This window comes from Aricia agestis, chromosome 8 (genome assembly GCF_905147365.1).
Source record: "Aricia agestis chromosome 8, ilAriAges1.1, whole genome shotgun sequence".
Classification (NCBI taxonomy): domain Eukaryota; kingdom Metazoa; phylum Arthropoda; class Insecta; order Lepidoptera; family Lycaenidae; genus Aricia; species Aricia agestis.
Genome location: NC_056413.1, coordinates 3,466,057 through 3,517,551, shown reverse-complemented (window position 1 = coordinate 3,517,551; position 51,495 = coordinate 3,466,057). Strand labels below are relative to the sequence as shown.

Here is a 51,495-nt window from a genome sequence, read left to right as displayed (position 1 = left end):
TCCGCTAGTATTTATAATTTCCTATCATCCCATTCCTCATCCGCTTCCTCATCCGCATCCTCTAAATTTGCGCGTGACAATTCCTCTTCCTCCTCCTCTTCCTCATAATCACTTCCTCAACAACCCTAATCTAGATTAATGATTACTCATGGATATTTAATAATAGCATAATTAAACTTAAATTAAATGAAGTTGTTGACATATCATTTCTTAACATTTTCTGTCAAATTCTTCATTAAATTAAAGTGTCAGATACCCATTGTACCATCGAGGAAATTGATTTCTAGGCAGTTGACAGCCCTACGTCATTTGGTCGGCTTATGTCAAATGTCAATGCAATGTTAGTTGTGATCTGTCGGCTGGTTTTGACATAACGCGACCAAATTACTTAGGTCTACCGGTCTGCCACATAAAGTTAATAATTATTATACCTAGCGGAATAGAGAAACAAAGGCCTGAGCAAGAGAGTTGTCACTATCAGTAACACTGCGTGGTAAAAAGAGACGTGTGATACATGACAGCAGCACTCTTTTTTTTGACGTCCAGTCGGCACGTGCCGCACGTTGACAATTTAATCTCATAGAAATCATGTTCCATCATGCTTGTGTAAGTGTATACGTACACATATTTTTAGTTTTTACACACAGATGAAACCAATTTCGGTTTTGTTTGACAGCTCGAGATTGTTGCTCTATTCCGCTAGGTATATTAACGTTATGGTCTACCATCTGCCTAGGAATCAACTTCTCTGATAGTACCAAAAGAGAAGTTCAAGATCACGTTTAGGTACATCTATCTACTGACACTCTACTGACTAGAAACTGTCTGACAGTCACATGTCGTAGAGCTGAGCTACGAAAGTATATTTTGGAAATGAAACCTACATAATAAGTATTAAGTATATCACATCTTTTTAATTCACTGAAACCCTACACTGTAGTATTAGTTTTCATTACTATAAAACGAAACGATTTTCCAATAGTTTTATCTCTTATGATTAATAAAACCCGATGAAAATCCCAATCACGTTTGCCAACTTCGCTAAGATTAATAAAAACTCCAATATATAAATCTCCGTGGAAAGAACGATTTCATTGGCCGTAAAAATATCGCAAGCTTTTAGCGGGGAGGGTGGGCCGGTTGCTAGGCAACGGGCGACTAGGAGGGGAAAAAACGGCTAAAAATTCCGGGAGCGAATGGACGGTGATTTTTTATGGCATCGTACATTTTTTCCTCCGCGCCGCGACGCCGAGCGCCGGGGGTGCGGCCTTGTGTGGGTAAGTAGAGGGTGTTTAAGTTTTTTGACTTTATTTTGTGTTTTCGATTTTATTTTGTTATAAAAAAGGTGGCAAATGAGCAAACGGGTCACCTGATGGAAGGCAACTACTGCCGCTATGACCACTCGCAATATAAGAAGAGCTTCAGGTGCGTTGCCGGCCTTAAAAGGTTTTTGATTAAGTGATTGAAATAGGAAAGTTAAAAAATAGGTAGGTAAGTAGAACAACGAAAAACAGAATACAGACATGCTCATTTCAATTTTACAATTTCCTCAAGATAAACAAGTAGGTAATCCTCAAGATAAACAAGAAGTTAACTCATATGAAACACTTTGAAAATCAATATCTTTTGACAAATTTGCTTTGACCAACACAAAACATCCGTAAAGGCTAAATAAATAGTTACTAATTTCGATTCCACAAGTTTGGTGTTACTATTATTTTAAATTGAAAATTTAAAAAAAATTAAACGTCTGCGATCACTTCAATTGCTTTAAAAATGTTTACACTCCTAGCCCCAACGAAAATAGTAAGTTGTTATAAGTTTGACGTTTCTTAAGACGGAAAACTTATAAAATAAGTTGCGATAAACGTAACACCATGTGCAGTGTCCAAGAGTCTCGGAGGGACGTTAAATCGCGTTAGTTGTGTGAGTGCGGAGCCTGCAAATATTATAAGTATGGATTTTATTGGCGTCTCCCTCTAACCACATCACCTGTCCCATTCCAGCGTTCGAGAAAAAATATTCTCGGCGGGAATCTAAAATTATAAGAAAGTTTTTCCGATACGAGGAAAATTGGACGCAATATCTATAATGTATTTTTTTCAATAATTTACTGTATCTTGTTTGTCGATTGGTCGTTATTTTAATACTGTAATTTTGATTAGTTTAGCTACTTGGGTTCTTGTAATGTCCCTACCACTTTCGAGATTTTTCGCAAATAAAAATGTTGTTCGTCTTATCAATATGAAGCTGATGACAAAAAATTCGCTTGATAGTAATGAAAAACTTCGGAACCCTAAAAATTGTTCTAGGGCTCCCGTACTATTATTTTCATTTTATGCCAAAAACCTTTGCACTTTTAGTTGTACAATGAAATGTAAGTCTAGAAAAAAATACAAACTACACCACAACGAAAGTGTTACAATTATTGTAAAATATTTGATTTTAATATTGCAAAATGTCGACCTTCAATTATTACAACGTATCTAATTATATTATTTAATATTCATTGTCGAAAACTTCGCATTACATCCAAATCGAATTTAAATTTATTTTAGAAATTCTCGGCCAGTCCCGTATCCGTTATTCGTTGGCCTTAAAAAATAAATAATCAGCCAAGTGCGAGTCGGACTCACGCACGAGCTGTTCCGTACCGTTATAGAGCGAAAAAATAGTGTTTTTTTATATGGGAGCCCCCTGAATTATTTATTTCATTTTAATTTTAATATTAAATATTAAAGTTTAAATATAATTAATGATTTTGTGGATATTTCAAGTACTGTTGCCATTACGAATTACGATCAAAAAAGCTAAAAAAATCACGTTTGTTGTATAGGAGCCCCCATTAAATATTAATTTTATTTTGTTTTTAGTGTTTGTTGTTATAGCGGCAACAGATATACACAATCTGAATTTCTTTTAATAAAAAAAAATAGGAAGTAGGCTCTCGTGTGGCATATTGTTTGTGCTATGAAGTGGCAGGCGCAGCAGTCAGCACTTGAGGTCTTCGAGCACGTGGCGACTGGAGTTTTTATGACTCACTGGAATACTCAGGGTAACTGACTAAGTGGCTACTGTCATCAACTTGATGATTCTTAGGAATGAGCATGAATGAAAGTTGCATTTCGAGAAATTCGCCATCAGACTATATGGACACAAACAATATTTTTAGAAATAAACTAGCTGACCCGGCAAAAGTGGTTTTGCCATGTAAATTATTTAAAGTATCAATATAAAAAGTAGATAAAAACCTATTCTCAGGCCTAATTAATGTAGATACAAAATTTCATTAAAATCGGTTGAGCTGTTTTGCAGGAGTTCGCGCTCAAACACTGTGACACGAGATTTTTATACCTCTACTAACTGTCCCGGCAAACGTTGTTTTGCCATATAAAGTATTTCGATTTTCGCCCATACGGCCCATATTGTTTTATTGAAGTGACTAAATAAGTATGCCACCATGGCAACGTCCATTGCCATCCCGTCGCACAAACAATGTTCGCCGTCAGTCTCGAGTTGTAATTATTTACTATTAATTATTTATTAAACAAATGCACTTATCAATATAAAAAGTACCCAGTAGCCGATTCTCAAACCCACTGAATATGCATATAAAATTTGGTAAAAGTCAGTATAGCCGTTTCGGAGGAGTACGGTAACTAACATTGTGTGACGAGAATTTCATACATATATAGTACCATATATATTAGATCAATGTATTAAAGTTGGTGTAATGATACTTTGAGCTTCGAAAAAGGGTTTCGGATAATTTTTACTGTCGCAGAATATACGAAAATGTACCTATCTGTCGTTTTACTTGGAGATTAACGGATGGCTAGACTCTTCACTATTAAATCTCTGAACCTTTTTTATGAAAGAGGACATCAGATAATTTTTATAGCGATATACGGTAAGCCCGTAACAAAATTCTATAAGCGAACATAGAACTTGTTGCGAGCAACCCAAAAACAAATTCGTTTCCAAATATACAATAAATTCAATTGATTATAATGACAGCCGCAAAAGAGACTTCAAAATAACAATATATTTTGACCCCTTTTTTCAATTTCGCGAGTTTCATTTTTAAATCAATTCCATTTGACAGTCGTTATTGGGTGTCACTGGGATTTGGAAGGGTTGGACCCTATTTTTGTGTATGTACAACAATCAATACTTATATACTCAACCCTATCACAAAAAAGTGTGAGAGATTTCATTTATTAAGCTGGGGTGGTTGGGAAGGGTTGACTCCCTCACCGAAATGTTTTATTCATACTATAGTCTTGAAGTATACAACACTGTATACATTATTTGAATGCTGGACCAACTTGGATATAAAGAAGTAGTTTATCACGTTTGTAAGGACGAAAAATTAGTAAAAGTAGCGTATGTGTCTAAACACACTAACGGCCGTTCCCAATATTTGATCTATCTCTGGTTTTGCCCTACTAGAGATAGGAATAGCTCACATTAGACATATTTTATGTCAATTGTGAGCTATTTCTATCTCTAATAGGGCAAAACCAGAGATAGAACAAATATTGGGAACGGCCGTAAGCCGAAAAAGCGCGACCGAAGTTCGGTATGATTACGCCTGCAATGTATTTTAAATTACTGATGACACACCATAACTTTGTAATTTGTATAGCGCATTGCTGGCGTAATCATGCCGAACTTCGGCCGTGTATTTTCGGCCTAGTGTGCTTAGACACTAAGGGCTCATGTAGCTTGTTCTTGGAGTTAAGGGTAGAAAACGACAATTATTATATTAAGTTTAATATACAGCTAGTAAGCTGGCCCGACAAATGTTGTTTTGCCATAAAATGATTTTCCCTGTTTTCCCGCTTTTCTCTTGAAGTTTTTTCTGATTTCTTTTTCGTCGATAAGGATCGAGGATAGACCTCACGGATCACGAGACCTTTCCAACGAATGCAAAACCGTGGAAATCGCTTCGTGCGTTCTGGAGTTATAGCGTCAAGAAGGAACACCCGACTTATTTTTATATATTAGACAAAATATCAAATCCAAGTTTTTTGAAAGAAATTGCTAGGACTATTTCAGAGTTCAGCGCAATTCAGATTTCAGACTAATCTAAAAAAATATTTCGATAAAAACTTTGATTATTCACTAAGAATATTCCTAAGAAATTAAATTTGACTAAATTATTTTCTATTGTATTTAGATTTTAGAGCATTACATACAGTAATGGTCTTTGTCCATATTTAGATTTAATAGAAGTAAGGATAAAGTCATTTTTATTTTAGTATATTTTTAGCAATTAATTTCGAAATATGTATCTTTTCTTAGTCTTACAAACTATTGAATTCATACAAATCGTTGAATACGTTTTTGTATACACAGCAACAGTTAGTTATTTTTGAGCAGCCTTAGAGGAGCTGCACTCCTCTCACTCAGGAAGTTTCACCGGCGCGCGGCGTTTATCACTGAAAAATAGAGAAGAAAATTTCGAACAAGCTATTCATCACTTTTAAGGAGACTAGATGACGCCCGCAACTCCGTTGCGACAAAATTCCTTTATCGCGCTCAAACTGTACATTTTCCGGGATGAAAATTATCTTCATACCAAACTGTAAAATCGTTTCAGTGGTTTGAGCGTGAAGAGGTAACAGACAGACACATTTCCGCATTTTTCACTTGTGAAACTCGTAGCACCAAAATATTTTGTAGAATGTTTCCGAGTATTCTGCAATTCTTAGGAAGTCAATTATGAGCTACCTGCAATGGTTATTTGCCTTAATCCATCACTTTTTGATTTCCCCGCCATTACCGAGTATTGTACGCACGCGCAGGTGCTCACACACATCGATCACGCTTGGCATTTATTGTCAATGGCCGAACATTCCTAATTCCCTAAAAAGCACAAAAGAAAAACTAAAAAATCGATTCTCTTTTTAAAATTTTGCGATCCACCCGCTATTTTACTTCGGGCCAAAATGAACGCTATTTAAATAAGTTAAAGTTTAATTTCGCGTGCTGTGATAGGATGGTGCATAAAAAGTATCGATTTGGATGCAACAAAGGATTACATTCCATAGATTTACTTCAGGTAAGTACACCTGAGAGGTGATTTATGTGGTTTTGTATCTGATAGTTAAAATCGATAGTAGATATATTTGCAAGAAACTAGGTAAGATTAATAATTCAATTAGATTCTAGAATTTTCGTGGTTTTCGAACGAAATCGTATGAGCTGCTGCTGCGGCTCATTGGGAGTGGTGGGAGGCCTACGTTCAGCAGTGGACGGCAATAGGCTGTTGATGAAGCTGCTGCATTATGCGGCACAAAACGTCTTCGTAGGGTTGATTCAGACCGCAACGCGACTCGTAGATGCATTTCTAAATTAGTATGGATTTGACAAATTCGCAAGACGTCTGACGCAATTGAAATCTGTCAAATCCATACAAATTTATGCCGCGCTGCGCCTCGCCTCGCCTCGTCGCGTTGCGGTCTGAAATCTGAATTGACCCTATGAATGTAAGGTGTCGCGTCACTTCCATGCAGCGTAGTGTCGCGTACGATCTCGCGCCTGCTGCAAGCGGTACACCAAAGTTGATCGATCACTCGCAGCGCAGCTCTAGGCTCTATAATAGCAGTGATACTCAACCTTTTCTTAGACGGACCACAAACAAGTTTAGGTCTTGGTTAAAAAATAACGTTCCTCAAAATGAGCAATTTAAAAGTGGAAAAATTTTCACAACTTTCACGACGCCTTATTTTGCCGTTTTGTGCTAATTTCAAATGGTTCTTGCGATTGCGAATGTCGAACTTCACAGGGGCCACTGATAAAGACCCGGCGGGCCGCAGGTTCAGTATAGCTGCTTTATAGAGCAGCTGCTGTCCTCGACCTACCTTTAGGCAGTCTATAGGCAGAACTTGAACTCGAGGATAAACCTATAAATAACTACAGTACTGGTTCTAGTTGAAAACCCACAAATATGTGCCTGCCTCAGCGATTACCTGACGATACACAACATAAGCGTTATTTCTCGCAGGTTTAAATATTTAGAAGTGGCAAGAGGTTTCTGCTCCATTCTTATGAGCCTTACATTAGATTACATTATATACACAGAGAGATTACAGCATTATACATACAATTTAAAGACCATCATCCAAATTTCCACCTCTACCATTAAGGGCTGCCTTTCGGAGCCTTCAGCCTCTTCGTTGGCACATGGTTTTGATCCGGTCAAGCCCATTCGTGCCGAAGACTCTCCCACGCTTTAAAACGTTAGAGTATGTTGACCAAATAATTCCTGGACCCCGCCTCGCAATAAATCTACCCGTGTGCTTGTCAAGGGGTATTTTTGAGCCATTTTTAATTTATTTGGCCCCTGCTATTATTTTTGGCCGAGGGGTCAAGCTCAATGCGACTAATGGCTGTGCATTTTATGGCCGAGCCGAATTTAAAATATTACAATTTTACGCTCATGTGTGAGTATTACATAAAGCGCATACTGTATCTATACGGCACACGCGTACAGTTAGGTAGATCAGAGTTTGGTTTATCTTCTGAACGTCAGTGTTCGGGAGGTTATACTTACAAATAATAAAATTACCTATTTTTAAGATGGGTATAATTTAAACGATCACCAAAAATATTTTTAAGACCCTAAGCCTAAGCACCAAATAAAATAAATAACACCAAAAAAATTTAATTGACTTTATAAAAAGAGTCGTAAAGTAAATCACATTATGATCCAAAATAAATAAACAAATTTAGGTACAAATATTCTTTTTGATTCCCAAAATGGATTAATTGATCACCAAATAAGACAGTCTATGTAGGTTCAGCTTCAGGAAACACATAACACTTCCGGAATATTTTTTTCTTACTTAATAAAATACACTAGCTCCGGACAATTTTTCTAGATCTTACTAATCAAAATATTACAGGAAAGATGAATAAGCAACTAATCACCATCAACATTTTCATAAACAAATACGTGAGTGGACGAACACAATATGTAATTACTTATTGTAATTCATTTTTTACAAGTAAAAAAATTGCCGTCTTTTTATACAAAATATGGAAGCTTTAGAGCTGGAAAAATGATTTGAAATAAAAAATTGTGCATTTAATGTGTAGCCAGATACATCAGCAAGGTGATGAAGTAGATAAATTACACGGTTTGTTCAAATTATAGGGTAAAAAAGTGGAAATATCCTATCAGTATGTAACAAAATTTTAGTTATCGTGTTCTTCAACTCACATCTTCAAACATTTTCGAGGGTGTGACTCTATATTGTAAAGTCAGCCATGAAAATGTTTAACGTAGAGTGTTGTATGTAGTCAACACTCAACATACAAGTTACAACAGACTCTACGTCTATTTTACAAACGTAAACTGAACTTGCTATCCAATTTATAGTTTCTCCAAATTATTGGTTTTCAATAAACGTTGTTTTGTTTATTAAGTATAATATTATATTATAAGGTCTTACTACCCAAGCAAATAAAAAGCGGTTCCAATTTCAAGAACGGAACAATTTAATTATAAAATGTAGTATTTTTGAGTCAATTAAGTATTAACATTTTCAAATGAAGAATACTGGCATTGTGTACTTTAAAAATTGACAAGCAAATTATTTTTTAAAAAGCTAAGGATGCTATTCCGAAATAATGCCTAACGTAGTACCTAACAGACCAAATGTACTAACGGGATGCAAATTATAATACTCAGACAATGTTTTTCTTCTGAATAAACAAAACATTTTAAATCCTAAATGCACTAACTGACATTGTGTTAATTAAAAAACATTTTAAATCTTTCGACGTTATTTGCATTTTACAGGAGCTCCTTTTTTATTTTTGTTTCATTAAAATTTAATGAGACGCCACTTTTCGGAATTCAATGGAACATAATTTTAATTTATAATCTAGAAAATATTTTTGGTGCAAGTAATTTTAGCTTTTATTTAAATTTCTTTTCCTTACGTTTATTATTATAAAGTTATAAAGATAATTTTGGATCTCTAAAACAGCGGTATTAAAAATGTATTAAGTATATTTTTGTAAGAGACAATTTATTTAAAACCTTTTTGGTTGCATATTGGAACATATTACGGATTATTTTGTCCCGTTTCAATTTCTTTAATGACATTGGTCGAAACATTTTAAATCCGCTCGGTGGGCAGATGATCGTGCGTGAATCGGAGCGATCTGAAATTGGCGCTCACTCGGGGGTCAAACACAAAGGATCGGTCACACATATTGACACCGCCACAATGCAGGGGTCACTTTTATTTGTTGCTAGAACTTAATTTATAATCTTTTCATACACGCCATTAAGAAGATTACTAAAATCTACCCTTTTCTCGTCGATAACAATCGCACATTGTTGCGTTTTACGTGAAATGAAATGTAACTGTAGCCGCCATTGTGGAGTGACCGTTGGCTTCGATTTTGACACATTTTCGAAAATCGAACTCTTATGTTCGATTGTTGATTTATGTTCGAAACTAAAGTGGTGTTGGGATGGGAAAGATGTTTAGGTTCCGGGTCACCGGGTTCGATTGTGTTCGATTTTCGACTGTGAATTTCAACGGTCGCACACGTCTTAAGGTTAACGGTCAGGTGAGGTCTTCTTACCGTTAACCTTTAGTCCTTGGGTCAAAGGACAACAAGGTTAAGGTCTTAAGGCAAACTGTGTGGATTTTTTATCAACATTTTACGTTCCGCGTACCACTATCCTCAGATTTTTAGCTATCAGGGCATGTTCAACATTTAAATATGACGTCACGATGTGTAATGTGTAAAAAAAAACAGTGAAGTAAAATACAAGTAAATAGACCGAAAATTATATTTATAATTAAAATGTTTATTTTAAAATACAGATGTTTTTTGTAATATCTCGGGTTTAACCAAGAATTGCATCATAACAATATCGCCTTTATTTTTGGCAAAGTCTGTTAAAAATCGTGGAAAACTACCCGAGTCACAAAAAACCTATTTTATAATAATGCTTTAAAATTTTAGAATAATATTTGATGTACCTATATTGTAATATTTTCTGAATTTATATATTTCCAACATAAATTGCTCGTTAAATAATAATAATACATCAATTTGTGAAGACGAAACAAGTTAACAAAATCATTATTTAAATGTTGTAATCATAAAAAATATAATAAATAACATGTAAGTATATTTATTGACCTTTAGAAGCAGAAAAACTGAACTTTTTAGTACTAAAGTCGGTTTTCAGTATTCTTTGGTAGCGTCCATTTTTCGTAAAATCGGTTAAAGAGAATAAAGTAAGTACAAAGACATTTAGAAAAATTTAACGATTATGTCACGGTATTTATATTTGCGAAAGTGTAATAAATCCTGACCCCTGACCATTTTGACCCCAGTATGGTGTTACAATGGACCCAACGTGCATTACAATGGCCCCAACGTCATGTTACAATGGCCCCAGCGTCTTGGGGCGACTGACGGCTGACCCGTAATAATAACTGCAATTACAATATCGAGATAACATAAATTATAAATTACCTTTTGTGCCGTATTGAAAAATTACTACCCTATTTTGTCACTTTTGCAATTAATTTTAAGAGTAAAGAATAAGTAGGTACGTAACGAGTGAACTGGGTCACGATGACATACAGCATAAATATGTACTCTCACAGGTAAGCAATATGCGCAGAAATAGTTAGCGTTTTTAATGCTGATTTTTCACTCCTATTTTTACTTGTTTGTTATAAGTAAAAAAATACATGACAAGACGTATATTTTTAGTATAAGATCCATACTTGGAACGTATATAATTATTTTATTACAATATTCACACTATACAAAGTCATCAAATTTCATTCAAAACAAATGAACACTATACATAACACGACTTTTTATGATAGTAAGTCAATTTTGATCACACATTTCCCCTTAAATAACCACCCCAACGTTTATCAAAACACAAAAAACCCGTAAACACACCTCTATAAAGTTACCGACCTGTTACACGGGAAAAAAGTGTGAGATCGCTTAAATAAAAACCACCCCACGGTTAAAAAACACCCCAAAGTCACCCCGCTAATCACTGATCTTTGAAATCTGATAAAAAGCAACCTTTTTGTGCGTAACATGAAACAGCTTTTTTTATTATTGAGGTTATTAGCGACGCTTTTTATGGTCATATTGTTCGGGGTTCACTTGTTAAGGATGTTTTTGATCTCAATATATTTTTTTTATTTGAAGGGTTAATGATAGCATAATTATGAACATTTTTTAATTAAGTGCATGTAATATACTCGCAAACTAGTTGACATCAAGCAGAAAAATATATTTTTGCGACATTTTTATAATGATATTTTACGTAATACATTTTTATACTTACTTAATACACTTTTTCTGTGTGAAACTGTGCAACATTACCAAAATATGATGTCATTATAATATAATATATCGACATAATATTTTTATTGATAGTTCTGTAGACTTGGTCCGATTTTTACAATGTAGAGTGCAGAGCTAGTAAAAGAAACAATACACTTATCACCTAAAAAGGTTAAGAATCGTCACAAAATGTCCACAATATATTCGCAAAAGTATCATATTATAATGGGCAATATTAAAAACCGAATTCAAAATCTCCATTTCCTACAAAATGTACAAAGCTGAATAGAATTCACTTTCTACACATTTTAAGTAGCGTCCTTCTGAGAATGCGCAAAAAAAGAAAAAAGCACAGCGGCTCCCGGGGCTGCAGCTTTGCGGCGAATTATTTTTTTACGCAAATCTTACGTTCGATTTTTGAATCAGGCTTCAGGTACTTACATAGCAGTATTTTTTTATTTTAGTAACGTCTGGCAAATAAAAAGTTGAGTAAGTAAATAAAATGTTTATGTATTCTTCAATTAAAACCTAATGAGTAAATCCATAGCATTACTTTTTTGCGTAATGTTTTATAGGTATGATAACTGTTAGTACTAATAAAATCCTATTTTTTAAAACCTTTAAATTTTAAAACCTCATGAGGAAAATGTTGAGTTTCCTTGTATTTTACTTTTTTAATTTTTGAATTACAAAAAACTGTCAAAAACTGTTAGAGGTAAGTATAAGATATCAAACAGATACAGCTAGGCAATTCATTATTTAATAAATTAATTGAAGGGTAGAATCAAAGACGTGTATTTCATGATTCTAATAAGTTTCATCCAAATTTAAACGACTTAATATATATTTAGGTTATCTTTAAATAGATATGAGGGTTACACGTTTTAGAAAAATTTATAAAGCTAGCAAAAAACGACAAAATCCGAAATGCATAAAAATCTGCCTATCCAAATATTAATTTTGCTCTCAACTGCAAAATACACATTTCTTTGGTGACAGCTCTTAAAATGTAATACTTTGACGTTTTTTCTTTTTTTGCGTAGGAAGAGGAAGCAACAGCTGCGTCTCGTGCCACCGCTTGCGCTGCTTTTTGCAGTTTTTTTTTTTGTGTTCAAACGTTACAATTTTTTATTACTAACCCACATAAGGTTGTTCGAGGTGCCTTCCACCTGCAATCAAGATCAATAAATGAAAATATGTATATTACAAAACAGGCAGTTGTATAGTAACTAACCCGACTAATATACTGCCTGCCTGTCTGTTTCCTCTACACGCCTAAATCGAAGAAATTATTTGGATGAATGATGAACCAAAATGTGCTGGCCATGTCTCGTTAGAAATGAAAATATCACAAAAGAGTTCTATATTAGTCCCATATTTATCCCATAGTAGACTTGTACCTACTCAGAGGCCATAGCCCCATTGCACATTAGCTATAATTCCAATAGGTACCTAATATCCTGTAAGTATTAGTTGACAGTAATTTCTAAAAGATGTAATATTTCATTCAAAGCATTAAAGTTTAATACCTATTCGTTACTCACAAAATATACCAAAGTATTTAATTATCATACAAATTCAGATTTAAACATAATTTTAACCTTTTTTGCAGTAACATCACAACCTCTTAAATATAACATAAAACATTTCAAAAATATATTATAAGAATTCCTAAAAATTAAAGATCCTTTGTTTAGAATAAAAGAAAAATATTATTATAAGTACTTTGGATTTATATTGAATCGCTTATTGTAAGATTTTTTAAATTTACTCGCTTGTCTTTGTCAGTTTTTTTTTTCAAAAATGATGCTAACGTAGTGGTTGAGGAAAAAAATAAGACACAGTAGGAGAAAAATGTGAAATTCAAGTAATGTTTTTTTTTTATGAAAGAAGGGGGCATACGAGCAAACGGGTCACCTGATGGAAAGCAACTTCCGTCGCCAATGGACACTCGCAGCATCAGAAGAGCTGCAGGTGCGTTGCCGGCCTTTTAAGAGGGAATAGGGTAATAGGGGAGGGTAGGGATGGGAAGGGAAGGGAATAGGGGAGGATAGGGAAGGGAATTGGGCCTCCGGTAAACTCACTCACTCGGCGAAACACAGCGCAAGCGCTGTTTCACGCCGGTTTTCTGTGAGAACGTGCTATTTCTCCGGTCGAGCCGGCCCATTCGTGCCGAAGCATGGCTCTCCCACGTATAATGTAATGATAAATCGATTTGATTTATAATATTTTCATACTGTATATATATTATATACCCTTACATCTCGGCAATCTATAATACAAAATATTTTTGATTATAATGAAGTTGCAAAGAAGCTCTGTACTATTTTTGCATCAAACCCTTTTAAGCACCACTAAGTTGAATTTAGTCTAGATTTGGTGCCTAAGGAACCCACTAAAATACACCCAGCTCTTTCAAACCGTATAAAGATAATAACAAGCGGGTAATAATAATTATTTGATGAATAAGTTAATCGTAAGGTCCGGGACACATAAACACGATACGACGTCGTGTCGTACCACGATCCGGCGTCGTTTCACGATGCGACATCGCGTCGTGGGAATATACGACGAGCATCGTAAAAAACTACGTCGCGACATCGTAACGTGCCACGATACACGGCACGATGCCGTCGATACAATGCAGGGTGGCCACGACTCCCGTTCATGATTAAAAGAAATGGGTGGATCCAGAATCTTCTGAGTTTCTGTCTTTTCTTTATCTGTCTTCTTAACAACAGCAGCAGGACGCGTCTAGTGCGGTCCATTTCTCGAAATTTACTGCGACAATTCACCCTGCATTGTATTGACGGTGTCGTGCCGTGTATCGTGATTCGTGGCACGTTACGATATCGCGACGTAGTTTTTACGATGCTAGTCGTAGATTCCCACGACGTGATGTCGCATCGTGAAACGACGCCGCATCGTGGTACGACACGACGTCGTATCGTGTTTATGTGTCCCGGCCCTAAGTGACGTCAATAAAATAATATAATGTAAAAAAAAACTTGTAGTCGCGTTTACACAACGCTGACTCCCAAAATACTTTGTAACAATGGACGTGTAAAAAAGTTGATTTATATAAAAAACTAACTACCTTAACAAAAGATTTTTAATATATTTAGAAAAAAAATATCATAAAACTGATGATTAACCGACGTATTTAATTAATATTAGCATACTATTTACATACAAATAATATAAAAATATTTAAAAATAGATTTAACATTCATACGCGGCAGTTAGAAAAAACTTCACATAACTAAGATTTAATATGTGCAAGGTTTGTTTTATATACGTGGGAGAGCCATGCTTCGGCACGAATGGGCCGGCTCGACCGGAGAAATACCACGTTCTCACAGAAAACCGGCGTGAAACAGCGCTTGCGCTGTGTTTCGCCGAGTGAGTGAGTTTACCGGAGGCCCAATCCCCTACCCTATTCCCTTCCCTACCCTCCCCTATTCCCTTCCCTTCCCTACCCTCCCCTATTAGCCTATTCCCTCTTAAAGGCCGGCAACGCACCTGCAGCTCTTCTGATGCTGCGAGTGTCCATGGGCGACGGAAGTTGCTTTCCATCAGGTGACACGTTTGCTCGTTTGCCCCCTTATTTTATAAAAAAAAAGGTGATTTTGATGGAATAATCGCAGTTCTGAATGTAGAGACACGTGAAAGAGAGCGGAGATATGTTTAACTAGATGACGCCCGCAACTCCGTTGCGCCAAAATTCGTTCATCGCGCGGGAACTGTACATTTATCCGGGGACCGGGACTTAACATATCCTATGTTCTTTACCGGGACTCAAAGAATCTCCATACCAAATTTCAGCTAAATCGGTTCAGCGGTTTGGGCGTGAAGAGCAGTGGCGTAACGATGGCAGGGCTGGCAAAATGCCACGGCCCCCGACCCAAAAGGGCCCCGGCCCAAAAGGCTGTGAGGTCAGAATTTTTTTATACATTGTTTTATTATTAACGTGTCAATTTTTACTGTTAGGGCCCTATCAATTTGCCACGGGCCCCGGATGTTATAGTTACGCCACTGGTGAACAGGTAACAGACAGACAGACACACTTTCTCTTTTATAATAATTACTATGGATAATATATGTATATAATAGTATGTATATATCTTATAAAGTATGAATAATATATGTATTGGTGTGATCATAGCCATGTTGTATTCTGACGGTCATATTGTGTTACTGTAGGCCCGTCGATGGTTATATAGACTATAGATTAATGAGTAGGTAAGTACGATAAACAATGTATTTAGAAATTAATACGCAATTCCTTTAATTAATTATCATATTTTTTAAAACCGCGATAAAATATGTTATTTTTAAACAGACCTAAAGTCTGTAAAAGATAATAATTAGCATTAATTATATTTTTGTAACGATCTTCCGTATTACACGTAAACTATTCGATGTTGAGATGCTATAAAATGATCTGTTATTTTGAAATTATGCAGTAGGTACTTATGTAAAAAAGATAAATTTAAACTTGTTTGATAAATGAATAACGTATATTCTTGTTATGATTGCCTAAATAATTCATGTTTATTTTAAATAGTCAAGTAGCAAGTCCACCAAGGAACTTGTTGAAATCCATTAAACTGTAAAAATAACATTTTTTTGATTCTACTTTTAGCATGATAAAGTAACAAAAATTGTTTTGGAAAATATTATGTATTTAAAAAGATTCAATTGAAAAAAAGATTATTTTTAAATATAGGTAGGTACTTAATAATTAACAAACTATGTTACAGATTTTTACTACATAGTTGGTACCTACTGAATAACTATTTAGGAAACTGTGCTACTGTACCAAATTGTATGGATGCGCAAAAAAAGTACGGACGGTGGCAAATTTTTTAAAGCACATTTTGGCCACTGGGGCCTTGATTTATGGTCACGGGCAGATGGTGGTCATTCAACTCACTTTCATGGGTCATTTTGACACGTACATTTTGTATTTTTATAGTTTTTTTCGGAAGGACCGTGTATATCACGGTAATAAATGCGGAAGTTTGGGTGGATGTTTGTTACGTTTAATGCAACAGCCAATGGATACCGTGTGTTTCATAGGTTGACAACGTGTAGGTAGGCATAGCTATGTTACTTTTATTAACAAATATTACAATATTCGATCATTTTATAAAAATATACTATCCGTCATGTGTGTATGAAAACTTGTCAAATTGACAAGTGACTTTAATAAAATTGTCGAATTTAAATATTAGTAGGTACAATAGGTTATCGGGCCCAGGTCTGCGCTTATGGCCGCATCAAAAACGGGTACTGGAAGGCACTGGAATGGACTGAATTGCATTCCAAAACCCGTTTATGTTATTCCAATTTCCAGTAGCAATCCAGCGCTGGAAAAAAATTGTCACCTAATTATCACAGACTCAAGCAAATCAACTAAGATACAGTGTTGAAATTTAAAAAAAATACTATTCAATTTTTTTTTTACTTAGCAAAAACAATAATATTATAATAGTATACTTTAAAAATATTTTTTCGTGTATCTTAGAATAGGTTGGCTTGTATAATATATTTCTCATAGATAAATAACTTACCTAATAGGTACTAGCTTCAGTTTAAATTTATATAACCTTGTCTTATTAATTCAGCGGGGCTAAAATGGTCGCTTTAGAGAATCTTAATATCAATCATGATATGATTATTATTTTTTAAATCGCAAAATGCAAGTCTGCTTGCAATTCATGTCTAGTAATTTGTACTAATTTGACATTTGTCACTATGACAGTTTTGACAATTCATTTGCTAAATTGATTGAGAGGAATGTTATCATTTTAGCCCCGCTGTACCTTCAGGCTCCATGGGTAAGCACATACTTTAGATCTAAGACATTGGATAGTTTTTGTAACCAAAAAAATGTACGATTCCTGCGCGATGAACTAATTTAGGTGCAACTATACAGTGTGTAACAAAAATAAGTGATAATACTTTAGGGTGTGTACGTGTTCCTTGTGGAGAGTTCACTGTGAAAGTAGCAGCACTGAAAGACGATATTTTTTTTCACTTTTGTATGGGCAAGGACCCGAGCGTCACGAGTTTCCCAATACAAAAGTGAAAAAAAATTTTGGTCTTTCAGCGCTGCTACTTTCACAGTGAACTGTTTTCAAGGAACACGTACACACCCTAAAGTATTATCACTCATTTTTGTTACACATTGTATAAAAAAGTACTCTGTGGGTGCAACGAAATTACGGGCGACATTATACCGTATGTCTGTTTCAAATTATTACCAAACAAAAGAAATAACTTTTGCGTAGTTTGCGTTTTCTTTGCAAAAATCGTAACAATCTTAGACAATGGCAAAAAGTGCAAGTTTCTAAGAATACAGTAGGAGCTTACCATTACAGTAGGCAGTTTTGCAAAAAATAGTGCAATTTAACTTACTTAATTTATGGCTTACTTTCGGTTGAGTAACCCGTTTTTGCTTACGGTTTATTTTAGTAAACTTATTATAGGTAGGTAGTACTTAATTTTAGTAACTCTTAATGAGGCAGATTGTCGCTTGAGTAATAAAATAGAATACGAAGAAATTAGTTTTTAGGTTACTATTGAATACAATAAATAATAAAATAATTATTATAATATAGAAAAAGAGCCTGTATGGCTTATTCCTATTGTCTTGAATATACTCCTATAATAATAACGTATTATCAATTTTTTTACTCTATCTATATTTTTAAAAGTTGCATACCGCAATAGAACATACCGAAATTTATTCTTTTTTTATCTGTCAAACTCTTCATCTTCATCTAAATACAGGAAATTCTGAAACAAGAAAAAACGGGAAAGATTTGAAGCTCTAGCCGCTGCGCGCTGTACTCAGAGACATATTTTAATTATGATTAACCTTCAATTGAATGTAGAGTTTGACAGAAATGTATGGGGCTTGTAATGTCAACATTTTGAATTATAGCAGAGTAGACAGAATATTATAGTTTGTGCGTTTTATGATGATATGCGTTACACATTATAATTGACAATAGTAGGGAAGTTACCGAACAAAAATTAATCGATAGTTTAAAAATATCGAATCACTTCGTACAGGAATTGCAATCGAAATCGTACTGACATTTCAGTGGTGCCGGCGATTTAAGATGCCCGCCCTTTTTTATCGATTTGATTTCGATTCAACATAGTCAATCTCTATTGACATAAGTTCCGTATCATGCATATGACATTTTTCTAATGTTTTCGTAACATTAATTTTATACTCCTATTTCACAGTTAATATTTATAATTTTTATTTATAAGTTAGCATTTAGCATCTTTTCATTTTTATTAATTTACAATTATAGGAAACATTTGTTTTTGTAGATGAAATATAATTTATTACATTTTGATTTTTTTTGTTTTCTGTAAAAAAACCCGTAGCAAGGAACATGAAAACTGTCACCCACAAACTTAGCTTAGAACGCACAAACTATAATTACATTAATTTAAGTTATTAATGTTCCATTCTGAGTGCGACAGTAAAATAGTCTCCTTTTAGTTATGTTAAGCAAATGTTAAGAACCTAACCTAACCTTCTTCCTTATTTAATTTGTGGCTACATACATAATTTCACCTGAAATTTTCGCTCTACGTGCAAATAAATCTGTGTAAAATATTATACGTGCCGAACAGCAAAACTTTGCTTTTGTAAAACGTATTTTTTTAGAACATGTACAAGTTTAAAATATGATGAGCGAGCAGATAGCCTCACATCCATTGTTTGACAATAACTTCAGACCTTTTTAGATTATAGACATGGCCAATAGGGAAAAAGCGTGGTCTTTGATATTGAGCTATACTTTGACGCTTAAGGCCATTTTCACTTTTTGAGTTTTTGACAATAACCATAGATATATGTACACAATATGGGACTCATGACGAGGCATACCTAAGCGTGGTTGCCCATAATATAATATTATGTTTGAGCTATAATAATAAAAATTGATAGACGTTGATGGTTTTACTAATAATTTATTTCTTGTACTGGTGTGCTGGATAGTACACGTTATTTATTATTTATTTATTTATTTAGGCACATCATCAATATAAACACATACATTTTAATTAACATTAAATAATTAAGAGCTAGTGTCTTATGTAAACAGAAAAACAGATTATAGATAATATGCACAACATTTTAGATTTTCAATTAAACAATCAAATCAAGTACCTATTATATATTAGTATTCATTGAAAAGTATCATAATATTATATTTTGTATAGTAATAATGGCCATGTTCAGAAGTTCGACGTCGTATTAGGCAATGCAGTTCGTCACCATGGTGGTAATGGTTTTCCATCATAGTCAACCGTAAACAATACTTTATCACAGAGTTACTTAATGAATATCATAAACCTATATTATACGACAGTATATATTCTAAGTCTATGATTAATTTAGAGTAGTCTTTAGACCCATTTACACCATCTATTGCTTGAATATAGTTGTCTTCGGTGATATATATTTACATCGAGCCATGTCCTAAGTTTTCAAGTCTTCGACAACAACTGTAACACATCTACAAAACGTGATCGCGTATAAAATACACTGTTTTGGAATTGTGAACTGCTGACTTCGCTTCGCTTCACAAGAGAATCGCGGAAAATGAAACAGCCAACGTTACATAGTTTTTAGAGTTCGGTAGAGTAAAGGAATTATCATTTATTTAAAAACCTAATAGGGTAACCGCAAAGTTCAATTCAATAATTATACACTTTTCTTGCACTTATTCCACTTTATTAATTTTTATTTATTGTAACATATTATTTATATGGGGGGTGTAGGTCGACCTCCAACTAGGTGGGACGACGATCTCCGCTTAGTTGCAGGCCCATTTTGGATGCGAGTAGCAGGAGATCGGTCATCTTGGCGTTCATTGAGAGAGGCCTATGTCCAGCAGTGGACGACTATAGGCTGATATGATGATGATGATGATTATTTATATGTTACAGTAGGTAGTAGATACATTCAATATCGCAAAAGTCGTAGAGGGCGCCATTAGCACATAGGTACAGTAAATAGTCCGACTAAAATCTGACATGTTGCACACGTCATAATTACTAATTACTTTTATATGGACAGAAACATATTGTCATAGGTTGAGCAAGCGTTTGCCCGGGACAGCTAATTCCTTTATTACTTTCATGTATCCAGAGTCAATCTTTAGACGCATGTCAGGTAAGATGATCATAATATGTATTTATTATCAGTGTATATTATAACTAACAGGGTTAAGTGTTTACGGACTACAGTAATGAGGAAAATAACATCTGACAATTTCCTGACTGGTGACTACACAAAAACTCTTAAAAAGTAACAAAAAACTGTGATTTTTTATTTGGCTTTTTGTATCTTTAAAGTCTAAACAATTTATTCTAATTCTTCCTGTGTTCTATGCACTTTAATTACTATAATATAACATTATTTATATTTTGTTGTTATAAATTACTAGCTGTCCCGGCAAATGTTGTTTTGCCATAAAATGATTTTCCCTGTTTTCCTGCTTTTCTCTTGAAGTTTTTTCTGATTTTTTTTCTATAGACCTCACAGAGCCCAAGACCTTTCCAACGAATGCAAAACCGTGGAAATCGGTTCGTGCGTTCTGGAGTTATAGCGTCAGGAAGGAAAACCCGACTTATTTTTATATACTAGTTAACGATCATTACAAAATTATTACACAACTATTTGAATCAAACGAACTAAATTCTCAGAGATATAGCATACCTTTTACCTACTGCTTTGTACTAATATGACTGTATTCTGTGCTACTGCTGAAATTTTTTATGAAATAATGAATATGAAATGAATATGGAAATATAACTAAAAACAAAATAAATTAAATATTTAAGGGGAGCTCCCATACTACAAAGGTTTTTTTTTTTGCATTTTTTTTTGCTCGATATCAATAACGGCAATACATAGGCACATAAAATAAAATAAAATAAAAATTGTTTTATTTCCGAATAGATTTGTAACAAATACTTTCAGAACGTTGATGCTAATGGTGCCTACCACCACATAAATTTACAACAAAAAGAAGAGTGCTTAATGGAACCTTTTGGAACTTCAGATAGAGTCAAATAGCAAAAGATCTACCGAAAACAGCTTTTTAAAGAAAGTTATGTAATAAAACCCTGTAGACTATGGCATTTTGTCATCACAAGGCCTATGATGTAGCTATAGCTGGTAATAATGATTATAATGAGTGAAAACGGCAATATCAACAAACAAGGCTGAGTAAATACACCACACAATCGGCTCCAAAATTTTCCACTTTGCTTTTATACTTTTGTCATTTATTTAGAGCGAAAACAGCGGGGGACACTAGGGACCTGCATAAACTATTTTAACAAAATATTTTATTCTTCTTGCTCGGTTTCAGAGATTGATTATAAAAATCCGTCAAGTCCGACTCGCACTTGGCCGATACAGAGCAAAAATAGGCTAAAAATTGTGTTTTTTGTATGGGAGCCCCCCTTAAATTTTTATTTTATTTTAATATTATTATTAAATATTAAAATACACATAATAATATGTCATAACAAAAGAATGTGTGAAAAATTCAAGTGCCTCTAACTGCCTACCTCTTGCCATTATTGATATAAAGCGAAAAAGGCCGAAAAATACACGTTTGTTGTATGGGAGCCCCCATTAAATATTACTTTTATTTTGTTTTCAGTATTTGTTGTTATAGCGGCAACAGATATACACAATCTATAAAAATTTCAGAAGTCTAGCTATAGCGGTTCTTGAGATACAACCTGGAGACAGACAGACGGACAGACAACGAAGTCTTAGTAATAGGGTGCCGTTTTTACCCTTTGGGTACGGAACCCTAAAAACAGAGAATCGATACTAATGTTATAAACGCGAAATTGTGTCTGTCTGTCTCTCTCTCTGTCTGTCTGTTACGCACAAACCGCTGGCTGGTTTTTGCAAAAATTTAGTATAGAGATATTTCGAGTCCTGGCAAAGGAAGTAACTTTTTATCCCCGAAAAATGTACAGCTTTCGAGTGATAAACGAATTTCGGAGCAGCAGAGCTGCGGGCGACATCGTGTAAGTAGGTTGAAATTGAAGACATTAGTTGAAGACATGAAGATGAAGTACTTAGATAAAAAATATTTTACAACATAAGGTTATAATATAAGGTTAATCATTTTAGATTTCAAATAAATTTTCCGGATCTGATTTCTGAAGCCTCCATTTATGTGAAAAAAGGACATTTTCAAAGGGGACGGAAGTGGGTAACTTACTTTTTTTATTTATTTATGGACGCTTCACACCACGTCAGTCTGGCCCCGTGCTAAGTACCTGAAGGACTTGTATTACGGGTACCAGACAACGGAAATATATTTAATACGTTTATACTAAACATAATTATATTTAAGATTTTTATTATATGATACACATATTTAATACACATCCACGACCCAGGCACTTTGAAAACTTTTTATTCCGTCGGCGGGATTCGAACTCGCGCCCCCGGCTTGAGCTACTAACAGCCCACCAACTGAGCCACAGAGGTCGTCATTTCATCACTTTGAATGAGATGAATGAGGTTTGAATGAAAAAAATAAAGGAATTCCGTCTTCAATTAATGATGATACTTATATAAAATCTTATATCTTTAAACGAGCAATTCTTGTCTCGGAATCGGCTCCAACGATTTTCATGAAATTTTGTATTTAGGGGGTTTCGGGGGCGATAAATCGATCTAGCTAGGAATCATTTTTAGAAAATGTCATTTTATTCGTGTTTTATCGAATACCGAGCAAAGCTCGGTCAAATAGCTAGTAATATTTAAGCTGACATATCTATTTTACGACTGATTTTCTAGACTAAGCTAATCAAACACGCCCAGTCTCCCCTAATATTTAACAAACTGGCAACTGTTTTATTTTGAAACTTTTTGTAGAATACCTATCATTTGCGTCATAGTAATAAAATAAGTTCGTTTACTCAGGTGACAGCCTACTCGGTAATGAGTTACTAGTTGCCTCTCACTCGCTCCTGGCCCCCAACGAAGAATAGATTGACCTAGGCTTAATAAAGTGTCTGGCTTAATGTGAACTTTGATACCAGATCCGTACTGGGTATAATACGAATGCATATTATATGCACATACACATTACAAATATGCGAAAATGGAGCTGTCTTTCCATCTGCTTCAAGCTCAACACACTGAACCATATTTTATAAAATGTATCCCGGAAAATATACCGGATAAACGAATTACATGTCGCGGGCAAAATGTACTACTTAATATAATTATTAAGCGAAATTATTGCCATTAAACCAGTCTCGATGAAATTTGGTATGGAGATTTTTTCTAAGAAATATTAAACGTGGCCACAATCAAAGGGTAAAAACGGGACCCAATAATTACTTACACATCGCTGCCTGTTCGTCTGCCTGTTTCCAGGCTGTATCACAAGAACTTGAAATTCATGTTAAGTAGATATAGTTAATGTTATAAATATTTTATCTCATATTAGTCACTGAGTAAAAATTTTTAGCAAGAGTCTTGCATTGAGCAAGACTCTTGCATAGTCGGTCTTGGTCTTGTTCTTGCACACCTAGTCTTGGTCTTGATCTTGCTAGTCTTAGGGTAGTCTTGGTCTCGGTCTTGGTCTTGCATTTTTTGCAAGACCAAGACCAAGACTGCAAGACCAAGACCAATTTTGCTCATCACTAACCGCGACATTTCACACACAAAAGAATTTTGATAAAATGGCGGATTATGTAGGTTTGTTTTGATAAAATGTAGAATAAAAGAATTTAGTTTTATTATACATTATACAGTACCTGGATGACCGAGCTTTGCTCGGTGTAGCAAACACTCATTGACTTCGTGTTACTTAACAACGCCATCTGCTGGAATAGCTTTAGCTGTTGTTGTGTCGTTAAAGCAATTAGTTGCTCACAAAATAGTATTATTATTCGCCAATAGATGTCAGGAAGAGTCATATTTTCCAGTTTATCGATTATCGTTAAAACACGAATAAAAAGACATTTTCTAAAAATGATTCCTAGCTAGATCGATTAATCGCCCCCAAAACCCCCTATATACTAAATTTCATTTAAACAATTCTGTTTTATTAAACATGTGCCTATTGTACCTTTCATTATCACCCTAAGGTTGGCTGGTAGAGACATGAAGTGTTATAAACAAAAATAAATAATTCTACGCGAACGAGTTTCAGACATGTAGTAAAAATAATTATATTACACATTATATTTATTTTTACTACAGGGCTAATACTAAAAAATTTAAATAAAATTAAAAATAAAATCCGAAAGCGTTAAACAGGTTATTTAATTGGCCTGCGATCATTAAACTAAATCAGAAATATCCAAGTTAATAACAATAAAAAAATATAACGCCGATGCTATTTATACACACGCAAAAAATTATATACATAAAATGTTAGATACAGGTATAAATAAAGGTTATTAACGTTGTTACGTAATTTTAAACACAGCAAAAAGGACGATATTGTGTTAAGGCGAAAAATTTAAGACACCATATACATAAATTACGACAAAAATTTTGTAAGTAAAGTTTTCATCGACAAAAGTATTCTTGTTTTTTTTTAAGCAAGACGATATGGTGTTTAGAATCGATTTAAAAAAAAACATCTGCAAGAATTTCCATGACTGTGAGAGCTACACTATCTAGCTAGCTTTCTTTTAGCTAGACTTTCAAGTACCTAATTTAGTTTCATTCGTTTCCCTAAACACTAAGCTAGTTCACCTAGGTTAAATTAATATCAAACTCACATTATCCTACCATATGCGTTATAATAGGTACTTACCAAAGAAAATTAAATTATAAGTCCGTAAAGAGAAAAGACCAAGAAAATCTAAGATGGACGTTTGAAAACTCCACCTCCTAGCGAACCGAAAAGTCATTCTACCCCCATATTAGATCTCAGCTCATTCATATACAGTGGGTGGTGGGGTGGGAGTAGGGGGAAGGGGAGACCCCCACGCGGGATAGATTTGAAGGTACAATCATTTTTTATGCGAGGGGAAATTTTATAAAGTGGTGCGGGCACACCGGGTTTTCCTTCTTCGGGGTATCATGTTAAAATTCGTTAGCTGTAAGAGCCGGGCCACATAAACACGATACGACGTCGTGTCGTGGGAATCTACGACTAACATCATAAAAACTACGATGCAAAATCGTGACGTACCACGATATACGGCACGACGTCTCATCGCAGAATCTCACGTAGAAATTCAAAGATTACGCACCGTGAATTTCTACGACGCGACGTCGTGCCATATATCGTGGCACGCCACGATGTCGCGTCGTAGTTTTTTACGATGCTCGTCGTGGATTCCCACGACACGACGTCGCATCGTGAATCGTGTTTTTGTGTCCCGGCCCTTAGTCGTAAACACGGCAAAATTCTTTAAAATTCGTTTAGGTTTGTAAAGGAACAAAAAACTTTCCTTTCATGCAGCCCTTCTCTTCTTTCCTTATTCTTAGGCCTTCGCGTTTATAACAGTGGGTATTATAAATATGAAATCAAGGCTTATAATTAAAAAGTTTGGCGTTTTCATTATTTTTTCTGAAAAACGGACAAAAATATTTAATTAGATAGACTATAGAGAAACAAGACAACTTTATCCCAGAATCATGTAGTGAACCAGACGTCCGGTTTTCTTTCCGTTCTCATAATTCCTGAAGTAATATTGCAAGTCTGATCAGAGTCTGATAAACTTCAGTCGCCTAAGATTACTTACCAATGAAATCAGATTTGCCTACAACAACATAATATATTTTTACCACGATTATCAGCCCTGGATTTATGTATAGGCAGTATAGGCTATGGCCTATGGGCGGCAGGGTACTATGGCATCCTAGGAGGGACGGCAGCGTCCTAGGGTGGCGGCAAAGTTCATGCTCAAATGTGATCTGTAAGAGTATGCTCCGAGACTTGAACCAATTTTTTTTTAATGAAATAAGGGGGCAAATGAGCAAACGGGTCACCTGATGGAAAGCAACTTCCGTCGCCCATGGAAACTCGCAGTATCAGAAGAGCTGCAGGTGCGTTGCCGGCCTATTAAGAGGGAATAGGGTAATAGGGGAGGGTAGGGAAGGGCAGGGAATAGGGAAGGGTAGGGAAGGGAATAGGGTAGGGGATTTAGCCTCCGGTACACCCACTCACTTGGCGAAACACAGCGCAAGCGCTGTTTCACGCCGGTTTTCTGTGAGAACGTGGTATTTCTCCGGTCGAGCCGGCCCATTCGTGCCGAAGCATGGCTCTCCCACGTATAAAACCAATCTAATCGTCTTCCTTTAGTGTGGAAATATGAGCATACTATTTGAAAGATTTTTCCATCTTTCGGCTTAGTGTACCACCAACCTTACCTCTGCCCTCCGCAATAAAGCGCGTGTCTCGCAACTGCCATAAAGGCCGGGCATTACTTTTTACTGGGCGCGATAAGGGCTCTCGGCCCTCGCGACCGAACGGACTGCGCACTGTGCTTGTGCGCTGACCGGAAAATGCCCATTCCGACTCCCATCGATTGTTGGACAGGCGATGGTTTTTTACCTTGTCGCCTACAAAGAATTCGCAAAATTCTCGGTCGGGTGTTACAAAACATAGGTACTGACAATACTTTAGGGTGTGTAATTGTGTATGTACTATGTGTCCACTGTGAAAGCGTAGCGCTAAAAGATCAACTTTTTTTAACTTTTTTCTTTCAGCCCTGCCCCCGTAGACAAGTGGCAAAACGCTAACGCTAACGCTAGCGCTACAAAATGTATGGATTTGACATTAGTATACGCTAGCGAAGCGATGACTTATGTCAAATCGCATACATTTTATAGCGTTAGCAAGGGATACACCCTAAAGTATAATCATTTAGTTTTGTTATACCCTGTATATGCTAGCTGTGGCTATAGCTGTGGATCCAAACTATAAGCAGTAAATATTTTTCCTGCATTATCTGCCGCACTCAGAGACGAATATTAAATTTTTCTGTAATTAAGAGGGCGACTAACCCGTCATCAAACATCGTCCTTCTCTCTTCACACTCACGCCCGTCTTTCATATATGCCAGGTGAAAAAGGACGACGCGGATTTATCGCCAAATTAGTTTTTTCTCAATAACTCGATAAATAGAAAACATTTTAAAAATCCGCTAGGTCGATCTCTCAAAAAAATTTTATACAATGTGTTAAAATGTTAACTTAGTTCAATGCACGGTTATGGCAATAAACAAAAAATTCGTGAAAATTAGATGCATCTTTGTGATTTTTTTCTATCGAAAATTTTTTAAGATATCGTGTTTTTGCTCGGATCGAATTCTCGGAAATATAATGTAGTATCTTATTTTAGAAAATGAAACAAATCGGGGATTATTTTCAAGTATAATAATGAATTATGAAATCGACACTTTATGGTTAGTCGCCACCTTAAATCAAAATTTTGACTAGCCCCTCTTCATTAAATTGAAGTTTAATCATCATTAAACGTCTCTGAGTGAGTGAGGCCGTATTTCTTGAAATTATCGGTCGCAAAAACTGTAGATGTTTTACAGTAAACAGCTAAAAAATAGGACATTAAAAAAACAGCTTATTACAGACATTGCGGGGTCGTTTTTTACATCACCAAAACAATACTCACTTACGTAACTTATTTCTTATTTGACAACAATAACTAAAAGATCATGGCCATTTTTTGTTCTGTGGAACGTTTTACTGCGGTTTTACTTGAAATTTTTCTGTGCTATTTGTATTTTCAGCGACAGCGCAGCGACAGCGACAGCGCAGCGACAGTGACAGCGACAGCGCAGCGACAGTAACAGCGACGGCTACAGCGACAGCTACAGCGATTCAGGCGTAGATTGGCGCTGGTGTTGCTACTTGCAACTTCCCTACTTGTTGTATAACAAGGTAAGGTTGCGAGTGTTGCCATTATTGAGCAAAAAAAAAAACAAAAAAATCGCGTTTGTAGTAGAGGATTAAATATTAATTTTTTTTTAGTATTTGTTGTTATAGCGGCAACCAAAATACATAATCTGTGAAAATTTCAGAAGTCTAGCTATAGCGGTTCTTGAGATACAGCCTAGACTCTAGAGGCAGACAGACAAACGGACAGACATCGAAATCTCAGAAATACGGTCCCGCGTTTTACCCTTTGGTACGGAACCCTAAAACGTTCCCTGCAACTTATTTGTAATATTTTTTTAGCAAAACTGTTTCTAATACCGGGCCTCAAAGTATCTCCTTAAGAAATATTATTCGTTTAGTTTATTTTACATCACTCTTACTCGTTATCAGTTTAGCCATCAGCCATGATAAAATAAAATAAAATACTTAAAAAATATACAGAAAATTAATAACCTAGTGAAATAATAGCCTAACTAATTAGTGTTGACAACAGAATATCGCTACTGAAATAAAATTTGAAGTTTATTGTTAGTAATATATGCGTTAACTAGGAGCGAATTAATTATTACAAATTTGCATCTTACAAAATATTGATGGAAGATCTATTTTTATTATTTTAGCGTTATAATACATTTACCTATGAAAACTAATATAAAAACCATCGAAAATCACAGGAGTGAGTGGTTACAAAGTAACTATGAATTACATTTACTTACTGTGTATTGTGTTACCCTCAGTGAAAAGCTATAAAAATAAAAACTCGTTGCACATAGAGCTTTTTATAGAAGCTTGCGATTGGCCGCCCCAGCCGTAAAAAGCTACCGCCCCGAGGCCCGCCCGCCTTTTTTATACCTTTTTTATACCCCTCTTAAAACACCGCTAAAACGTAGGGGTGGCATTACACAAGGACTATGTACGAGATATTTTTAAACTGAATATAAGCTTTTGAGAGCTTTAAGCTTGTGTTTTGTGCTAGGGTGTGATCTCTGTAAACACATAAAATATACAATGATGGTTTAATAATAATTTTGTTCGGCAACTTCATTATAATAATTAAATAATTATTATAAAATTGTTATGATCAAAATTTTACTGTATTTAAAGTTTAATATAAGCAGAGAAAAAATATTTTATATACCTAACTGTAAGGTCTAAAAAGATTAACAAGTTGAATATAACTGTAAACTGGATAAGTGTTAAAAACCTAAAAAAATGTGGTACATTTGCCTAGAAAATAACGTTATTTTCATTAACGTCAAAATATTTAGATTTTTCTATAACGAAATCATTTTTTTTTATAATAAGTTTTTCAGTTTATCTACTATTATCAAGTAGTTCTTATCTTATCGTTTGTGTTTATAAAATATTAAATAAAATATTTTACCAAAGACATATAAAGTATTATAGATGAGAATCTTTTCAATACCCTTTGAAGTTTATAGACCGAGCGTCAGCTGTAATATTTCATAAATATTATGTCGTACAAATACTATTGTACCAAAAATAATAACTTTCATATTTCGTGAAGGGTTATAATATTCTCCCTCATCTGCGTTAATCGCATGTGGCATAAACAGTGAGCATAATAAAGCCCACATTATAATATTAATAGTCGAATAACAAAAGAAAAACAATGTCATTTGCCTGCGCTCCCATTTATTGGGGCATAATAACCGAACCTACGGGCTTATAACAGTAACGGCGCCCGAACATATTTTTTATTATTAATAAGGCATAAACAATAACTTAATAATTTGATCCCCTCCCACACCAGGTCGAAGCGTATTGGCTCGATGCGAAATAGGCTGCGGGGTGGGAGCGAGACGGACGTAGCGGCCCCCTGCTCCGTCCCGCTCGCTCTAGAACACTCGTCGCGTTCAAAAGTGGAATATACTTATCGATGTTGGAGCATAAAAATTGACAGTTTTTTTCAGTCCCCCGTGAGATACGGACGTCGTCACTTTGCGTTCCGACACCGCGGCGGAGGCTTGTCTTACACCGTTCCTGTTGTGTGTGTTAAAAAGTGGAAAGCGTTAATGATAAGGATTTATTTTCAACATTCTAAGTGTTTCAAGTTTATATCGTAACCGGCGAATATAAGGGGGAAGGTAAATACTTTTTAATATTTTTTTTCCTTCAATATTTTATTTAACATTAGCTCGCGTCCAAAAATAATAAATTGCTAACTTTTACAGAATATTTATACACGTTTCATAATTTTAAATAAATTACGAGTTCTTTTAATTAAATTTATAATCAAATTGTCCGCGATAAAAAATATTCATAATATTTTCGTAGACATTATCATGTAAACGTAATAACGCGAAGATATGAATTTGAATATTGTAAGTAATTATTTAAGTTATTAGCTGCCATTAATATTTCGGTACTTTTAAAAGGTATTACTTCACCTGCTTATTATATTGTAATCAATCGGTGCTTTTGATTTGATGTGACTCATTATGTAATGATAATTAATCACGTGACATTGCAATACATTAAACAAGCAAATTTTTACCAAGAATCGTAATGCATCAAATAATTAAGCGTGTTGCAATTACAATATCTTGTTTTAACCTCAATTAAGAACGGTCGAAATGAAGTACATTTTTACAGATGCATTGTAATTATTGCTAAGTGTGTTTTTTATACGCGAAACTGCGGAATAATTGGGAACATTAACATTTGCAGTATTTGCAGCTACATTTAAAATTTTGAAGAACATTCTAGATTTTAGATTAGATTATTCTTAATGTTTTTGTACCTATTCTTCACATATGTACTTGTTTTTTCCAACCTACAATGCTACTTCAACTACTTACTTTTAGTTTAATTACAATTTGATAAATAAAAATTTTAATATAAAATTATCAATGTCCTGACATTAGGTATACTTATCACAGCAATTTAGGATTTTGGCATCAAGTCTTTAGTTTTTGATAACGCTGAATTTAAAAAGAAAAACGATTTTATTTATTAAGGAATATAAAATGTATGGTTTCTGATGAACGTCATTCCCGTAGGTATGTTGAGCTACGCTTCCCCCACCGGGATGCTGCCCGCCACCCACGCGCACGGCGCATCGTGGGGCTCCCTGCTGCCACCGTCATCGGTCATTGTAAGTATTGTCTATATTATAGATATAGACTTTAGTTATGACTTGGTTTATAGATACAAATATAATATTATACTTTAGTTATAGCCTGCCTGGTCTACCTTTAGACATTATGACTTTGATCTGCCCAAGTTGCAAGCACTAGGTAATTAAGAATTCCTCGCCTTTGTTTGTAATTTTAACGAACTGTAATAGGTTGTCAGCAAGTAGAATCTACTTTATTTTTATCAAAATATGTGCGAGTTTAGTTACTTCTTTTAAATAGCGGCAACCGGTGTTTAAATTACGATCGTAATCAATAAAACATTAAAATAAGTCATTATGCCACCATTAGGTAAATGAAAGATGCCGACCGACAAAGCTCGATTTGTAAAATACTTGTCAATATACTTGTTTATCGATAAACAAACACCGACTTTGTCGCAGTTCAATGAAGTTTTTTTTTATTTTAGAAATCGGAACCGATGGACGATGAAAACTATTCGAAGGAGCAGAGCAGCGGATTCTTTTCGGAGGACTTCCAGAGTACATCGCCCTCATCGAGCAAGGAATCCAATGAAAGATCGCCACCTAGCAACGGGGAACCACTGCCTTACTACGATAACTTATCGTTACACGCCAAAATGAATTTGGGTGTGCACCTAGAAAATTACAGCGGAATACCTTTCAATCTTCTCACCCCGCCGGGTTTCGAGAACCGATCCAACGATGATTGTGATCAACGTGGTGATTACGAGGCGCACACACCCAAATCTCTCGTGCCTCCTCACGTCTCGACGCCCCTGCAGCACGCCGACGCCACTCCACCTAAATCACCCAGAACCTCATCTCCGGATGCGGAAAATGATAGAAGGCATTTTGGCCGCTACCATGATTCCGGCTTCGAAGGCATGGATCAAAACAAAATTGACAGCGAGGATGGTCATGACGGATCGGGACCCGAAGACGACTTCGACGAGGAACCGGGTCTCAGGGTTCCCGCTGTCAATTCACATGGAAAAGTTAAAACTTTCAAATGCAAGCAGTGCGAGTTCGTCGCTGTCACCAAGCTGTCCTTCTGGGAACACAGCAAGGAGCACATAAAGCCCGAAAAGATGCTGTGCTGTCAAAAATGTCCCTTTGTGACCGAATACAAGCATCACCTGGAGTATCATATGAGGAACCACCTGGGATCGAAGCCGTTCCAGTGCTCGCAGTGCTCGTACTCGTGCGTCAACAAGTCCATGCTGAACTCGCATCTCAAGTCGCACTCGAATATCTACCAGTACCGATGTGCCGACTGCAACTACGCCACAAAGTACTGCCATTCCCTCAAGCTACATTTGCGCAAATACAAACACAATCCAGCCATGGTCCTAAACATGGATGGCACCCCCAATCCTCTGCCCATTATCGACGTGTACGGAACTCGTCGGGGACCAAAACAGAAGCCGATGACGAAGATGTTCGAGCAGCCGCCGATCAACAACAAGATCCCACCACCGCCGACTTCCGGCCACCCTATATTCGGCCACCACTTCCCCGTCAATCTTCCCTACATACCACCTTTCCTTCAACACTCGTTCATGTTCCCACCTAGTAACAAATATGATGCCAGGTTGTCCCCCAACCAAAACGAGAGCACACCCGAGAAGCAGGATGCGGTACCTCAGACGATAATGCAGAAGCGGCTGTCGGGAGAGAGGCCCACAGACGCGAGCGTAACTCCTCCCCTGGCCAAGTCTCCGATGACCGCACCTCAAACCCCGACCCAGCGCAGCGTCACTCCCGTGCAGGGCCACGATGCCCTCGACTTAACCAGCACGATGAAGACCACCGAGCCGGCGTCCTCACCTTCTCGAGCGGAACGGCAGCAGCCCGTCACCCCGACCACATCCCTGAAGAACAGAAGAAAGGGTCCAGCGTTTAAGCTGCAGCCCGTCGCCCTGAGGCTACAGCACCAGGACAGCAAAATGGAGAACGACGCGTCCGACTGTGAATCCGAAAAGTCGACCGAGGTCTCCGGGTCGGAGCAGAGCACCAAACACAAGTGTCAATACTGTGATATCACTTTCGGTGATCTCACGATGCACACCATCCACATGGGTTTCCACGGCTACAACGATCCCTTCATGTGCAACAAATGCGGCGAGAGGAGCCCGGACCGCGTGGCTTTCTTTATCCACCTCGGCCTCGCCCAGCACGCCTGAACATTAATTCTATAGAAACGCTCCTAGTCATTCCTTTGTGTGGCACTACAATGTGTAGTCGAAAACATTTAACGTAAGTAATATAGCAAGGATAGTTTATTAATTTATGTAGCCAAAGATGGACTAAAGTTTTGCCTTACCCTCGATGTTGTGTTGTCGCAAATTCTCAAACCAAAGCTCAACCATTTTTGCTTTGTAAGAAGATATTAGAATCTAGTTTAATAATTTTAATTTACCTGAATGTGTACCAAAAATTGTAAATAGTACGGTTAATTTTGCAGGTAAATCTTAAAGTTCAGCGTCTTCTAGATAAGCTTCTGGAGTCATTAAGCTCAAACTATAAAATGTTTAAAAATTAATTTTCCTGATGACTATCTTTTTCACACTTGAGTAGCTTATTTAGGTGATTACGCAGAAGAAAACTGTTTTATTTCCCATGATTTAGATTCAAAATAGAAGCAAAAAATTTACGAAAGGAAATGAGCTTATATTGTATTCAGTTTTTGTAGTTACATCCTAGAATATTCGCAAAATATATTGACCAATATGTACGTAAGACTGTAACATTTAGTACAAAAATGTGCATGCGTTGGTTTAGTTTGCAAAAATTTAAATTACGGTAATGATTCCTATAGCTATATTAGCATGTAGAATTGTACATATATATGTGTTTAACGCCTTTTAATGTATAGAGGCTTCTATGACAAATTATTTAATTTATTTTTTTGTAAAATTGAATTGATATTACCAAAACGTACTGTACAATGTGTCTATTAATTATTTAATCGTTGTCCGCTTACCAACAATTTTTTGTTGATGCGATATGATACTGAATTTTCTTAAGAACCGTGTATTTTTTTTAACTTTAACATTACAGAAATGTTACAGTGTTTATGAGGTGCCTAATTTCTATATGTAATTGGGCAACGCTTCTTAAAATAGACATTAATAGACATATTGTATCCTACACAGATCATGTGTATATAAAGTATACATATATAAGATAATAGAAAAGTCCAGAATTGTCATGAATATTAAAAATACAACTTGAATTCGTATAGGTATAGCAATAGTGCTTACTATGGGTTTGTTACGTGTAGTACGTTTGTTTATTACAATCATGATTAATGTATTTATTTATTATATGTTTGCTAGAAAAATAAAGGTTTTTGAAAAAATAATTTCACTTTTCTTATTTTTTTATAAAACCATATTTCCAGCCAGCGCCTGGACTATGAAGTATGAATTACTAAAAGAAATAAATAAAAAAGCTTAATTATATTTTATGACAATTAAATCTTTAAAGAATCTGTTTTATGTCAACTACAAATGAATGGACACTATGTTACATAATATAGGTATTAAATATCTACTGTCGAAACTTTTAAAAGGTCGCTTCTAAAATAATGATGAATATAATAAAAATGCAATTTATATAATTATAGTTAGTAGATAGCTTATGTATCTCTAAACAGCAAAATGCTATTCGAACTCACGCTCAACGGTTCCGTAGATACAAATCGACAAAAATACGTTTGCTGTATGGGAACCCGATTAAATATTATACATCAAGGTTAACAACAAGGTTAAGAATATGAAATTATTATACAACTAGCTGTCCCGGTGAACTTCGTGTCACTTAAAAACCTTCCCTGGACTTCCAGGATCGTTTCAAGACCAACATTAGCCGAATCGGTTCAGCCGTTATCGAGTTAAAGCGTTACTAACACAGTAGAAAATCCATTTTTATTTATATAGATGAATACAATAAACACATAATATTTTATATCTACACAGCCATATTATATACCTATCGTCTATTTTTTTGGAAAGGGAGCTTCAGCATGGTCCAGCGGTCCAGACTCCAGACGGACGTTGTCCCGTCATATCTATGAAGTTTTAATTGGTATAAGCGTCACTGAAAGTATTATTAAATTGTCCAATTTTTGACGAAATTTTCAATGATTTCTTTTCCTTTTTCCTCTTACCAAAACTCTTCCTTTGACATAAATAAATACTATTTAAAATTAGCGAAATCAATTCGGCCGTTCTCGAGACTGCAGCTGCTGCTTACGAACACATTAATTAGCGATAATTTTTTATATATAAGACTAGCTGTCCCGGCAAACGTTTCTTTGTAATAATATAAAGTATTTCGCCCGTATTATTTTATTGAAGTGACTAAATAAGTATGTATGGTATGGCAACGTCCATCGCTATCCCGTCGCACAAACAATGGTCGCCGTCAGTCTCGAGTTGTAATCATTTATTTACTATTATTTATTCAACAAATGCACTTAACAATATAAAAAGTACCCAGCAGCCGATTCTCAGACCCACTGAATATGCATAATATAAAATTTGGTTAAAATCAGTATTAGCCGTTTCGGAGGAGTACGCGGCCTAACATTGTGACAACAGAAATTTTATATATAAGAAGAAGATATAACTGACTACATAGATTATAGAACCTCCTTTTCGGAAGTCCGCAACGGCTGCTGAGTAGGATGACCAACAAAATATGATAATAATTACGTACCTACTTACAGGACTCAATCAGGTAACTTTTAATATGAGCAGTTAACACCAAAGTAATTCCGTTTATTTTTTTATAAATCAAATTTGCAAAGTCACCTTAATAATAAAGAAACTAAGTACCCGTTTTATGAAATTAACATTAATAATTATTATAATAACATTTACTTCAATGACATTATTAAATGTTCTAGACTATAATTAGAGAATTATATTGACATTAGTTTCGAGTTTAGAGAGAATTATAGATATAGAGATATTATAGTTACCTATACTAATATAGCGTGGTACTACTATATTCTTCATTTCTTTATTGTTGTTGTTATTCAACAATATCAGCTATGGACGCTTCACACCATGTCAGTCTAGCCACATGCTTACAACCTTGAAGGACTTATATTGTTACGGGTACTAGACAACGGAAATATATTTAATACTTTTCTTATTATTATTATTATTGGCCCACTGTGTGCCACTGCTGGGCAAAGCACTTTTTAACCGACTTCCAAAAAGGAGGAGGTTATATGTTCGTCTGTATATATATTTTTTTTGTATGTTCAACCATAACTTCGCTGTTTGTGGACCGATTTCCATGATTTTTTTGTTGTTGTACAGGGTTGAATTCGAATTTGGTACCATGTTCATAAAAGTGGTGATTTTATGATGGGATCCATAAGGAATCGAGGGGACTCCTTGAAATTTGTATGGAAATATATAGTGATTTCAATTTTTTCTGAAGCATTCGAGGTAAATTCTACCAAAAAGTAAGACTTCGCACCAGGTTATACCCTGGATCCGAAGGTACCGAAAAGAACTTTTGAATCCTTATAGATACAGGTTCGGGGATTTCGGCGTTGCTTAAACAACTGAAAGCATAAGCCAACACATCAATTTGATTGATCATCACCATCACAATCATAATTATACCATGGGTCATCACACAAAGACCCAATTGTTGATACATTTCATGATATTTACATCGGGGCAGATGTTTTTGATGATTATTTCGCTGTTTGTGGACCGATTTTCAAAATCGGTGAGCTGATAATGGGATCTATGAGCAATCAAGGGAAATCCTTGAAATTTATCAAAACACTCATAGTGGTTAAAATGTTGTTTCTAGTAACTTAAACATATGTTACAAATAAGAGAAATTTCATACGAAGGTGTCTCTTGGTCCAAAGGCACTGAACAGAACTCCTGAACCTTTAAAGATAAAAATTTGGAAATTGCAGCATCGCTTAGATAACTCCAAGCATTTACCACAATTTTGCTTACAGTAATATAATATGGATAGTTAATATTCGTAGTGGTTATCTACGCATAAAGCCTTGTCTTGTAGATAACTAAAATCAGTGAAAGGCATTTGCCCAGTAGTGGGGGACAGTATAGTCTAATTTAAAAAAATCATAAAATAGGGTATCCAGGGCTGAAAAGCAAAATAAAGTTCTGACATTATTAACCAGCATTATACATGATTTTAAAAATTATTGTGTTCTTTTAAAGTACTTATTATATTATTATACCAATTTGGTACTACGGTTACTAAGTTGTCAATTTGATAATGATACCCATGTGTTACGAGTATATAGGGAGCTCCTCAAAATTTATAAGTAAACATATTATTAAGTATAGTGATTTCGATTTAGTTAGAAGCAATGATATTATATTAGAAGTGTTCTAAGCATACGCTACCAAGTAAGATTTTGCCACGGGTATACCATGGTTCCGAAAGTGCTTAGAAAACTTCTGACTCTTTGGTTTCAGAACTGAAAGCATAATAATATGCTACTATGTAAATTTTATTGAGCGTAATTCAAGGTTAAGTAGGTACTTACAGTTAAAAAATGTGATAGTTTCATACCTAAATCATATTATATATATCTACAACCTACAACTGACACATTGTGACACACAATTTCGCTTACAGTAAGTAGTAACATAATGTGAATAGTTAACATTCGTAGTGGTTATTTACGCATAAAGCCTTATCTTGTAGATAACTAAAAAGAGTGAAATTATTATTTTTTAACAAAAAATTAAAACCGACTTCCAAGGTAAAAACAATAAGAATATTAACTAAAAAGTATTAAATAATTCTTTCTCTAATAGTACCTTTTCCAGAATTTGGCAAAATCCCAACTATTTCTGTACATATTATAGTCTTCACTACTTTAAAGTCGGTACTAGCTAATTAAACCATGACTTCAGTCAATGTCAGAATATCTGAAATATTTGGGACTGGTACCGACTTCAAAGTAGTAAAGACTATAATATGTACAGAAATAGTTGGGATTTTGACAAATTCTGGAAAAGGTACTACTTATTAGAGAAAGAATTATTTAATACTTTTTAGTTAATATTCTTATTGTTTTTACCTTGGAAGTCGGTTTTAATTGTTTGTTAAAAAATAATAATCTAATAAACGCATAATATCATTTTTTATGTTATGATACACATATTTAAAGCATCATTCTTTCACGCCTGGCTTCTGATGTTTTTAACAGGATCCTATGCTTCTTTTGGACGTTAGCCTATAAAAAATCAGCCAAGTCCGAATGAACTCGTGCACGAAGGGTCCCGTACCTTAATCGAGCAAAAATAGGCTGAAAAATGTGTTTTTTGTATATGAGCCCCCTTAAGAGGATACCACAGCAGCTAGAGAAATGAAAAAAAAGTACGTGTAATATCTATAGTTGTCTCCCTTACCTCAAGCCTATACCGCAGAACGCGATAGAGACAACTGCAGAAAATCCAGAAAATCAACGATTCGTTGTCCCCTGATTCCTTCTCCAAAACTTAACCGATTTAAGTACTTTTTTCATTAAAGATTAAAAAAAGGCTTGAGCTGTGTTCCTATGTTTTGCTTTTTTTGTATAATCTATCCAAATCTGTTTTCTGGACGTTTGAACACAGTGGAAAATCTGGCCATTTTTTTGGGTTTTTGAACGTTCATATCTTATTTAATAATTAAATTATGAAAAAAAGGAAAACATAGGGACATTGTATTAGTGGCCGTAGATATTCAGGAAAAAAATTATAATTCTACTAGCATTATCCAGGGAGGAAACAGGGGACAGCGTTTGTATGGGAAAAATGGCGGTGTGGAATCCTCTTAATTATTAAATTTATTTAAATTTTATTATTCATTAATAAAGTACAATTGTAACTGAGTATTTCGTCAATATTTCAAGTGCCTATGTGTTGCAGTTATTGATATCGAGCAAAAAATAGCGAAAAAGTCACTTTTGTTGTATGTATACCCCCGTTAAATATTAATTTTATTTTGTTTTTAGTATTTGTTGTTATAGCGGCAACAGATAATATACACAATCTGTGAAAATTTCAGAAATCTAGCTATAGCGGTTCTTGAGTTACAGCCTGGAGACACATACAGAGAGACAGACGGACAGACATTGAAGTCTTAGTAATAGGGTCCCGTTTTTACCCTTTGGGTACGACCCTTAGTTATATGTGTACTGTAATAATTAATAATAATATTAAAATAAAATAAAGATTTAAGGGGGGCTCCCATACAAAAACACAATTTTTGGCCTATTTTTGCTCTATAATGGTACGGAACCCTTCGTGCGCGAGTACGACTCGCACTTGGCCGATTTTCTTATTTAATTATTTAATTGGGTTCCAGTGCCCGATTACGTTATTCCAGTAGCATTCCAACGCTGGTTTGGAGCACTGGATAGTGGATTGGAATAATGTAAGCCAGCCATAAAGTTAAACCGGCGTGAAACAGGGCTTGCGCTGTGTTTCGCCGAATGAGTGAGTTTACCTTAGGCCCTATCCCCTACAATTTTCCCTTCCCTACCCTCCCATATTCCATCCCTACCCTCCCCTATTACCCTATTCCCTCTTAAAATGCCGGCAACGCACCTGCAGCTCTTCTGATGCTGCGAGTGTCCATAGACGACGGAAGTTGCTTACCATCAGGTGACCCGTTTGCTCGTTTGCCCCCTTATTTAATAAAATAAAAATATACAAAGTAATACAAACTGCGCGAAATTGCCGAGATATTTTTTACCTACTATTCTGGAAAACAACCTAATTTCAACCTTATGCATCATCAGGTGAGCCGTTTGCTCGTTTGCCCCCTTATTTCATAAAAAAAAGCTCGGCACCAGTCTTTCCAAATAATATTATAATAATAGCTTTGTATAAACAAGATAGCTTACAAGCTATTTTTATGTACAGTTTTAATTTTAAATTCCCCTCCGTATTTATGCAAACATTTTTTAGCAGAATGAAAATAATTACTTACTTTTATTTATAACGTAGTCTTAATATAGACTTAACATCGACATAATATAAGACTTATAAAATAAATAGTCCGGGCCCAAAATAGTTCTTATGGCACTTCAGACGATTAGAGTTCAACGCGTTTGTTCGCAACGTACCGCTAGCTACTTTACGTTTGTCATTTCCATGCATTATTTAATTTGTTTTTAAATGTTCGCTCAGTTGAACTATAAAAATTTATTTTATTTTATAAAAAAATGCAACGGAAATTATTGAAAAATATAACAGGTTGCAATTAATCGTTCCGGACAAATTTCGATATATTGGTCCTTGTTAAAAATAAACAAACACGATTTTTTTCTTTTATAGTACTAAAATGTTAAGAAATAGCTTCCGAAAGTTTTTATAAAACACACCACAATTAATGGACACTACGGACTACGGTCTACGCATCGCCCCACCCTGGCGCCACCCCCCCGCGTCACCCCCGCTCTACCTACCGCCGCGAAGTGACCGTTCTGCAACGATTTCAAGTGTGATAAAATAAGTTATTAAAAAAAATTAACACCGATTTTTTTTTTTGTTAAATGGACTCCTAATGATACATACCTAAGCCCTAAAAAAAATTGGCTGGTATGTTTCTATGTTTTTTTTTGCAAATCTACACTACTGATATACCATACACACATAAAATTTCTTGCAATTTTTTCTTCCTAGTCGAAAGCATTCAGTGTACATCATAACGAATTTGACAATGCGTGGTCTTTGTAATCCAAACTTTAAGCTTTATATAAAACTAGCTATTTAACACGAATAAAATGACACCCCCCCTCGAAACCCCCTATAGATAAGTAAGTAGAATCTTCCTTTGTGTTTCCCTATTATCTACAACGCGCGTTTTTCGTTTCTCGTCTGAACATTCCCTAATGTAAGTAAGTGTGGCCTGTCACGGTCTATGGCCAGGAACCGCTGAACTGACCGTTTTGACGTCATGGAATAAAAAAGTCTGTTAAAAATACTTTTCTGAAGCTCGAAGGCTCTGTTAGTAATGATTATTTCAGATATAAGGTAAATGTTTTCACGAAGGTAAAATTGCCCCCCATGGCCCCTAACCTGGGTAAGCCCATGGTTCTATCTGGATATATCCCATTGGGCTATAAGAATAATGATAGTCCCTATGTATTGCATGCACACTTTGGCACTACTAGAAATGCCAAAATATGGCGTCAAAGCCAGGCTAGCAAAAGCTACGGCTTTGGCTTATCCCGTTGGCTTAGTAGGTATACAATTTACATTGATTTTTTTTATTGATTGAATGTACCTACAATACTATGTGAATTAGGGATGACTATACCTATCTGTCTTTGAAACCTACTAAAGAGTCGACTTCTATTTACATGCTACCGATCAAATTAGTTTTCGCTATTGGCAATGAAAACACTGATTACATTACAATCAATTTAAATACTTTACAATTTTACAACAAAAAAGCAATTAATCATACACAATAGCGTCGTTAGGTGCGTGGTAAAAATTCGGTTCTTGGCGAATGCGCCGCAACTAGCGACGTGACTTAATTTGCGATTTACAAGTCTACAGGAATACTGGATTTTCGGGATAAATATTTAGCTTTGTGGTATTTCAACTTTAACAACTTCCTTTCATAAGTATTTTTCAAACCATATATTTTTAAATCCACACTGAACAACGTGTCGCGCGATTACTCGCTGGTCGCTAGGTCACGGCCGCTAAGAATCGAGAACATACCCTTATACTGTTCAGAGTAATTTTACCTGTTTGAGATTCAACCTTATTCCGTTGACAAAAGCACCTATCGAAGGTGAAATAATTTTGAATCCTCTATAGCTAAGTGACATTTTTCTTGGTCCACTGGAGGTTCATAAAAATTCATGCTTCAATAGGTCAGTAGGTCGCATGACTTTATAAAAATTGGAGTTAATTGTTTTGGACACAACTAATTGTTATACAATACAATTCGCTAATTTCTTATTGTTCAAAATACCTATGACACCTCCATAATTAAATCATTACTTACTTTTATTTTGCAGTAGGTAACTAGTTAACTACCTAGCTCGTATACCGACTAATTTAAAAAGGCATTATTATTCACGTAGGTTTTAGTGACGATTGCGATTTCATTGAAACTATGCGAGTTACGCAGGAGCAATTTTATAGTGCAATAGTATGTGCGCAACTCTCACTAACATTTCTCCCTAAGGGCCGGGACACAAAAACACGGCACGGCGTCGTACGGCATCGTACGGTGCCGTACGGCGCCGTCTGGGACGCGCGTCGTAAAAAACGTCGTGTCGTAGAAACTCACGTAGAAATTCAAGATGAGTTTCTACGGCACGACGTCGTACGACGCCGTACGGCGCCGTGCCGTGGTTTTTTACGACGCGCGTCCGACACAGCGCCGTACGGCACCGTACGACGCCGTACGACGTCGTGCCGTGTTTTTGTGTCCCGGCCCTAAGTAAGAACGGACATACGACTTTTAGGCGCAGGGCCGACTTTTAAATGCGATGCTTATGCATAAATTATAAATCCATGCTAGATGATTAAAAAAAAATGATTAGCCTACATTGCCCTTACAACTTTGAAGCAACTTTTTCGTTGTTCCAAATTCCAATGCGTATTCCAAAACACAAGCCTCGCTAACTTATAAGCCAGTGTGCTTGTGTTTAATTTTTTTTTGGAAAATAACGTAGGTACAGTTTTTCGTATTCTACGAAAAACAAAGGAATAGTTTTTGTTCTAACATGAGTGTGGGGCGATTTTTTACGGATTGAAAATATTTTTGTGTCACTAGCACGAATTAGAGCCCACGCACAATATCGACAAACCTCCTTTCGGTTGAAATCGCTGGGGACGGGTTAGTTCCCGAACTGATGGTAGCAGTTTTTTTTTTATAAAATTAGGGGGCAAACGAGCAACTTATGGGCACTTTAACATCAAAAGAGTTGCAGGTACGTTGCCGGTATTTTGGAAATATTGCAACATTTCGTTCCAGAGTTTTACTGTGCGTGGCAGAAAGTTGTAAAAATTCGGTTGTAGGTTTATATGTAGACGTTCAGACAATAATATGTTCTAAAAATACATTCTGAACAAAAAAAACATTTTTTTTAAATTAAAACTCCCCAGATTTCAAAACCTGTGTAAAATTTTAAAATTGTAATCATGGACGTACAAAAAAAGAACTTTTTTTTAACCGACTTCCAAAAAACGAGGAGGTTATAATATGTTCGGCTGTGGATATTTTTTTTTTTATGTACGTCCATGATTGTAATCAAGTCACCGCAACGACTGCAGATTAGTTGTATTTACACGTAGTAGGCACGCTAAATAGCACGATATTTAACAGCATTACATTATTTTTTGCTATTGAATTACATAAATTTTATTCAAACGTAAGAATAGAAGGACTTTGATTTTCACATTTAATAAGTTTAATGATAATAAAATGTTTGATTGCGTCTTAAATCAAAACGCTGTGTAGTACTTTTTATGTTTCTTTAAATTTTATTACTTACCAACATTTATTTAAATTGCAAGTTTTTGCATCACTTTGCATATTTTATGTACTACTTATTATCTGGAAAATATCAGAAAAGTTTCTCAGAATTTTCTTAAACAAAAAGTGAACTACAATTATCTATACCTAACTTAATAAAAATAATTTAAATTAAATTTCAGTTTTGTTAGTCTCGCTAAAACTCGGGCGCGCCAATTTGGCTGATTTTGGTCTTGAAATATCCGTGGAAGTCCAGGGAAGATTTACATGAGTAGGGAAGTGATACAAAGGTCACCTACTCCAGTAATTTACAATATACATGCATTGATCAATATTTATAACTTTAGCATTTTTAATGGGCTTAATACTTTTGAAGCTGTTTTATTAGAATATTTATTTATTTTAAGCCCTAAGGCATCCATTACAAGCTCATGCAAGCGACAGTCAATTCCGTCAATCATGAAGTTTGACTGATGGACTGCCGAATGGTATGTATACGGTCGGTACGGAATGGTATATATAATAGACGGTCACTCAATTCTCTTCAGTTTTATGTCAGTCAAAGCCAACATTTTGAAACATATACGATGCTAATTTTTTTCCAATTTTGTCAGATGTGACAACACTCACTTAAAATTCGTGACTGATGGTTGTATAAAGCAAAAATCAAAATATCCAGAATTTCGGCAATCAGCTTCATGCAACCGTCTGTCACGCTCTTACACGGTACGTTATCCATCAGTCACAGCCATAACTGTGGTAAAACTGACAGCAAAACCTACCGTGTAATGGATGCCTAAGGCAACTTAGGTGACGCAGTGAAATATAAATTAATCAACTTCATGACGCCCGCAACTCCGTTGCGACAAAATTCGTTTATCACGCAGAAACCGTACATTTCTCCGGGATAAAAAGTATCCTAAATCCTTTTCTAGGACTCAAAGTATCTCCATACCAAATTTCAGCCGTTCAGTGGTTTGGGCGTGAAGAGGAATTAACAAGAATATGGGACTGGGAGTACTGATGTTTGTGAGTTGGTAAGTTATTCCTTTCATCAAATGACTTCCAAAATTCAAAGACCCAGAGGGAACATAATTTTCCACAGTGTGTACTGGCACTAAACAAATGAATATTCATAGCAGCTCACCGTTTTCTTATTCGAATGCCACAAATACACTGTGAATATGAAAAAACACTTCGCTAGAACAATGCTGCTGGTTATTGTTAAGATTTTTTAAGTGCGTTCCATTTTTTGTTCAGTAGGAAAATCAGCCTCGAAGATAATATAGAATATGTTACTTGGTTTCAATTCATTTTGAAACGGCTATAATACTACCAATTTAAATTTCTTATCGCCGTGCAATAAAGCTATAGGGTGAACATGACTAGTGATTGGACAGTTCTAGTCATTGGACAGAGCACAAAAACACTATATTTATTAAGGTTGCTTTAAAAACGACCTGTTTTCTTTAAAATCAGGCGTTCTTTTACTTTAAAAACAGTCAATTTTTAAAGCAAAATTAATAAATATTGTGTTTTTTTGCTTTTTCCAATGACTGGTACTGTCCAAACTACTAGTCATTTCCCCTATATTAGGAGATTAATTTGGCCGAGTTTTTTTTTCATTTAAGTACATAAAAATGATTTGAAATGAAGAAAACGTATGTTACCTATTACACCGTAATTGTAAAGGTGAATAGTTTAATAAAGTAAGGTAGCCCTTTATCTACTTACTAGCTGTGCCCCGCGGTGTTACCCGCGGTTTAAGTGATTATATATTAGAAGACTATGAAAAGTACCAATAATAGGGTCAAAACGGGACGATGGTTCTATAATGGTTTATGGTAGTGATGATAATGATGATGATGATGACGAATGTAATTTGCAGTAGCCTATATGCTTTCCGTTCTTAAAACAACGTGGGAGAGCCATGCTTCGGCACGAATGGGCCGGCTCGACCGGAGAAATACCACGTTCTTACAGAAAACCGGCGTGAAACAGCGCTTGTCCGCAGCACAGCGCAGCTGTGTTTCACCGAGTGAGTGAGTTTACCGGAGGCCCAATCCCCTACCCTATTCCCTTCCCTACCCTCCTGCAGCTCTTCTGATGCTGCGAGTGTCCATGGGCAACGGAAGTTACGTTCCATCAGGTGACCCGTTTGCTCGTTTGCCCTTTTATTTCATATAAAAAAAGGCGAAACTCCCAAACTTGTATCTATAAAGAGTCAGGACTCAGGAGTTCTCTCAGCACCTTCCGAACCATGGTATACTTTGGTGCAAAAACTTACTTGTTGGTAGCATATGCTTAGAAAACTGCTCACGAAACCGAAGTCACCACATGTTTCCATATAAATTTTGAGAAGTTCCCTCGATTTCCTATGGATTCCTTCATCAGGTCACCACTTTTATAAATATGATATGGTATACCTACTAAATTGGCATGATAACCTTGACACCAAAATATTTTTTTTGAAAATTTGGTTCACTAACGGGGGAGTAATCGTTGCACATAAAAAACGAACATAACACCTCTTCAATTTTGAAAGTCGGTTAAAATTGTAGTCTATGTGTTATTCTGTTTTTTATGCTATATTATTGTAGTTTCATTAAAATCCGTTCCGTAGTTTTTGCGTGAAAGAGTAACAAACATCCATACATACATCCAAACTTTCGCCTTTATAATATTAGTAGGAAATAGGATTAAACTACATACGTATACTTACATACTACTTTGAGTACTTTGTCTTAGCAGAAAGATGCTCCAGTAACCTTAGCATGGTCACCAGTAGAAATGCGAAAGTATGGACAAACTGTGGAGATAATAATAATGTTACGGTACTGCCATCTTTCTTCTTCACTAATACAACCGGTGAGCACCACGGACTTGCAGACGGTTCAATGATCTTATGCCTTCTCATGTCCTCCAAAAGGCCTTCAACTTCTTTTTCCTTTGCAATGGGTATCCGTCTTGCTCGTTGACGAATTGGGTTCTCGCTTCCGGTATCTATCCTGTGCTGAACCATCGACGTTCTTCCAAGGTCGCCTTCCTGACTGGAGAAGATATTCGCGTGGCGTTGTAAAAACTTCTTAGCTTTCATGCCCTGCGAATAAGTCAGATTACTCTTGCAGTCATCGAGTAGTTCAGTCACTATTCCATAGTTGCTAGTGTTTGCTGAGTCTGAGCCTGTGATCGAACTACACTTTCTCATCCAGACAACTTCCTCGCACTATCCAATGACGTCACCTTTGTTCAAGCAGATCTCGCGATCAGCAAGATTCAAAACCCTGACCACAGCGTTACTGCTTCCACTAACAAGGGTTCTCGCCGTCATCAGTTTTTGCGCTGATGTCTTGGTAGGTGTGTCTTCGATCAACACGCATCTATTCAACTTCTTCTTTCCAGCTGGCGGTAGTTTCACCAGCACCCGAGCTTCCGCACGTCCAGGTATTATGACTTTCTTTACACATTCAACTTTCCCGCAGGCGCCTCCAAGGATGAAAATTTCTTCTTCACCACACTTGAAAACTCCGTCAGCGACATTAATTCTGCAGTTGTGCTTCTTCATGAAATCCAAACCCAAGATGCAATCATCCATAATCTCAGCCACGATAACGTCATGAGGGTATGAGGACTCCCCCACATTAATCGTAACTGACATTTCTCCCAGGACGGGTATTGGCTGACCGGAGGCGGTAAGAAGCCGACAGTTAATTCTCCTCTTGTGCCTCCTTGCGGCTTTTATCAAATTTGGGTTCACTATTGTTCTAGAGGCTCCTGTGTCTAGAGTCATTTTGCAGTCCATCCCGTTAATAGTCCCCTGAATCACCAATCCTGGGGTATCCACAACCTGAAGGTCAGTTTATAGTCGACACGGACGCAAGCAACACGGCCATTGGAGGGGTGTTATCTCAAAAACAGGGTGAAAGAGAAGTTGTAATTGCATATTTCAGCAAATCTTTATCTAAGCCAGAGAGAAACTACTGTGTGACAAGAAGAGAACTCTTGGCTGTCGTAAAGACGCTACAACATTTCAGCAAGTATCTCATCGGCAGACACTTTTTACTGCGAACTGATCACGCAGCCTTGAAGTGGCTACTACAATTCAAGAACCCAGAAGGCCAAGTAGCTCGATGGATTGAACAACTCCAGGAGTATGACTTCAAGACGGAACACCGCAGCGGAAAGGCACATGGGAATGCCGACGCACTTTCGCGAAGGCCGTGTTCGGAAGACTGCAAACATTGTGTTAAGCAGGAATCTAATGAAGTAACATTAAAGTTAACGAAAACAAGTCCTTTGGGCCCATGGGAGAATGATGCTATGAGGGAGGCTCAAGAAACAGATGACGACCTTCGGCATATCATCACATGGAAGAAACGGGGTGATGAAAAACCAATCTGGAGTGAGGTTGCACCCACTGGCGCTGTCACTAAGGCGTACTGGGCGCAATGGGACAGTCTGATACTTCAAAACGGAATACTCTACCGGAAATGGGAGAAGACCAACGGCAGAGAGTTCCATCTTCAGATAGTTGTCCCAAGTACGAGAGTACCGGATGTTCTCCGTGAAATGCATGATGGCGTATCAGGAGGTCACCTAGGAGTAAAGAGGACGTTAACAAAAGTGCGAGAACGATTCTACTGGTTGCATTGTCGAGACGATGTACAGGATTGGTGCCGCAAATGTACTACTTGCGCTGCAGTGAAGGGACCACAGACAAGAAACCGTGGGAGCCTGCGCTTGTATAACGTTGGCGCACCGTGGGAACGAATCGCAGTTGACGTAGCTGGGCCATTTCCTGTAACGGAATCAGGAAACAAGTATTTTATGGTTGTCATGGATTACTTCACCAAATGGCCAGAAGTGTTCGCCATACCAAACCAGGAAGCTACAACAGTTGCTTCTAAGCTAGTCGAAGAAGTAATATCTCGCTTTGGTGTGCCTCTAGAAATCCATTCCGATCAGGGCAGGAATTTCGAATCGCAGGTCTTCCGGGAAGTGTGCAGAATTTTGGGAATGCATAAAACGAGGACCACCGCGTACCATCCACAGTCTGATGGAATGGTTGAGAGATTTAACCAGACCCTTGAAAGGCATTTGGCGAAATTGGTAGATGACAAACAAAAGGACTGGGACAAGTATATACCACTCTTCCTTCTGTCGTACCGTACCGCCGAGCATGAGAGCATAAAAGCTACCCCGGCGTATGTCAATTACGGTAGAGAACTACGAGTACCAGTAGACCTTTTGACAGGAGGATCACCGGAAGAACCAAAGACCGTACCAGATTATGTCTGCGATTTAAGGGAAAAGATGCGCTATATACACGCCATGGTTCGGGAAAATGGGTTACAGTCAAGTGAGAACATGAAGACCAGATACGACCGGAAATCGAATACAAGCGGCTTCGAAGAAGGGTCACTGGTGTGGCTGCATAACCCAACTCGCCGAAAAGGCAAATCTCCAAAGTTGCAGACCAAGTGGGACGGCCCATACAAAGTGGTTACCCGATTGAATGATGTGACTTACAGGATTCAAAAGCAACCAAGAGGGACATTCAAAGTGGTACACATAGACCGTCTGGCGCGATACCATGGCAGTAACAATGATGCTCGGGACGAGCATCTCTAAGAGGGGAGTAGTGTTACGGTACATGGTATACGGACACGTGGTGCGCAAGTACATACTCGAACCTTCTAAAAAGGTCCAATGTTTGTTTACGTGTTTACCCTTTATTTGTTAGCGTGTTTGAATTTAGACCTTATGACTGAGTCCATAAGGTCTAAATTAAATTCAACCTACTGCACTATCGCAAGGACGGCAGTTTTATTGTGGCACATTCCCGAGCCTACTAGAAATTTCCCACGGTTGTTTACTTGTTTACGTGAAATCGGGAAATTTCTGGAATTCGTCTCGCCATATAAAAAGAGCCGCAGGCACGCCCGGCAAGTCAGTTCAATCTAAGCGATCATCAAGGCGATTTCGGAGTGATCAATAGTGAGTGAACCAGTGAAACCTGCGACTTGGCTACGACCTAGGACAGTGATAGTGCTTAGTGATTGGACCTAGTGATTTGTGTTTGGACGTAGTGCTAAGTGTTGTGACCTAGTGTTTAGTGCAGTGTTAATAAAGTCTTCAAGAGAGTCACCAGGTCTTTCTCTCCAAATCCTCGAACCCTAGCACGTAACAATAATAATAATATCTATGGACGCTTCACACCAGTCAGTCTAGCCCCATGCTAAGTACCCGAAGGACTTGTGTTACGGGTACCAGACAACGGAAATATATTTAATACTTTTATTCTATAGATATATTTAAGATTTTTATTATATGATACACATATTTAACACACATCAATGACCAGGAACCTTGAATACTTTTTGTTCCGTCGGCGGGATTCGAACCCGCGACCCCCGGCTTGAGCTACCAACAGCCCACCAACTGAGCCAGAGAGGTCGTCAACACAGATGAACTTAAGGTAGCGTTCCAATCTTTTTTCGTTCCCAAAAATTCAATTAAAATGCCACTTTATGACAGACTATAGTCCTAAAAATTCAAATAATATCCTACTCTATAACATATACAGACTATAGTCTGTCATAAATTGGCATTTTAATTGAATTTTTGTCGGTCGCGATTGGCCGCGGTAAAGATCGTAACGGCACCTTTAGTTTATGTCCACAGTTTGTCCATACTTTCGCATTTCTACTGGTGGCCGTGCTAAGGTTACTGCTGAATGCTCTTCTACGGTGTCTTCAGCGATAACTAATAAGCGACTTTACATATTGTAGTCTAGATGACGCCCGCAACTCCGTTGCGCCAAAACTCGTTTATCGGGCTGGAACCGTACATTTTTCCGGGACAACAAGTATCCTATGTCCTTTCCCGGGACTCAAAGTATCTCCATGCCAAATTTCAGCAAAATCGGTTCAGCCGTTTGGGCGTGAAGAGGTAACAGACAGACAGACAGACGGACAGACAGACAGACAGACACACTATTGCATTTATAATATTAGTATGGATAATATTAGTATGGTATTCATTCACAGAGATTTCCGCAGCAAAAATGTAGGTAATGATATTTTTATATGTAAGTAACAGTACAATATATTGAAGGCTAATGTCGCCTGACCCAAATACGACGACCGACGGATGTTGCCAGTTTTATGAAAGAGCCATGAAAAAAATGCGTAAAAAGAATTCGCTTAGCGTCCTCATAAATAACAAAATATAATAGGAACAACGTCGTATGGAGTCGACTTAAAAACATTGAACGACGCGACACATAAAACCTCAAACGTTGTCGTAAAACAAACCAAGAAACATTAAAAATAATTAAATTACCTTCGTATATTGTTGAAATAAAAAATTATCCATATAAAGTATTTATTAAAAATTTTCCACGTTCCGACTTCTGACGTCGAAAACTAAAATAAGTACGTCTATTTTTATATAACAATTAAGTATTAACAATGTACACCCGATCGCGAGCAAATTAATGAGGTCTTTTACAAAAACAATTGTAAATTTATTTCGACTTTTAGTTTTTGTCAGTTTTAATACGCTAATTTAT

At 36.3% G+C, this 51,495-nt stretch overlaps 1 protein-coding gene across 1 annotated transcript; it reads left to right on the top strand.

The window, feature by feature from the left end:
• Positions 1-30,227: 30,227 nt before the first annotated feature.
• Positions 30,228-34,762, top strand: LOC121729236 (protein hunchback). The gene is made up of 3 exons (XM_042117689.1): positions 30,228-30,402; positions 31,318-31,412; positions 31,862-34,762. The coding sequence occupies exons 2-3, from the start codon at positions 31,320-31,322 to the stop codon at positions 33,596-33,598; spliced, it is 1,830 nt and encodes a 609-aa protein (XP_041973623.1). The 5' UTR covers positions 30,228-30,402; positions 31,318-31,319; the 3' UTR covers positions 33,599-34,762.
• The last annotated feature ends 16,733 nt before the right edge of the window (positions 34,763-51,495 follow it).

Excerpts from the sequence above, each read along its gene's own strand:
- LOC121729236 (XM_042117689.1), top strand. The coding sequence starts at position 31,320 with ATGTTGAGCTACGCTTCCCCCACCGGGATGCTGCCCGCCACCCACGCG. Across the intron at positions 31,413-31,861 it reads TGCCACCGTCATCGGTCATT|AAATCGGAACCGATGGACGA; the intron begins GTAAGTATTGTC and ends TTTTTATTTTAG.